Genomic DNA, 60,948 nt, shown 5'->3' with positions numbered 1-60,948 from the left:
GCACGCTGGGCCACTGTCAGTGAAGGATAGAGAATAAACACGGGTCCCCCCACCCACCTCTCTCTCTCCCATCCTTTCTCTCTCCCCGACGCCACCGGCCACGCCGACCACGCCCTGGCTCTTCCGCCCCGCCGGCCACCGGCCAAGCCGACCCACCGCCCCACCCTCCCGACCCTCCGGCCACGCCGCCCCTCACGCCACTCCGCCTTCGTTCACGCCATCGGCGGCGGGCGCCCGGTCCCCGCCGGGTCTCTTCCGCTGCCAGGCGTCGAGGCTGGGCCTCTTCCATCCGCGCCGCCGGCCACGCCCGCACGCCGCCGCGCCCCGGGCGAGGCCGTCCCAGCTCGCCGCCGCACCACCAGCGGCCGCCCGCTCTCCTCACTTGGTCGGCACCGTTCTTCTCACTCGGCTGGCCCCCGCACACCCACCTGCTCACGTCCTGAGCGAGGCGAGGCCGTGGCGCCCTCGAGCCCGCGGAGGCGCGGTAGGTCGAGGCCAAGCGGGGCCAGCGCGGGCGAAGTCGTGGCCAGGCTGGTCGTGGCTGGCCGGCATTGTCCATCGTCGAACACCTCATGAGCAGCTCGGCGTGGGGTGCACATGGTTGGAAGTTTGTTGCCCCTCATGCTAAAAATTGATCCAATCCGGAGCTAATTTCGTCCGGAATTCAGCCCGGGGGCCTCCAACGAGTGGAGATGCTCTAAGTAGGAGTTGCGAGCGAAACTCTTGTCCGGAGGCCGGAGTAGGAGTACTTTCCATGATCTCATTGATACTCTAACTAGTGCCTAGATTCATAGACCATCGTAGAGTAGGCTCCTAGCATAGCATATGGTACCATGGTGTTGGGAACCGACATACCCAAACGAGTTAGCGCAAGCAGAAGCAGCGAACGCAGGCGCGTGTCGCTCGGTATATATATGCCCGTCTCTCTCCACCGCAGCAAGCCATCTCCGTCATCTCTAGCCGCGCGCCACCATGAGTCAGAAGAACATCCTCGACGCGCGGGCCGCCAAGTTCCTCCCTGCCGGCATGACGGCCGGTGCAGGCTCGAGCACCGACCACACCACCGCGCCCGCCGACGCCGACGCCGACGCCATCATCACCGGGGAGGTCGACTCCGCGCCCGCGCCCCCCTACGCTGGCGTCGTCTACAACGGCGGCGCGTCCTCCTCGGGCTCCGCCCTCGGCCTCAACACCGCCATGGCCACATCGCCCGCCGTCCTCTTCGCCGCCTCGCCCTCCTACGCTGGCTACTACTCCGCGCCCCTCTACGGCGGCCTCGTCTACCAAGGCGACGCGTCCTCCTCGGGCTCCACCCACGGCCTCAACACCGGCGTGGCATCGCCCCCCGTCCCCTTCGCCACCGCGCCCTCCTACGCCGGCTACTACTCCGCGCCCCCGTACGCCGGCCTCGTCTACCACGGCGGCCCGTCCTCCTCGGGCTCCACCACCCTCGGCCTCAACACCGCAGTGGCCACATCGCCCCACTTCCTCTTCACCGCGCCGCCCTCGACCGCCTACTACTCCGCGCCCACCCACGCCGGCCTCGTCTACCACGGCGGCGCGGCCTCCTCGGGCCCCGCCCTCGGCGTCAACATCGCAGAGGAGGTGTATCCGACAACGACATCGGGCCCCGTCATGTTCGCCGCGCCAGCTTTCCCCTACGGAAACGGCACGCCCTCGTCGTCCGGCTTCGCTCCTCCAGCCTTCCAGTACGGCGACGGCAACCGCGCTGGCTCGTCGCACGGGCACGGCTACTCCTCCGCACCCTCGAACGGCTACTACGCCGCGCCTTCGACCAGCCGCACCAGCTTCCTGACCCTCGGCGCCGACTCCAGCGGGCATGACGACTTCCTCGCTCGATCCGCAAACTACTTCGGGCATGGGATGCCCATGCCCATCACCAGCGCTCGGCCTGCTACCGAAGCCGTGCACGCCCGTCCTCCTCCAGCGCCCCATGCTCTGCATCATCCTCGTCCAGCGCCTCCTCGTGCAGCCCTCCTCCAGGCTCCTCCTCGTGCAGCGCTCCATGCTCCTACTCGTCCAGCGCTCCAGCATGCTCTTCCTCCTCCAGCGTTCCACCAGGCTCCCCGGCAGGGTGATCCTAAGACGGAGATGTGCTGGCATTGGGCCAGTACAGGGAGGTGCCGTCTTGGCAGGGATTGCCGCTTTGCGCACGGCGAGGCGGAGCTGCTCCAGGTTCACGGACCCCGCAACTACAGGACCGTGCTCTGCCGATACATCGGTTCCTGCATCTACGGCGAGCGATGCCGCTTCAAGCACGAGTGAGTACCAGTTTGTATGCATGGATACGATGCAATTTGTACTTTCCGGATGCGCTGCTGTTTTGTTATGATGCTACATGATGTCAAATAAAAAGGGCACTGTCATAATATCCCTGCTGTGTTTCTTTCTTTCTTTCTTTCAGGGAATACATTTTCCTTTGTCTTTAACTTGTTTGTCAAAAAGAAAATTCCCGTGGAAACATTAGCCAATCGACTGCTGATAGAGTGATAGTAAGCTTACACATTATGGTAATTATAGTTGCAAAAATACTGCTTCACTTTATGTGGAAACTGCATACAGCAGGTGAGACAAACAGACAGGCAGACAGACCAGAAAAAAGCTCTACTGCCTCTTCTATAACATAACATCACATAGATTGACCTTCTCCCCTGACCCTGAAGATACGTGCGGTTAGACTAACTATTTACCATTAGCCTCAATAAAATGCCTGCCTGGGACCTCCAGCTCATGATCACGGTCAGAAGCGACCGATTAGGCACCAGCGTCTTGTTAAGTAGCAGTGATTTCATCGTCGGCGATACATTGTTCTCACACATCCACATCTCGACCACGTTGCGCTCCTATGCTTCAGCTTTCCAGCTCTACCGCCGCCATGCTTCTAAGGTCAGGCCGCACATTTCCAGACACCTTAGGCCCAGCTAAGCTAGATCACACGCTTCTTTCAAGGACCAGTTCCCTGCACTTTCATCCAGCAAATACTTAAGTTCAACACCTTCCACTGCTCCCTCCACTAGTTCAGGTAAACCCAATCGGTGGCCTCGCCGTCAGCAGCCGCAGGATCACCATGCCAAAGGAGTACGTGTCAGACTTGACGGACACCTGCCCAGTTCACTGGTACTCTGGGTCTAGGTAGAATAGCTAGACCGGTCTTCTTGCACACCGTATGGCTTGACAAAGACTCCTGCAGTGGGACTAGTGTTGACAGGCCAACATCACAAATTTTGCTGACTAGGTTAAGAGCAGCACGTTTTCAGGCATCAGGTCACGGTGGATGATCGGGTTGAGCTTTGTGCTGTCAAGGAACATAAGGGCTGACACGATTTCCTAGGCCATGCAGAAGAGGTGGAACCATGGGATTGCTGGTGTGCCATTTATGCATTGCAGAGGATCCGCAAGGCTGCCGTTCTCCCTGCACTCGTACACCAAGCAGCCACTGTCCGGGCAGGCTCCGAGGAGCATCAATAGGTGTGGATGGTGTATCCTGCTCAGAACCTCGATCTGCACAAATAGGCACTTGATTAAACATTTGAACACTAACTTCGCTTGAGATTTAAAACAATCTGGTGATCAGACTGGACAGGTTTACACAGCAAGTTAACAGGCAACATTCGGCAAAATATATGGGAACACCACAGTATATCTATCCAAGTCAAGTTGTTTCTCTTTTCACCACAATGAATATGACTCATTCACAAGATGGGACAGAGTTTGACTATGCTATGAAAAGTTGACTAAAACAGTGATGGTAAACTGGTTACTGGAAGAAGCACAAAATTCAGACAATACCTCTTGGTTGATATGCTTGGTACTGGTGCTGTCATTAGAATGGGGTTGCTTCATTGCTACATCGAAGTGTTTGAGATAGCCCTCGTCTACCGTTCCATTAGATCCAGTTCCAATCTTGTTTGATTCTGAGAATGATGATGTGGCGTTATTAATCTCCACCCAAGTGAACATCAAGTATGAGTTGTCTTGAAATGGAAAGAGCTGCTCCAATCTCAACTTCTTATCAGCGTCTTTGGATGCCTGTGCCAGCAGCTTATTTTTCTACATAACCTCCGCTCTTACAAGATCCTTAGCACGGGCGCTTGCCTCCTCTGCGGCATATCTATGTGCCATCTCTTCTTGTATGTCCTTGTTGGCCTTATCCACCCTGGACTGCATCTCTCTTAATTGGACTTCCCCTTCCATGCATTGCAGCTAATTCAATCGACTGATATCAGTAAGGCTTCGCATTATTCCAACCCAGATCACGCGATCAAGCTAGATAGTAGGCCTACTGGCCATCACCACTGCTGACAAGGCCCAAACGGACACAAACGGGTGGTCTTTCGAACAGTGAGAGCTTACGGGTTCACCTTTGGCGCCCACCCAGCGATCAGGTGCTCTCTGGCTGGCTTTGTCTTCACAAAAGACTCCTTGGTGAAGAGAGCCTGCACAAACAAACACAACGCAAAGCTTAGTAACTTAACAGCTATGAACAAGTTCTGGAAATGGCAGAAGTTTTGGTAATCAACCATTCTGCCTAATTCAGTAAACATCTGGTGTACCTCGGTGTAGGCATGGACGCTGGTCAGGGTTTCAGGGATCTTCCAGCCTTTGAAATGCTCCAGAGCAACCTGGAGATGGAAGAGCTTCAGTCCCAGGCTGAGATCTGCAGCCGACACGTACTCCCCATTGATGTAGGGGCCCTGACAACACAGATTTGGTCATGGTGTTAGCACATGTTTGGTTCGAGCGATCAAGCCAGACAGATGTTCAGACTGAACAGATGCCCACGTCTTGGATGCTAAGGCAGTAAGGCACTACTGAGACAAAGTTAAACTATTGCAATGTAGCATATCCAGACAGGTTAAGTGCGTAAGTAAACCAGTTTCTAATTATCAAGCTAGTTGACCAGAAACAAATTAAACTATATCTCTGTTATTTTTATCTTGAGCCATCTTACCACAACTTCCCAACATATGCTCCATATACAAACCAAGAGACTTACTACAGTATACAGGTCATCTTTGCAATGAAGAAATTCCACCCCAGAGAGCAAAATTTATCATGGTACTCCTATGTGGGCACAGATTTGTTAGTAGTATATTTGTAATTTGGATCAAACGCACACTTTTTTGCAATGAGAAAAAACCCTTACATATTACTCATGTTTGCTTTTCACAATCCAAAAATGGAAGGTACAGCGCAGAGCCCAAGCCTATACCAACCATCAACATCAGTCCCAATTCCAGGGCTATTTTCCGCATGGGATCTACCAAATCCGAAGAATATAGACATACCCATAGCACAATCCAAAGAACCTCAGTCCCCAGTATTCCTACTTTACCAGACGCGAACTAACTAGTGAATTACTGCAGAAATGGCTCAAAGAATTTGGAAAATCAGACATTGACCAACTGGAAATCCGCCCAGCACTTGTCAAAGTGCCTTTTGGTTTCAGTGTTTTAGCATGGGTGGGACATTTAGAGTGAGGAGGAGGATTGGACATGGACGAACCACTCGGGCTTGTTACTGAGGTCGACGAGCATCATCTTGTACGACACCTCCTTCGCCTCCAGCGTAAGCAGCACCCTATGGCCTATGGGCGAAGGGATGTGGACATGGCCGCCGAAACAGTTAGGGCTCCGCGCCGAACGAACGAGAGCACTAAAGTGAGGTGGACGACAGAGTACTCACAGTCGCCGAGCGCGTCGGCCTCCCGGCGGCCGCCTTGACCAACACATCCACAGTCATGGCGACGGTGACGGAATCAGTGGTCCTAAGTGAGGAGTGTTGTAGATAGGCCGAGGTTTCCATGATGTGGAAGGGGTGAGAGGATTCGCTCGTTAAGGCCATCTGGACCGGGCCTAAGGCCATATCCATCGGGCCGATCGAAAATGGATTTGATCTGTTTTGGTAGAGTGAGTCTTTCTATTTTTAATAGGTGATCTCATTTCTCTTCACATGCAGTCTATTCACCTCATCAAATATCCTTGACCAATCCTAACTTGCTAAGTCATGCAAGCCTTACACCATCATTCACCATGTCATCCACCGCATCATAAATAAATTATGTTTATAGCATTATCTATAATATCTAAATAGGAACAACCCACTAAAGGAATTCTCTAAACATGCAAGCATGCCACATCATCAAGTGCCACCTCAGCCAGTTTCAATTATGTGTGTTCTTTGTTGTTCCATTTCTTTGAGTGTAGTCCATCACGTTTCAGTGAAACTGAAGCCATCTCTTTTCATCGCCACGGTAAAATGGTCCATCTTCCTAGATTCCGCAGTCCGTTAACTTTGAGTGCTGCACATAACAGCTCATCAATGCTTCCGGTTCAGCTCCCCCACCACAAACGACTTATTGATGCGGAAGAAACTGATGAAAGGTGCCAACTCGTCGTGCTTTCCTTTAAAAGCCTCGATCTCCATTGAGTAGCTCTATTCCCATCGTCATACATCGCAGTATACATGCCTGTTAAGATCGGCATCTCAGCGTTGTCCCTAACCTATTGACCGGTGAGTATTTCTCCTTAGCTTCAATATGTTTGTTTAATCAGGACATGTTGTTCTTCAGATAAGTCAGGGGCCACCAGGCTGGTGATTGATTACTTCACCGGTTATTCCCTGCATTGATAGTCTGTGAGGTCATGAAGGGAGACTCACGTCCATCTCACCCTCGGCCTGCTCCTTGCATTGTACCTTTGGTCTGATTTCGTGGTTTCCCATATGAATAAATTTACTGATTTTACCTTGAATTTTGTCTATAGAGATGATGGTTTCAGCAGATTATTTTATGCTGGAGGCTGCAATGCTTAAATAATGTTTGTGATAGTCAGTATATATTTGTAAGGAAGTGTTTCTGGATAGCATGTGTATGATTTCTAGGTCTCGGTTACATACTGGTCAACCAATACGTCAGTCCTTCTCCAAGTAATCACCCCATGAACAGATTTCATCCATGGAGGTTACCTCTTTCCGGTTGTTCTAAAATCACCCGACGTTCTTGCTTCAATAATCACGAGTTGTGTTTTGGGAGGACCATTGAACGAAAAGTGAGTTTTTCACTCTATGCACCAGTTTCTAATATATATACATCAACCATTTCATGCTGAAACAAGAATTCAATATGGAGAGATTGTAATTTCAAATATGTATGCAGTTGGGTATGCTTACAGAATTCAAATGTCAAGTTGTATGTTCTCTCAATTGCTACTCTCTTACCGTGTGTACTCCTCAAGAAGTGGAACATGGTTTTTCGGCAGCAACTATCCAGCAGCTATCATGCCAGTGGTGTATATGCAAGCATACTTCCTTTTGTACTATAAATTAATATTATTTTCTCAAATTTCGTATATAATATATATATATATTTCCAACAATAAACAAAATGCATATTGGTACTGATGCAAGGAGATGTTCCATATGATCTTTGTTAAAGCCAAAATAGTTCTTAAGCAAAAAATACAAGTTGACGAGTGCCACAAACTAAAACCTTCTACCCTGGTAAACGGTTCGAAGATTACCTGAAAGACTAATTTTTCCATGGCCATTCACGTACTATCTCTCAAACAATAAGATTAACTACATGTATATGGATAATTCCGCAGCAACGCGCGGGAAATTATCTAGTTATCTCTATTTTTCAACACCAAGTAACGTCACCTCCACCATTATGCAGCCATTGATCAGCGCTCGGAAGTCTGGCATGGTCCATTCCCCTTCAGCTCCCCTTACCTTCCCATTATAATGATGTCTCTTCCCATTCCATCTCCCACCATGGTTCTTCCCTTAAATTTTATCCCCCATCATGCTTCCTTTTGAGGTGTATATATACCTACTTCCTCTCAGTGTCCATCCTCCGCCCCCTTCGAGAACATCACTTTCTGTCTACCTCCAGTTTCCATTACATTTCTCCAACCGATGCTAAGACCTCTGATCTTTGTTGGCATTCTGAGGTTCTTGCCTTGAAGTGTAGGCGCTCGCATATGAGCTGGGCAAAACTGTCGATAGACTGGGACGAGGATTGGCTCTCTTTCTCTCTAAATGTTATTGCAGATCACACTATTTTCGTCAATTCTATTTCATCCATAGGGATCTGGTAGAGATGGGATGTTGGGTAGTAGGTTACGTGGTGGATTCGCCCTGCATCCCATCAGCACTAATGCAAGATTTATGCCCTCATCTTCTACGTTGATGGAGTGCAGCAACGGGTATTTACTTGCCTGCCAGCTGCTCTACAGAATACCCCTAACGTCAACTGCCTGATAGGTATTTCTTGACTCCTTGTTCTGGTCTATGGGATTTGTAAGAAAACCTTGATTCTTTTATTGTGGATACTCTCATGTCCAGTGATATATTCTATACTACTTCTCATCACATTTATAGCTGCATGTACAAGCATACAGGCGTCTTATTGGTTCTTTTATCTATGCATGTCAAGTTGGGAATACCTCTTAAACTAGACATGATTCATGATAAATCTTACAACACTATCTATATTCCCACAAGATAATTACTTCTAGAAGTTGTTTGACTTTTGAAATATTCCGTGAAGTGAATATTTAGTGGCAACACCATATAGGTAATTCACTATTTCGCAGATTGTATCATAGAGAACTTACTTCTCAATACTGGTGACTTCATATATCGGTCGCATATAATTCTGGAACTTGAGTGTTCATGTATAAACTGCTATGTGAGGAACCGGGTATCTTTTCTGTAAGAATTTTTACATGAGCCTGCCAAAGATAAAGCATGTTACATTCTAAGTACATATAACATCTTTAATAGTTAATTGAGGCATAGGTGTGGCTCTTAGCTTGGTTGCCAACTATTGCAAAGTAATGTTTTCCTGTCTAGTCTTCATTGAAAATATATTGCCGGCAATGCACCTTTCAAATATGTATTGTTTGAGCTTATATATTTCTTTCTTTTGGTTCTTCACAGAACATCTTTCGTTCAAGCAAGTCCATGCAGAGTGGAAGGAGGCGCTACCAAATACACCGTACTTATGAAAGCCTACCTTGAGAAATTAAGCTGTTTATTTTCCTATGTCCAAACAATGATGATAAATGGTCATGGTGCATGTAGTGTTGGATTTCATCATTTGTATTTGACATCTAATGTGCTGGAAAATATTTTTTTAGAAGAGAAGTTTTAGATCTATAATTTACTGTTGTTAGCAATTCATATTAGAAGCATACTAGATGGACCTAGCGCGCTTTGCCGCGCCGTCCTTAGATCACATCGTTTAGCTTGTGTGGTGCCACTCTTCTTTCATCGACACATATAGGGTTTCGTTTCTGGTTCACAAAGTTTAGGTCCTTGTCGCAGTTCGGAGGGCTTGACGCATTTTGTAGGGCGATGTATGGTTGATTGGTCGGTGCATCGTTGCACGTGCAGGCAATGTGTTGTTTGGTTGCGGGCATTTATTTGTTGGAGATGTATGTGTCAGGTGTATCAGCATCAAGGTGTATGCATATTTGCATCATGGTGTATGCGTCTACATCGGTGGCTCTATGCAAACTTGCAGTTGTTGGGATATGTGTACATATCAGAAAATGAGGGACCTTAACCGTATGACGGTTATTGGGTTGTGTGTATGTGTCACAATAGATAGGCTTCCTTAGGGCATGTACGATGGTGATATCTTAGCAAGTGTCACGTAGGATAAACGTTAAAGTGGATGAAAGAGAAAATTAAAAAAAAATGATCTCTTAACACAATTTCTCTCATCATAAATTTAGGATATCTGGTTAGTAAAGATAAAACTAAAAAATATCCCATTTTACATCATGTTTTATTATCATGTCTAAATTATGTGGCGTGTTAAGATAAGACGGGTCTTATCAATCAGCCTGGCTGCATGCTACTTCAAATCCTAATAAAAAGGATCATGGTCCATCACATGGGGTTCTCAAAACAGATGTGTCAAAACAAATTCAAATCAGCGAGATATAAGTTAAATTATTCTATTGACAATTTATACCGTGACATAAATCCTCCAGCATGCCAAGAGAAAATGGGTAATCTCATTCACGGGAAAATAAAACCAAGAACAGATGCTGCTCTCATAAGTCTTCTGATTTCGGAGTTGAGCTAGTTTTAGGTCCTGCCCATTGTTGGCTAGCACGAGACTTAGCCCATGGATCAAGTGAAACCTGCTGATCTGGTGGTGGCATTGCAAGTTTGGACTCTCGGAGCTCTGTCGACAAACCTGCACACGAAAAATCTTAGATACAACATCCCAAAAAGCAGTGGAAAGCCCTGCTGATCAACAAAAAATATATGGAAAAATAGAAGGACAAGCAGTTATCGTATCTTGAGATTCCAGGGAGCCAATTTTTGATATGGTGACAATCTTTGCCGTATTTCCTAAACCTTCAACTCCTGGGAGCGAATTTTTGATATGGTGACAAGTTCTAGAACCTATCCTGAACTGAACAGCTTTCTTCGTCAACTGAATAGCTATCAAATGTACATTTTACTTACTGTGCTCTGGATAGTATGACGATTCATTAATTTCAGAAGATTCGTTTTTTTACCTCGAATTTCAGAAGATTCTTAGCAGTGGCTTATTTTAGGTAAACAAATCATCCATGAAAAATAACATTTTTCTCAAGCAGTGATATCTTCAACGACAAGAAAGGGCAAAGTCAAAGCAGAATGTACAAGGTAAATGCACCAACAATTACCATCATGTGGAAATGTAAAGAAGTATGAACAAAGGAACTTACTCAATGTATGACATTGGTGTGGCATCACCTATCCATATCCTAGTTCATAACAATCTCGTATATCCACTAGCACGATCTCTAAAACATAAAGAAAGACAAGAGGTTCAGTTTGAATATTCTCCTATGTTTCCACTTTCCAAATATATGCAATTCACTAATTCATTTCCAGCCTTGCAATTCTGTTTCTTAAAACATGCCATCCTACAGTTTCAAGGAGACCTACAACGTATCTCTTCCTAAATACCCCTCGACCAATTAAAAACTCAATTTTCCAAGAGAAATATAATACCATGATCATGCAGGAGTGTTCACAAAGTTCAAAGGTAAAACAAAGGGAATGGCAAAACACAATGCAGGATTGAAAGTTTATACTATTTTAACCGGTACATGCTAGCTAATAAGGCATACTTATAGCGGCAGGCCACCTCTGTAAATAGCTTATGGACACCATCATCTCCCCTAATAAAAGGAGAAGCACATCTTGTCACATCCAGTGTACCCTATACATTATTTGTCAATTTGACATGAGGGTCTTAGCCTAGAGGTAAGAGTTGAATAAATCAATGTAAATCTTGATCAGGAAACAAGACGACACATGTTTCAGTAATTGTAGCCTCAAGATAAGAGTTAACCAAATAAGTGCAAGATCTTGGTCAGATAACATGAGGCTTGAGGTCACAATGGAGGGAGATAATTTGCAAAAATGTAAGTAATTCAACATCAGGTATTTATGTAGCAACAACACAAAAATGAAAATGAGGAGTCACACTGTATAGAACATCTATTTGGTCCTGAACAAAATAGTAGGCACTTCTTCTGATATTATACATTACAAAAATTAGAAAAAACATCTCATTGGTCAGTTCTCTAATGGAAGACTTTCCAACATTTCATTCTGCCTGAAAAGAAGATGTAAGCCTCACGATGAGACATCCATAAGTTAGAAGGTATAGTTCTAAGTGAGCCTTCATTGTAAGAAGAAAGAAGTAACTGCAACGAAGCCAATTAAGTATATATTCCTGTTGATTGGCTAGTTCTAAATTGTGTGGATTTCACCATGTCATTGTTATAGACACAAAGCTACTAAGAATGTTGTGTTCTCAGGTGAGAAACTGTTGGGTCCTAGGGGAATGGTGTTGTCTGATACTATATGATATAGAAATTTGAAGGACAATCCCAGTTGTCTGTTCTCTGATGACAGACTTTTTAACATTTAATTCTGCTTGAAATATAACACTAAGCTACATAAGGTCTAATTCTAAGTGAAACCTGTAAGTTGTGGCTGAAAACAGATTGACCGCCAATACAATGGAGCCAATGTGCACTTGACTACGTCATTTTTACAGACACACAGCTACACAGATTAATGGATGCTACAAAGTATGACATGTTTTCAGGTGACAAATCGTTGCACATTAGGGGAATGGTGTTGAGTTTACATCTTTGGCGAGCTGCACCATCTGATCCGCCTTGCGCCGCACCTCCTTCGCCTGAAAAACAACCATGACAAGGGGACTCAACTGTTGCGACTAAAGACACACCAAATCTGTCTGACAAGCACCAACCAAGGAGAGATCGACAGTCATACCTTCGCGACGGTGGAGTCGACATGAACCGACGTGAGGCACACCACCAGAACGTGTGGTAGGCAACCAACACGCGTGGAGAGAAAGAGCAACCCCAGAGGTGGTGGCGATTGAGTTGAAGCCATGACTTAATCAGCATATATATGAAATCTGCTACTGTAAATGATAAGCGTCAAATTAAGCAGCTGTTTGTTTGTAGTGAGGCTATGCATCTATAAAGATGTCAGAGAACTACAATATGCAATCTAATCAACCGACCTAAATATAAAATTAAACCATCAATGAAAGTACTTGCCAACAAACTATAAACATTAGTCCTAGAAGTTTTGTTGGCCAATCCAACTCAAATCACTTGTTTTTCTGTAACGTTGTTCCCTTAATGTAGAAGTTATGACCAACTTTCCATACTTGCTTTTTAGCATTTCGGTTCCTCTACAAAAAAAAAAAAATCTGTACCGTTGTGGTCTGCAGCAATATTCTGAACCAACAATGTTTGTTCAAGTGCATATGCTACTCGATATTTGCAATTAAAAGATACTAACAAAGAAAAACTAAATAATCGGTCATTGACATATAAATAAAGTTTGCAGGTTAAGATGTCCTGTCCATGAATAATTATAGGACGGTGACGGAGTTCTTGCTCACCTCACGCAATGCGGGTATCTCTAGACGGTAGTCGGTGGTGGAGCTCCTCGCCCTCGGCGTGCAGGAGGAGAGGAGGCGGCACCGCAGCTCACAAGCAGAGTTGAGGAGGAGCACCTAATATAAAAAAAAGTCAAAAATGTAAAGGGTCTTTCATTTGAGAAGATATTTAAGTTGCCATAACAGATTAGCACCATTTGAAATGGTAATAATTTTTTCAACGGGCGCATAATAACAATTTCAGCACGAAGCTTCATCCTAAGGGTAATAGGTTCTTAGAGGTTGAGGTATATGGCATCAGAAAGTACAGATATCACGACCTTTATCTTCCATCCTCACCACCGTTGCATTAGCTAGTTATATGCCATTGTTTTGCTCTTCCAACTCATGCGAAAGGACTTCTATAGAAGGAAAGGAAACTAAAAAGAACATGCAGTACCAATTGTGTAGCCAAACTATCTGATAGGGAGACCCCTCTAGTTCAGGTAAAACCATATTAAACTGGACTTAGTACACTTGACTAAGGATCAGAGATATAGCTTAATTCTTCGTCCTCAGGACCAGGTTCTAAAAATAAAAGAATTGCCACCCTCTTTTTCAACTGTCCAGTGTCCACAACCTTGACACAACACAAATTTCTGCACTGCAACCATGAACTACCTGAATTATCTCTAGGCAGCACAATACAGGCTAAAGCTGGATTCGGTTCTACAACTTTAGGTTTGACACGAAAAACAACATATTGGTGAGGACAAACCTGATCTTATTTGCAGCAGAAAACTTACATTTAGTGTAAGAAGGTAAAATAAAAAATTAGAGTACTACAATGAATACATGATTGTTTCTTTATTTGGCTATTTCTGCATACAACAAAAGTACAACCCATCAAAAAAAAGTGTTATACCAGAAAAAATGCAGGCCTGAGGAATGTCCGAATAGGAATAGGGCAAAAGCGCCCAGGGATTGCTTTGGGAGAGAATAACGATCTAATTTTGGAGATCGTATGGTTCATTCCCCAAGATCAAATTTTAGCTATGTGAGAGAGAAAGGTGGAGGTGACAGAACACACACCTTCTCGATCTTGGCAGGGTCGAGGTAGAAGACCTAGCCTTACAGTGGAGGACGACCCGTTCAGCGCTGCTGCGGCACTGCAGCACGTCCTCATCCGGTGGCGCGGCACGCGGCGAGGGCCGCGCCCCCTCCTGTAGCTATGCTGCCGTCCGCTTCCTCCAGCGCGTCCCCGTCTGCGGCCTGCCCCATCGCGGAAGAGGGAGAGAGGGTGGGGATATGGGTAGTGTGGGCTGTCCGGCTGTGGCGCTGTGCTACCGCCGTGGCCGTGGGCAGCTTCCATGAATCCATCTAATTACCTCTAAAAAAACGAAACCGACTTGAATCAACGCCCAAATCGACCAGCCAAATAGCCAATCGGTAAACTGCTTATAGTAGGGCCCGTGATAGCGACTTGCTGATCGCCTACATGCGCGCGCAACCCTGGGAGCTTAGAGCTCTTAGGGATTATTTGTTGTATAAAAAATATTGGTAGTGTGGACTACATGCAAGATTTCACAAGTACTATTTTTAATCACAATAAGACTCACCTTTTTCCTTGGCCGTTATTAAGAATTATTGATATTCGCATGGGATCGTTATATCTTCTCTGTTAGCATGTTATTTCAGATTAATTTGGCTATATCTACTAACTAAAATTTGCATATCACTCAATCAAGTAATGGATGATATATTACCATGGTTGATTATTTGTTAGTTTTTGTGCTCAGTATGTATACATGCAAGGATTTTTTTCCTCCCAATACTTTGTACCGCATAGACAATATTAAAATTTATTATAATGGAATTAACCACTACACTAAAAATTATTAATCTAAAATTCGTCATCATAGAAAATTCTTTGAATGTCCCGCAACAATGTGCGGGGTATCATCTAGTTACATAAAAAATCTACCACAATTGTGGCGGTGGTACCATTCTTAAAATGTTTTGCTAAAAACTACAACTTTAGAGGTGATCCGCAACACATCGCGCAAACAGCAAGGTGAGAGCAGTTTAAGAGATGCAGGCCCACTGTCATGGCCAACGGCCGTTTCTTCTCGTTAGTTGCCGAAGTGGAGCTGGTTAAGATGGCTCGGTCGGTTCCGACCGCACCAGTTGCACCACTCGCACAATCTTCCTCGGTCCACTGCTTCTCTCCTCCGCCGCCGCGGCGCAGCACCGCCCCATCCCTACTGACGCAATGTCGTCGTGGAACGATGGAGAAAGCAGTGGCGACAGCCTCCTCTCGGAGTTCGACCAGGGGCACGACATTAGCCCCCGTCTGCCGGTATGTGTATGTTTAGGGTTAGGGTTTGCAGTGATTTGGGATTTTTTTGGATTGAAGCTCCGATTCGTCGCATTGAGGTTTAATTCTTGCTTCGTGTGCCATGTTTTAGACGCCAGAAAGCATTTTACTCACATAGTACACTGGGTATGAGGACTGTGATTTGGGTTGCAAGCATGGCATGCTGACGTACAGGTATGTTTGCTTTGAAGGAGCAAACAGTGGGAGGAGATTTCTTGGATGTGGATGTAAGGTAGGTTATTTAGCAGGTTATAGTATTTTTAGAACTAGCACCAATTTAGCTTGACATTGCTTGTGGTTTAATTTTCCTAGTTCATATATAAATCATGTCTGTCTATATATAATTCAATTTAGGTACATATTGTTTGTAGTTTGGCAAGTTCTGCATACATAATTTGTTTACTGCCTACAAAGCTTTTTGATACTTCCTATATAATTCAATTTAGGTTCACATTGTTTGTAGTTTACCAAGTGCATATATAATTATCCCTGCATTAATAATCTTCTCTTCCTATATTTTATTTAACCTACTGCATTTATAATTCATCCCTGCCTAGAAAAGCTTTGTTGTTTAATGTACGCAGTGCATTCATAATTTGTGTACTTCCTATAAAGCTTTGTGATACTTCCTATATAATTCATGTCTTGTCTATATTCTGGTCTAGGGTTTTACTAACTTTTGTATTATCTAGGAGAAGGTTTTGTGTGATACAGTTCACTGGGTTGATCAGGAGTGGCCATGTATACTGAAGAAAGCTTTGGTGAAAGTTTGGGCTATGTATGAGGAGAGGGACTCAAGAATCCATGGGAATATGGAGTATGCTACTAAGAATTACCAGCTAGTCCTACAGAAAAGGGATTTAGAGAAGAGGAACTTGGAGCTACATAAGCAGTTGAGTGACACTCTGGAATATGTTGCAGAGGCAACCAACCATGAGCTTGAGGTTGCAAAGAGGCAGGAGGCATAGCTCCAGGTTGCTAGTTTGAAGGAAGAAAAGAAGAAGCTGGAGTTTGAGATAGCAAGAAGGCTGAAGGCAGGAGAAGATGTTGCCACTTTGATGGAAGAGAAGAAGAAGCTGGAGGTTGAGGTGGCAAAGAGGCTAGAGGCAGAGGGAAGAGTTGCCACTTTAATGGAAGAAAAGAAACAGCTGGAGTACTATGTGGAAGATCTGCTAAAGGTCCACCATGTTCACAAGGAGAAGATGAAGAAGATAGCTGAAATGTGTGTGGAATGAATGTTGACCTTGTAATAATTAAGTAGTTTGAGCTATCCTGTTAAACTCCTTAATGTGTAGTTGAACCAGTTGATGTTGGTGTTCTCTAAATGATGTTATGGTCATGTGTAGGTGAACCAGTCAATGTTGTTGAACTCATAGTCTAAATGATGCTATGTTGTTGAACTCATTGTCTAAATGATGTTGGTGTTCTCTAAATGATGCGATGTCCATGTGTAGGTGAACCCGTCAATGTTATTAATATGTATGTGAGTGTCTAAGTGAGGCTATATTTGCTGATTTTATTAATATGCTTCATATAGAAAATTCTACTAGGTGAACAACTTGCCAGGTGAACCATTTTATGTTATTCAAATCCTTCTGCTAGGTGAACAAGTTGATGTGTGTAGTCAGCACGGCGGCTCTACCAATATATGGTCACCGTCGGCAGTATCAGCACGGTGGCACCGCCAGTTTATGGTTACAGCAAAGGAATGTCATAGTTAAATTCACAGAAATAACCAGCAAAGGAATCTCACAGTTAAATTAACAGAAATGCAGCAAAGGAATGTCACCAAAAGAACCAGCTTGTTCATTTAGCAGCTAGTAGTGGACTTGTTCATAGTTCACAAGCATTTAACATGCCACAACTCATAAACTAGTGGACTACTCCAACTAGTAGTGCAACAGACAATTCACCAAAAGAACCAGCAAAATTCTGGATTACATCACATCATTGTCTACTACAAATCATCTACTACATCACATCAACTAGTAGAACCACCTTCTTCACCATCTGGTGCATACCCACTGTTGAAGTATCCCTAGGTCCTTGTTTTCTTGTAAGCTGGTCAGGTCCTTGTCCATCTGTTGCAGCAACCCTTGGTGAAATGAAATGGCTTCTTGGCACAAAGGTGTAGCTTGGAGAAGGTTGAGATGCAGAAGCTCTTGGAGCAAGAGCTCTTGGAGCAGTAGTTGTTGGAGCAGTATCTCTTGGAGCAAGAGCTCTTGGAGCAGGAGCTCTTGGAGTAGTAGCTTGAGCAGCATCAGGCCTTGGAGCAAGAGCTTGAGGAGGAGGAGCTTGACGAGCATGAGCTTGAGGAGGAGGAGCTTAGCAGCAGAAGGACCAGCTTGATCACCTTCACTTGGCTGTTGCACACATCAACAAATTAGGAAATGTCATAAAAATGCAGTAGAGAAAACATGAGTAGCACTTGTAATCAATAAATGGTTGATAGTACTAACCACATGCGTGTTCTTCCTCATAAGCAAGTCTGGCCTCAACTGTTGGAGACATCTTGTGTACTTGTGCCCATGTTGCTTGCAGTTAGAACATGTAATTGTGCCCGTCTTGATGTATCTTTTGGTTTTGGCACTTCATACTTGCTCTTCCTCCTCTTCTCTTGCTTCCTCCCTCTATGGATGGTGAACTCGGGTGGTACAGTGTCAGGAGTATCTTCCTTTGTCCAGTCATGTTGTCGAGGCACTAGGGAGATGACTGGTTTGAAAGCTTCAAGGTACATTGCCTTCTTGAAGAAAGGGTTCACAAAGTCCTCTGGCCTCATCTTAGCTCTAATTATGGCACTGCATGCATGGTTGCAAGGCGGCCCAGTGACATCCCACCTTCTCCATCCATAAGTTCTTGCTTCAAAGTTTGACCACATGTGTTGCAGTGCCCTTAGAATTTGTCACCTGCCACAGGCCAACATCTGCAACCCTTGGGGTGCAAAACCTTGAGCATTTTTTTGCCATCTCAAGCAATTCAGTGAAGTGGGGAGTGATTTTCCACCTAGCAGTACAACCACCTACCCTTTTCTCATGGTTCCTTGTCATCATCTTGTTTTAAATTCCCTCAATCATTGTTTTAATTGGCTTCTTCCTCACATCCAAGATGTACTTATTGAACACCTCACTCAGTTGTTCACCACCAGGTCAGTTTTGCAATTTGTGTCAAATGCATGTCTAGCCCATGTGTGCATGCACTGGGATTGCACTGAGCCACTTCCATGCATCCTTACTCTCTGTCTTCAAGTTCTCCATGGAAATATCAAACTCATCCTTATGAAAAGCATAACTTGCTGCATCCATACATTTCTTAAGGTCCTCACCGCGAAATCCTGCTGCTTGAAAGTTTGCATAGATGTGTCGTAGGCAATATCTTTGAGGGCAACTTGAAAATATTGTACTGATTGCTTTAAGAAGGTCCTAGATCAACAAATAAGTTATTAATAACTACTCAAAGTTTGCATACAATTATGTCACACTACTTAACCTAAATTTAAGATCCTAGATAGATGTCGTAGACTATTTGACATCCACAGGTCGTCATCGAATAGCACTACTTAACTAGTCAATGACAACTTGTGGACAACAACTAGTTTAGGTTATGTACCATATGTAAACTAGTCGATGACGACTTGTCGACGACAACTACTTTAGGTTAAGTACCATTGTAAAATAGTCAATGACGACTTGTCGACGACAACTAGTTTAGGTTAAGTACCATTGTAAAATTGTCGATGACGACTTCTCGACGACAACTAGTTAAGATTAAGTACCATTGTAAAATAGTCAATGACGACTTGTCGACGACAAGTACTTTAGGTTAAGTACCATTGTAAAATACTCGATAACGACTTGTCGAAGACAACTAGTTTATGTTAACTACCATTGTTGCTCAATATAACCATGTGTATAGCTTGGTAAGTAAGAATTACAAACCTTCTGCCTGTCAGACATTATAGTGTACTTGCAAAACTGACCCTCTTCCCCACCTAGAGCATACTTCAGTTGAGTCATGAACCAACATCAATTAGCTGTGCCTTCCTTTGGCACAACAGCAAGTGCAACTGGATACATGTTGTTGTTGCCATCTTTGCCAGTAGCAGCCAATATTTGAGCCCCGGTGCATATCTTAATGAAACATCCATCTAACCTTGCACATTAGCTTAAGTTAGACAAGAAACATCCATCCAACCCTGCACATAAACAAGCATATAAAGTAAATTTGCAAACAATTACTCACCTATAAATGGTCTGCAGCTCTTAGGAAAACATTCTATGGCTCCATTAATGCAGAAAAATAACCCATGGAAAGAGGGCCCATGATGAGGATTCTCTTCAGAGGGTGGAAGAGTCACAGTTGTCACAATCACCATACTTCCTGGGTTAGTGTCAATCACAGTTTGTGCAAAATCCCTAAGCCTGACATACTATGCCTATGATCCCCTAACACTGCATCAAGTGCCAAGTTTTTTGCCCTGTAGGTCATCATATCCTAGGGACTTCAACACCATGTTGTTGCCTAGCACTATCTATCAGTGTCTGAATGCTGGCATTTGGATCTGACCTGAATGTAGCTTCATAGTTCCTAGCCAACCATCTTGCACTCACCCTTGTTGTGTCAGTTGTTGTGTCACAAGTATGGATGAGCTGCATCTTCCTTATGACAAATGTTTTCTCACCTTTTATCTCTGAAGAAACCATGTAGAAAGGGCACTTCTCCTGTATGCACTGCACACTAATTCTCACATTAGAATTTCTGTGATGACTGTAATTCCTACTCTGTGAAATGTGCAGGTTAATCAATGTCTCTCTAAATTGATGCACATCTCTGAAACACATCTTCAGGCATAGTTGCTCATGTGGCTGCAGCCTCCTTTCATCATACCATTTTCTCTGAGGCCTCTTCTTAGCTCTACTCTTTCTACCTCCTTTTGGTGGAACCATAGTCAGTGGTTCAAAGTGATCATCATCCATATCATCAAGAAAACCAGCATCCATGTCTTCAACTGCTTCTGGCTTCCACTCAATAATATCATCAATTTGAAAAGATGAATGGGATCTCACAGTTGGTCCCTTCCTTTTGATCCTCCACTTTTCAAATAGAACTGAAGGTACAAGCTCACTTGCAGTTACAGGAGCAACTGAATCTAGAGAAACAGCTGCAGCTTCAACTTCTTCAGTTACAAATAGATCTTCAATGTCAGTATCTCCTTCACAATGCATCAAAGGATCCATTCTCTCTTGCCTCATCTCCTCAATCCTTTCAGCTATCTCAGCTTGTTCCATCCTCCTCATTTCCTCCATCATGTTGAAATCAGCTACACCCCTGTCAAAGTCCATGTCTACATTGCTTGCTTCATTGAGATCAGGAATTTCATTTGCTGCATCATTTATGTTCTCTTGAGTAGCAAAATAAGAACTCTAACTTGTAAATACAGTGCCTTCACCATCAACAGCATACACAGGTGGAGGAGTAAGATCGTACACAACATGTCTTCATAATTTATAATGCATGAAGCAGACTGAGATCCTGCAATGCCTTCATCTTCATTTGCATCCACATGATCATACACAACATTATTTTTCTGCATGCCTGTAACGGCCCAGGGTAGTATCCCTATTAGAATTGTTTGTTCTTTTCTTTTATGCATCATCATGACATCATGCATCATATCATCCATGTTTTTACAAATAAAATTATACTTTATAAACCCTAGCTTGTTGTTTTCCCTCTCACATGTTTATTTTAAAAACCCCTTTCTCTCTCATCTTTTCCAATAATAATAACGCTCCCATCTCCCTCTCTCATAATCTCTATTTTATAATTAATCTTGTTCAACAATTATTTTGGGAATAATAATGTGTTTTGTTTTGGGTTACAAATAAAATAAATATTTAGAAATCTAGATTTGAATCTCACTCTCAACCCTGGTTCAAAGTCAAACTGAAAATGGTTTTGAATTCAAAAGGTTTTAAACAAAAACAGAAAAAGAGAAAACCCCAACCCCTATCCTCCCAGGCCCAGCTCTTCCCTGGGCCCTTTCTCTCTTTCCCCGGCGGCCCACCTTCCTTCCTCTCCCCCCCATCCGATCCAACCCACTTCTCTTTTCCTTGGCAGCCCACCAACGCGTACCGTTTCGGCCTCCTCTTCTCTTTTCCCCGTGGCTTTTTCTTCCTCGATGGACAACGACAGGAGACGCTCCCCACCTGCTCGCTCACGCCGCGTGCGTGCTCTACCTCCCCTCCTCTCGCTTTTCATCCGGACCACGGCATCCATCCGCTCCTCCTTATCTCCGCATCCACCCATCCTCCTCCCTCACGTTTCTCTCGCCCCTTCTTTCTTCACCTGCAAGCAACGGGAGAGGAGGAAAAATCCCCATCGCCACCGTGCCTTCCTCACCGTCGCCTGGCCAGCTCCGACCACCCCTCGCCTCACCGACGCCACGTCGAGCTCCGCCTCGTCGTCCTCTTCAACCCCCTGCAAGGAATCGAACCCGCGCGCCTCCAATCGTCGAGAATTCCGCCGTTTCTTCCTCAGCATCTTCAGCACTGGCGGAGTTCTTCGACGGTTCCGTCACCGTCCGGCCTTCCCCGTCACTTCTGAGCACGCCAAAACGTTCGAGGTGAAGTACTTGTTCACCTGGAACCGTCTCTTGACTTCCTCCCTCTCTGGTTCGTTTTTCCGACAGTGATGTCGCCCGTACTCGCAGATCCTCGTCGCCGGCGTCACTCCGGCACTCCCCGACGACGCCACCACCTCCTCCTGGACCGCGCCGACGAGGCGCATCTCCGTCACCCACGTGCGCTTCCTGGATCGACGCCAATCGCCCGCGCGCATCCTCGCCAGCCCGCAGATGGTCACCGCTGCTTCCCTCGCCGCGCCCGGCATCCCTTTCCGTCAAACACGTTCCGTGCAGCCACAGCAAGCTTCGCCACGTCGTCCGCCACATCGACCTCCGGACCCCACCTGTCAGCCTGTGGGCTAGGTCAGAACCCGGTGAGAAATCCCCACCAGTTTCAGATCTGTTCTGTTTTGCGTCCAGGCCCCTGCCTGTTTCTTTTCTTAACCCGCAGCCCCTGCACCTGTTGGTTTCCTGCAAAACCCCCTGTACCTTGTGAAATCAACCCGGGGTCCTCCCCCCTGTATGAATATGATTTCTGGGTCCTTCCCTATTTAATAAAACCTGTTTTATGTTTTAAATTAACAATAAAACTTAATCTGTTAATAACTTTTAATCTGTAATTCGAAATTAAAAGTGTTGTATATGAAAGTTGATCAGAAAAATGTGCTGAACATGAATATGCCATTCATATGCTTGTTTGCATCTCGCATCATGTCGCGTGTTGATAGTTATGCATGATCACCTCACATATATGCGGAGTATTTTGGATTTCCAACTAGGATTTCCCCGCTCCGTTTAACTTTGAAGTAGCTCACCCTTGCCATGCTATGCCATGCTAACCAACACTTAAATTTTCCGGTAGAAATGCAACTCCAAACCTAATTTGATTGTCCGGGGTTCCGACTCCGATTAATTGGATAAGTTGCATCGCATCATATTTGCCATGTCATGCATATCATCTTGATCATGCTGGATCTTCTTTATCCGTAGTAGTAAGACTTGCATGCGTTGTGTGTTCCAGCATTTGCTTCTTCTCGGATAGGATCGCGAAGTGGTGTGTGAGATACGACGAGTTCTCCGACAAGTTCTTCTGCAGCTTTTCACAGGCGATCCCTCTCTCTTCACCTATTTTACTCTCTCCCTCGCATTGCTATCCTTATGTTGCGCTTCTTTATTGAGTCGCGTGTCCTATTCCACTTGTTTACCATAATAATCCTATATGTATCATTCCTTACCCATAACCGTTGCTTGATGTTTGAGCCTTGCGAGTCGTAGGCGTGTTTAGACTCTGTTGTTATCTCGATCTGATATCGGGATATGTTGGGTTTTTGGGAGGTTATCACATGCTATATCAGTTGTTGAAGATACACATGCTTTACTTATTTGTTAACAACTAAAATTGTAAGCAGAGGCATCTGTGAGTCCCTTTGCGAAAGCATCGGAACATTGACTCGCTAATGTCCCCTAGGACCCGAGTTCTTGTTATCTGTTCCGAGATTGAGCGCTCTACCCATGCGTGGGGACGATTATTGGGACCCCCCCTCACCCATTACCTTTTCTCAAGTCAGTTCAAAAGGGGGCCACAACCTTGGTTTTATTTGCCTATGCCATGTATGCCATGCTTTACTTCCTGTTGCCTTCGGGTGTTTACTTCCTGTTGCCTTCGGGTGTTTATATTATGTATTGTACCTTGCGGGACGTTTAGCGAAGCGTGTGGTTTGCACGCCTAGCCGCCGGCGCAAACCTCTGAGTCCGCTTCGAGTACGGCCGGACTTCGTCACGGGTAGCTTAGTTGGGTGGCCCCCTAGACTTTCTTGTTGAACTCGGGAACGGTCTTGTTGTGAGACATCCACCTGTCGTAAGTGGGTCGAGCATGCGTATGGTTACATTTGGGCAACCCCTGCAGGGTGTACATCTTATCGATAAGCCGTGTCCGCGGTTATGGACGACTTGGAGCTGTATAGCTTGATCATAGAACAACTTACACCGTTATCTTGTTGCTAATAATCTGATAATAACTTGCGTAGTAATATAGCCTTACTACAACCGTTACCCAATAAAACTTGTCCACCGTTGAGTGCCTTCTACATTGCCTCTTCGCAATTGTTGAAGGGGATATGTGTATTTGGCTGGGTTATGTTTGTGTAGTATTTTACCTGTTACCTTATGCGCTCTCTTATCTTCTCTGATTAGACGGATGTTGTAGCGTGTCTCTATTGGTTATAGTTTTGCTGCCGCTAAACCTACCATATAGCCCCAGGCGATATATATTTATACTCGCCCGGCGAGCATAGCCATTTCTAGTCTCGCTAAGTACGTGTCGGAGTTCGTTCCTTGGTACTTACTCTCGCCTTTCCTCTTTTATCTCAGTCATATGTCAAGCCATGAGTCCATAGGGGTTATGCGAGTTCCATTTCTATTTATACCAGTCCTTTTCTCACTCACATTTTTTTCTTACTCTTTTGCTTCCTCCCTTTTGTCGGCAACCGATGGCCCGACTTTGACAGGTACGAGATGACGATGTTAGCAAGGTTACCCTTCCGGCTTGGCCTGGGCAGGGTTATGGACGCCACTGGTTATCTTCAGGACTCTTAGTTCAATTTGTATCTTGTCCGTACTCGGACGTGTTCGATCTTATGTATGATTTGGATCTTTGTATTGTGTATTCGTATCTTGACTCATTGGAGTCGTTGTTGTAATATATATATCTTGTGGGCTCTATTGTAATCCTGTTGTAATGTTACCGCTCGTGCTAATTCCTCTGGCATCACGTGTGTGATTCGTCGCGCACGTCGTGTCGGAGGGCGTCTCTGAATCGATATCGTGCGGATTTCGGCGGGTTCGCTGGGATCCTCATGGTACCGGTTCCGGGGCGTCACAATGCCTCTCTTGACTGACAAGGTAAGCACTTGGGTTGACTCATAATGCTCAAGCAAATCATATATCTGGTCACTGTTCTGAATAACTACCATGCCCTCACCCTGTCTGCAGTATATACTGTCACTGAAAGTAAAGCCCTATGTCTCTATTATTGCATAAATATTCATCACAAATATGTCATCACGAGCAAGTCTTCTCTATAGGTTATCCATCCCATCTAAGTAAATTCTGACTTCCCAAATTTCTGGATCCAAGCTACAACAGTGTCAAAAAATCCCCAAATCAGTAAACCCTAACCCCAAAATCCCCAATGTGGCCAAGAACACCAATGCTAGAAGGAAAAGAAAGAAGTTATCGGGTACATACTCTATTCCTCCAAGACCGAAGGTTAATCACTCGCTCGATTCAGGGTTGTCCACCCAATTCTGAGCGAGCATCGCCGCCGCATTCGATGGCCGCGACGGCCAAAGCTCCTGCAGGTCTTCAACGCCGCTTGTGTCATCGACTCTGTGGCCTCAGCCATCTTGTCCTTTGTCGGCACCGGAGACTCCACTCCACCCGTTGTGCTCTCCGCCATCGTGGCCGCCGCCACCGGGATTCGTCGGCTCCTCCATCTGAGCGGGAAACGGAAGGAGCTCGAGTGGGAAGGAATGGACTGGGGAGGGGAGTGACTGGTGCGTTCGTAACCGACTAGCTCAGTCTTAACCAACTCCCGTCTAACGGAGAGAAAACGGCCGTTGGCCCTGACAGTGGGCCCGCATCCCTTAAACTACTCTCACCTCGATGTTTGCGCAATTTGTTGCGGATTACCCTTGAAGTTATAGTTTTTAGCAAACAAATCTAAGAATGGTACTGACCTATTACCACTGCCGCAATTGTGGTATATTTATGTAATTCACTCATTTTGGTACGTTTGGGTCGGTTCGCGGATAGTTTGGTGGTAGTTGTCCAGTGATACGTCTCCAACGTATCTATAATTTCTAATGTTCCATGCTTATATTATACCAATTGCTACATGTTTTATATGCACTTTATATCATATTATGGCATTTATTGGACTAACCTATTAACAAGATGCCACAGTGCCAGTTTCTGTTTATTATGTCTGTTTATTGCGTGAAAAGGCCCAAAAACCAAAATGCTCGGAAAAATCCGGAAAAATCACGTAAATTCTATTTCGCCGGAAGACTTACGAAGCCAGAAGGGCCAGGCCAGAGGAGGCCCAGGGCCTCCTCCCCATCAGCCGGCGCGGCCAGGAGGGGGGCCGCCCCACCCTATGGTGTGGGCCCCTCGGGACTCCACCGATGCTGCCCTTTCGCCTATATATTCCTCGCGACGCGAAAACCCTACATCAATCAATCATATTCCAGAAATACTCCAGGGGCGCCGCCGCCATCGCGAAACTCCGTTTCGGGGGACAGAAGTCTCTGTTCTGGCACGCCGTCGGGACGGGGAATTGCCCCCGGAGTCATCTCCATCGACACCACCGCCATGTTCATCGCCGTTGCTGTCTCCTATGATGAGGAGGGAGTAGTTATCCCCCGAGGCTGAGGGCTCTACCGATAGCTATGTGGTTCATCTCTCTCTCCCATGGTGTGATCTTTATGTGATCATGAGCTTTGTATCACTATTAATCTATGTGCTACTCTAGTGATGTTATTAAAGTAGTCTATTCCTCCTCCATGATGTAAAGATGACAGTGTGTGCATCTGTTGACTGCCAAAACCCACCGGCGGGCAGCGGCCTTGTCAACACCGTAGAGCCGGGAAGAGCCTAGAGCTGCGGCTGGCTGAGACCCCTCCGAGCGACGGCCCGCAATGCTCTTCTGGTCACACGCGGCGATGCGAAGTGCAGGGCGTGCCACCTGACCTATACCTGGTCGGGAAGGTGATGGGGATGCCTCGCTTAGTTTCCTGCGGGGCATACATGTAAACATTAAATACGAGCCTCGATCGGCTCTCAGGTTATCCTGTGAATCGGCTCAAAGAGCCGATCCACCCATGATTCGTACGGGGTGCACGAATACTTGGTGGTCCTGCTTGATCAAGATAAAGCTAATAAGATCTACGACGATTTAGGGTTTTCACCGCATAATCGGATCATCCTACTCCGAGGTTGGGCCTCGCGGCCACGCACGGTGCTCGTAAGCCGATCCTAAACAAGGCCTAAAAACCAACATGGAGGTGATCCTCGGAACATCCTGTTTAGGACTTGCGAACGCCACCCTACGTGCCCCTGGATCCTCCCCCCTTTGTAAGGCCTAACTATTGCAGATATTAAACTAATCCTTGTAGAACAAGGAGCAATCGTAACGGATCAGATCTACTAAATAATGATCAAGCGGGGTGCCGCCCCCACACTGAGATAGGTGTGAGGGCGGCTAGATATGCAAGGGTTGCACTACGTAAGCATGCTTAAACGAAGAACAATGCTAACCCTAACACATCCATGATAACTACGTTGCTCGCCATCAAAAGCGCTTCAGTACGAGCAACGCATGAACAACGTGGGGCTTGTGCTGCCTAGATCGCAAGATGCGATCTAGGCGGCATGTCGCTTACGATAGAAACCCTCGAGACGAAGGAGTTGGCGATGCGCCGAGATTGGTTTGTTTTGGGTTGAACGTGAGTTGTTGTTTATTCCATAAGCCCTAGGTACATATTTATAGTCCAGCGGACTTTCTAATGTGGGCGTGCACTAACCGTGTACGAGTAAGATTCTACTTTCTAAACTAAGATGCAATCTAATATTTTACAGATACAAGGGCAATGAAGCCCAACTTAGCATAACGGGCCGATTCACATAATTCTCCATGTATACTTCCTTTAAGCCCATCTTGATTGCGGCCCACCTCTGACTCGGTTAAATTCTGGTGATAACACATGCCCCCCTGGTTTTGGAATTGGTAATTCCAAAATCACTCTGCTTTCCTTCGTCGGGTCATGTCGTGGCAGAACCGTCGCAAGTATCCCTCATGATGATGCCTTGCCTTCTCAACTTCTCCGCGTGACCCGGCAGTTTTTTTTTATTTTTTTAGGCACCACTTCCTCGGAAGCTGCTTGTGGCATTGAATTTCCACTATATCCTCCTTCGATTTAACCGCTCTGAACAGTTCTCCTCTGTATCTCCTTCGCATTAGCACTCCAAAAGCCCTCCCAGCCACCATGTCTTCTTCCTCCTCTGCCCCATCGGATCTTGCCAGCCAATCCTCCACGTCCCGTGAGCCGACGCCGGAGTACAACGCGGCGGCGGTCCACGCGGCCAACACCCGCCGCGCCATTGCGGCCGGGGAGGAGTCAGACCACGACTTCTCCATCTGGTCCGAGGACGACCAGTCCTCGACGGACGGGGAGAGCGACCTCCGCTTCCTCGCCGTTGGGGAAACGGAGGAGGAGAGTGACGACGACAGCTTCTCCTGCGACTTCACCTCTTCGGGGAGGAGGAGGAGCGAGGAAGAGGAGGAGGAGGACGACGACGAGAGCTCCTCCGACGAGCCGCCGGCCAAGCGGTTCTGCCCTTGGCCGGGCAATCTTAGCGACTTCGACGGCGACGAGGACGACGGCGACGAAGAAGATGAAGACAACGAGGGCCCGGTCGGCGGCCATTGGAGCGACGACGAGCCCGCCGGGAGCAGCGCCGATAGTGGCGACGACGGCGGCGACGAGGGCGGTGATGGCCCATAGATAGGACCTCTAGAATAGGGCCGGTAGTAGCGGATGGGGCAATGGATCCCCTAGTATTTCCCTTTTGAGAGCAATTAGCTCTTTATGTAAGAAATCTCATCTTAATCAATGAAGAACTTTTCCCCAATTTTGATTTTGCCGATTCCTTCGAGTTTAATTGAGCCGATTCTCTCTTCTACCGACCTTGCCGATTCGTCCCCTTTGCCAATGCGTAATGAGCCGATCGCACCGCATCGGTCCTTTGAAATTCACCCTTCTCTTCTTCGGTGATGATTTTCTAAATCTGGTGGAAAATGCGGGATCTTCGGGAAAACCTTCGAACTTTTCCAACCAAACCCAATAATCCTTTTCGAGTACCCATCATTGTGAAGAAGGTTGCAATGAAGGATCAGCCGATGGTATCCCCATCGGTTCTTTAAACGAGTATCCACTAGGCACTGCTGCCCCAGAGCCTTACTCGAGCCTGCTGCCCCCGAGCCTCACTCGAGACGAGAATGTCGAAGAGAATGCGCCACGGCCGATCCTCTTTCTTCCTCCGACAGCCGATAATCTTCCGTTTCAGCTGAACTAGCCCCAAAGATTGGAAATCCTTGACAAAAAGGTTCGGGAACCCGGATCGGCTCGAAGCAGCTGGAGAAGTCTCCATTGTTTTACTCCCTCGAGGCAACAGAAGGCACCACCGTTGGTCTGGATTTGGTGGAGACTCGATAAACATTGCATAATTCCACTAAAGTCGATGGCTGCGCATCGGCTGCTGGCTGCGCATCGGCTGCCTCTCAATTCTAAAGTCGATGCCCTCGCATCGGCTGTAAAAAAATTTGTTTTTTTTATTTATTTGGCCGATTTTTCTTAATCGGCCCCCAATGTTTCATTGCACGTATGTTCTCACATGTTTTATCTGCACATGTTCATCTGATTATATGCCCCCCGAGCCGATACCTGCTGGATGACTGCAGATATCGGCTTGTATGGATAGCCAGGGCACTGCACTTGTACGTCGGCTCCGCAAAAATCCACGCTGACTCTCGTCCGCCGACGTGGCCACTTGCTCGGTAGATCGGTGCTTGAACGCAAGCGGAACATGTGGTGAAGGTAATTTTGGCCGATTGCTAGAATCGGCCTCCATATTCATTGGAGAGGCGGCTGAAGGTCCTGTAATGTCCCTTCATAAACTTTTTGGGGCCGATCACAAGGATCGGCCTCGCCTGGTTTGCTCATTGGTTTAATCTTGTTACTTGGTCAGGCTGGATAAAACCAACCCAACCTCTGACTTGATGCGCTTGTTGTCGTCCACCTTGAGTGCACCGTAGAGTCGTGGAGTACTAAGCTCGTCGGCAAGGCGAGTACCATGTTTGTACCAGCCGATGTCTCATCATCGGCTTTCCTCTGTTTAGGGTGCCACTCCATTTTCCGTGGACGACCCTCTTCATCCAGGGCTCGCTGAACTTTTGCAGCCAGATCAGGTCGTGCCTTCCTTAGCGTATGCAGGTATAACCTTTCGGCTTCCTCCAAGCCGCGCAATCGCTGAACCCTGCGCTTTTGGGAACGGCTGAGTCCGTCAGGGCACCACCTTGGCCGGTGGTACTGTCTTCTTCTACTTCTCCCTCGTCTTCCGAATCCTCAAGATCTGCCCAACGAGGTGACTCAGCGCGTTTGCTTTGTGGCGGGAGAGGCCCTAGGCGCTCGAACACGGACACGTTGGCTGCCTCCTTCTTCTTCTTGTTGCATTACGGGCAATTGCCGATTGTGGGCAATCGGCTCATTCCTGAATCCCAGCGAGTGTACGAAGAAGGGGCAGTCCCGATGTCCGGCGTTGTCATCTTGCTCCCTTGATGTTTCCGTGGCACGGCGTTCGTGCTCCTCCTCATCGTGATCATGCCGACGATATCTTCGGCTTCTCTAGCCGGACGATCTCCTTCACCATCATAGTTGGTCCGACGGCGTTGGTCATGCCGACTCACATATTTGTTGAGGAGGTGATCGAGAGAGGGTCGCTGATATCTTATATTCTTCACCTCTCCCTCTGTGACGTAGCGCTTGCCATCATGACGGGGCCGATCGCGTGGAGCGGCCTCCTCTGTATCCTTGCTATGAGAGCAGCTGCCCTCATCTCCATCTCTGCCAGAGTGGTTCCCAGGTCCTACCATGTTGATGCTTGAACGAGGGACCTGGTCGGCAACCCACGGGGTAGGTGACTTCCACCATGTTAACGGCGGGGAAGGGTTGGGTGTCGACCTTCATGGCGTACTGGTTGAAAATTAGCCGCCCCTTCTCTATCGCCGCTTGGATGTGCCGACGCCACACCCTGCGGTCGTTGGTGGCATGGGAGAGCGAGTTGTGGAATTTGCGGTACGGCTTTCCGTTCAGCTCTTTCGCCGTGGGGAACTTGAGACCTTCGGGAATCGTCAAGCTGTTTCTCCTTGAGCGGGAGGTCGAAGATTTGTTCGGTCTTGGTCACGTCAAAATCAAATCCCACGGGCGGCCCTGGTGGCTTTACCCATTTGCGGGACACGGGGTTCCTCCCCGAGTCCACTCAGCCACTTGCTACTTCTTGGTCTCCCGCAGGCACTTCATCTTCCTCTGTATCGACCATGACTACGCACGCTTGAACTTGTCTTGGTACGAGTCCGGGTGGCGCTGTTCATATGCTGATAATTTCGAACCATGTGCGCCGGCGAGGATAATCTGCTTGGGAGGCCATGTCCTTGAGCTGTGTTGCAAGGCCTGCTACGCCAACTCGACTGCTTCCTTTTCGGTTATACGAACCGAATAACATCGGTTCCTAAGATTCCTGAAGCGGCTGGATGTACTCTGTCACCGTTTCCCCGCGCTTCGACGTAGTTGTGCTAGATCGGCAATGCCGGACTCGGAAGCTTCGAATGGTATTGCATATGGAACTGTTCTTCCAATTGCTTCCAAGACTGGATGGAGTTTGTTGGCAAAGAGGTGTACCATCCAAAAGCCGATCCCGTGAGGGACTGTGAAAAGAGCCTCACGCGTAGCTGATCCGACACCGAAGCCGGTCCTAGTTGAGCCAAATATCGGCCGACGTGCTCGATGGAGCTGGAGCCATCCGATCCACCGAATTTGGAGAAGTCGAGGAGCCGATATTTAGGTGGCAGCGGGATCATCTCGTAATCGTCGGGGTACGGCTTGGAATAGCCGACTCGCCCTTCTTTTCGGCACCATGCCGAACCGGTCTCTCGGTATGGTACCGATCGATCCGCTGTGTCTGGCTGTAGGAGTTGCACTCGAAGATTCGCCGGGGTGGCGTACTTAGCCAGCCATGTTTGCTTTTCCAGCTCCGAGCCAAGCTGCGGGAGCTGGGCTCGGGAGTTTCGTCGGTGTGGCGTACTTAGTTAGCCACGTCTGCTTCTCAAGCTCTGTTGCTGACGTTCCTCCTGTCAACGCCGGAGTCCCCGATGTTGTGGCCTGGTTTGTGAGTGCCCAGTTACCACAATCCGGCACATACGTGCACGCGTATCCTTGAGGGATCTCCTTAGGCGCCTCAGTCAAGAACTGGTAGTCACTAGAGTCACCACCAATCTTGTAGACGAGGAATGCCGGTGTAGTCGGCACTTCAGCAGGTGCTGCCAACGCATATGGCAGCGGTGGACGGGACTGGAATGGCAACTCTCCTTGATGAGTCCCGGGCGTGCCACCGGGCGTGCCAGAATGTGTTGACTGCCAAAACCCACCGGCGGGCAGCGGCCTTGTCAACACCGTAGAGCCGGGAAGAGCCTAGAGCTGCGGCTGGCTGAGACCCCTCCGAGCGACGGCCCGCAATGCTCTTCTCGGTCACACGCGGCGATGCGAAGTGCAAGGGCGTGCCACCCGACCTATACCCGGTCGGGAAGGTGATGGGGATGCCTCGCTTAGTTTCTGCAGGGCATACATGTAAACATTAAATACGAGCCTCGATCGGCTCTCGGGTTATCTCGTGAATCGGCTCAAAGAGCCGATCCACCCATGATTCGTACGGGGTGCACGAATACTTGGTGGTCCTGCTTGATCAAGATAAAGCTAATAAGATCTACGACGATTTAGGGTTTTCACCGCATAATCGGATCATCCTACTCCGAGTTGGGCCTCGCGGCCACGCACGGTGCTCGTAAGCCGATCCTAAACAAGGCCTAAAAACCAACATGGAGTTGATCCTCGAACATCCTGTTTAGGACTTGCGAACGCCACCCTACGTGCCACTCGGATCCTCCCCCTTTGTAAGGCCTAACTATTGCGAGATATTAAACTAATCCTTGTAGAACAAGGAGCAATCGTAACGGATCGGATCTACTAAATAATGATCAAGCGGGGTGCCGCCCCCACACCTGAGATAGGTGTGAGGGCGGCTAGATATGCAAGGGTTGCACTACGTAAGCATGCTTAAACGAAGAACAATGCTAACCCTAACACATCCATGATAACTACGTTGCTCGCCATCAAAAGTGCTTCAGTACGAGCAACGCATGAACAACGTGGGGCTTGTGCTGCCTAGATCGCAAGATGCGATCTAGGCAGCATGTCGCTTACCTGATAGAAACCCTCGAGACGAAGGAGTTGGCGATGCGCCGAGATTGGTTTGTTTTGGGTTGAACGTGAGTTGTTGTTTATTCCATAAGCCCTAGGTACATATTTATAGTCCAGCGGACTTTCTAATGTGGGCGTGCACTAACCGTGTACGAGTAAGATTCTACTTTCTAAACTAAGATGCAATCTAATATTTTACAGATACAAGGGCAATGAAGCCCAACTTAGCATAACATGCCGATTCACATAATTCTCCATGTATACTTCCTTTAAGCCCATCTTGATTGCGGCCCACCTCTGACTCGGTTAAATTCTGGTGATAACAGCATCATGTAGTACTTGGCGTAGGTTATGAATGTAATCTCTTGTAGATTATGAAGTTAACTATTACTATGATAGTATTGATGTGATCTATTCCCCCTTTCATAGCTATTGGTGACAGTGTGTATGATATGTTAGTACTCGGTCTAAATTGCAACGGTCTATTATGCACTCTAGAGGTTACTTTAATATGAACTCCGTGAAGTTGTGGAGCTTGTTTACTCCGGCTTGAGGTGTGCTTTTATAGCCCTGCACAATGAATGGTGTTCGTTATCCAACAAGAGAGTGTTTGAAAGTAGCACAAGTGAAGAGAAGTTATTTATTTATGTGATCATTGTTGAGAGTGTCCACTAGTGAAAGTATGATCCCTAGGCCTTGTTTCTAAGCATTGAAACCCCGTTTCCAACAAGTTCTGATACAAGTTTGCTTGCTGCCATTTTTATTTCAGATTGCAATTACTACTTACAATCATCCGTATTACTTGTATTTCACTATCTCTTCGCCGAACTAGTGCACCTATACATCTGACAAGTGTATTAGGTGTGTTGGGGACACAAGAGACTTCTTGTATCTTAATTGCAGGGTTGCTTGAGAGGGATATCTTTGACCTCTACCTCCCTGAGTTCGATAAACCTTGGGTGATTCACTTAAGGGAAACTTGCTTCTGTTCTACAAACCTCTGCTCTTGGAGGCCCAACACTGTCTACAGGAATATAAGCGTGCGTAGACATCAAGCTATTTTCTGGCGCCGTTGCCGGGGAGGTAAGGTAAAAGGTATTCACATCCTCCGACTACTAAGCTATTTCCTAGCACTGTTGCGGGTGTGTGAGTGCTCGAAGCTATTTCCTTTAGATCCTGGAATTATATCTTTTTGTTTCTTGTTTTTATTTCACTAGTTAGGCTTAATGGAAAACAACAAAAAAAATAGAGATCTTTATGAACTTTATATTGAATTAGGACATGATGTGTTTGAAGAGAGAATTAAAAAACCCATGGAACTTTGTTTGCAAAATAGTTGTAGCAATGTTATTAGCATGAACTCTTTGAACACTATTATTGCTAATGCTATGGAAGAATTTAAGCTTGGGGAAGATGGTTGTGATATTTTTAGTCCCCCAAGTTTTGAGGAGAAAATTTTCTTTGATGATACTTTGCCTCCCATTTATGATGATTATAATGATAGTGGTATTTTGGTGCCACCTACTATGGAGGATAAAGTTTATTATGATTATACCATGCCTGCAATTTATGATGATTACAATGATGAATATCATATTTTTAGTCCACCTACTATTTAGGAGAAAATTAATTATGACTACAATATGCCTCCTATATATGATGATTATAGTGATGAGAATAATAATGATAGCTATTTTATTGAATTTGCTCCCACTACAATTAATAGTAAAGACTATGCTTATGTGGAGAGTAATAATTTTATGCATGTAGCTCGTGATAAGAATGTTTCATGTGATAGTTATATTGTTGAGTTTGTTCATGACGCTACTGAAAGTTATTATGAGAGAGGGAAACATGGTTATATGCATCTTAATAATATTAAGTTTCCCCTCTTTATGTTGAGAATCTTGAAGTTGCGCTTGTGTTACTTTTCTATGCTTGTTACATTATGCTTACATGACTTGTTTATTTACAAGATTCCTTTTCATAGGAAGTGTGTTAGACTTAAAAGCGTTTCTTATTTGCTTTTGATGCTCTCTTTTGCTTCAACTCTTATTTCTTGCGAGAGCATCATTAAAATTACTGAGCACATCTTAATGGCTATAAAGAAAGCACTTCTTGGGAGATAACCCATGTTTTTATTTTGCTACTGTTTTGTTGTGTCTTGGAAGTTGTTACTACTATAGCAACCTCTCCTTATCTTTATTTTATTGCATTGTTGTGCCAAGTAAAGTCTTTGATAGCAAGGTTGATACTAGATTTGGATTTCTGCACAGAAACAGATTTCTAGCTGTCACGAATTTGAGTAGAACTCTCTGTAGGAAACTCAGAAAAATCTGCGAAATTCATGAGTAATCCTCAGATATGTACGCAACTTTCATTAATTTTGAGCTTCTTCATCTGAGCATGTTAAGTGCCTCTAAAAAATTCGTCTTTACAGACTGTTCTGTTTGACAGATTCTGCCTTTAATTTCACATTGCCTCTTTTACTGTGTTGGATGGATTTCTTTGTTCCATTAACTTTCAGTAGCTTTGGGTAATGTCCAGAAGTGTTAGGAATGATTGTGTCCTCTCTGAACATGTGAATTTTTGATTATGCACTAACCCTCTAACGAGTTTGTTTTGAGTCTGGTGTGGAGGAAGTTTTCAAGGGTCAAGAGAGGAGGAGGATATAATATGATCAAGAAGAGTGAAAAGTCTAAGCTTGGGGATGCCCCCGTGGTTCATCCCTGCATATTTCAAGAAGACTCGAACATCTAAGCTTGGGGATGCCCAAGGCATCCCCTTCTTCATCGGCAACTTATCAGGTCACCTCTAGTGAAACTATATTTTTATTCTGTCACATCTTATGTGCTTTACTTGGAGCGTCTGTATGCTTTTATTTTTGTTTTTGATTGAATAAACTCGGATCCTAGCATTCTTTGTGTGGGAGAAAGACACGCTCCGCTGTTTCATAATGAACACTGGTGTTCTTAGCTTTACTTTTAATGTTCATGGCGAAGGTTGAAAACTGCTTCGTTCATTGCTATTTGGTTGGAAACAGAAAATGCTCCATGTGGTAATTGGTATATTGTCTTGAATAATTTGATACTTGGCAATTGTTTTGAGCTCTCAAATAGATCATGTTTAAGCTCTTGCATCATGTAGTTTAAACCTATTAGTGGAGAACTACCATAGAGCTTGCTGAAATTTGGTTTGCATGATTGGTCTCTCTAAAAGTCTAGATATGTTCTGATAAAGGTGTTTGAACAACAAGGAGACAGTGTAGAGTCTTATAATGCTTGCAATATGTTCTTATGTAAGTTTTGTTGTACCGGTTCATACTTGAGTTTGCTTCAAACAACCTTGCTAGCCAAAGCCTTGTACTGAGAGGGAATGCTTCTCGTGCATCCAAAACCTTGAGCCAAAACCTATGCCATTTGTGTCCACCATAACTACCTACTACGTGGTATTTTTCTGCCATTCCAAGTAAATTGCTTGCGTGCTACCTTTAAAATTTCATTCTTTATCTTTGCAATACATAGCTCATGGGAAAATAGCTTAAAAAACTATTGTGGTATTGAATATGTTGCTTATCTATCTTATTTCTTGTAAGTTGCTTGTTGAGCGGTAACCATGTTTCTGGGGACGCCATCAACTATTACACCTTTGTTGAATATCATGTGTGTTGCTATGCATGTTCGTCTTGTCTGAAGTAAGGGTGATTTATCATGATTAAATGGTTTGAGTATGCATATTGTTAGAGAAGAACATTAGGCCGCCAACCAAAGACATGTATCATGGTGGAAGTTTCAGTTTGGACATTAATCCTCAATCTCTTCTGAGAATATTATCTGTTATTGAATGCTTAAGCATTAAATAGGAGTCCATTATCTGTTTTCTATGTTTTCCCGGTATGGATGTCCTCAAGTTGAGATCTATCAAAAACGAGAAATCAAATGCGATCTATCTCCTTGGACCTCTGTACAGGTGACATAGAGGTACCCCTTTGTGATACTTGGTTGAAACATATGTAATGCAATGAAAATCCATGAAAATCCGAGCTAATTAGGACAAGGTGCGAGCACTATTGGTATTCGATGCATGAGGCTTGCAACTTATAGGATGTCTTATGCATAACACATATGAATTATTACTACAGTTGACAAAATTGTTTCCATGTTTCCAAAATAAAAAGCTCTAGCACATAAGTAATCCCTGCTTCCCTCTGCGAAGGGCCCTTCTTTTACTTTATGTTGAGTTAGTTTACCTACTTCTTTCTGTCTTAGAAGCAAACACTTGTGTCAACTATGTGCATTGATTCTTACATACTTGCTTATTTGCATTCATCATATTACTTTGTGTTGACAATTATCCATGAGATATACATGTTGAAGTTGAAAGCAACTGCTGAAACTTATATCTTCCTTTGTGTTGCTTCAAAACCTTCTATTAAGAATTTATTGCTTTATGAGTTAACTCTTATGCAAGACTTATTGATGCTTGTCTTGAAAGTACTATTCATGAAAAGTCTTTGCTATATGATTCAGTTGTTTAGTCATTATCTTTACCATTGCTTTAAATCACTTCATTCATCTCATATGTTTTACAATAGTATTGATCAAGATTATGATAGTAGCATGTCACTTCAGAAATTATCCTTGTTATCGTTTACCTACTCGAGGGCGAGTAGGAACTAAGCTTAGGGATGCTTGATACGTCTCCAACGTATCTATAATTTCTGATGTTCCATGCTTATATTATACCAATTGCTACATGTTTTATATGCACTTTATATCATATTATGGCATTTATTGGACTAACCTATTAACAAGATGCCACAGTGCCAGTTTCTGTTTATTATGTCTGTTTATTGCAGAAAAGGCCCAAAAACCAAAGTGCTCGGAAAAATCCAGAAAAATCACAGAAATTCTATTTTGCCAGAAGACTTACGGAGCCATGATGACCCACAAGTATAGGGGTTGTATCATAGTACTTTCGATAAATAAGAGTGTCGAACCCAACGAGGAGCAGAAGGTGTTGACAAGCAGTTTCAATGAAGGATTCACTGTAAATGCTCACAGACAAGTATTCGGGGGTTTTGATATAGCAGATGAATAAAGTACAAGTAAGTAAAATGCGAGAGTAATTATTGCAGCGAGTGGCCCAATCCTTTTTAGCACAAAGGACAAGCCGGTTTGTTTACTTATAATGACCAAACGTTCTTGAGGACACACGGGAATTTAGTCTAGTGCTTTCGCTTCATATAGTTGATTAATCTTCATTGTTTTGATAAGTGTTGTGTGGGTGAACCTATGCTAATGTACCGCCCTTCCTAGGACTAATACATACTTGTGATTATACCCCTTGCAAGCATCCGCAACTACAAGAAAGTAATTAAGATAAATCTAACCACAACCTTAAACTCTGAGATCCTGCTATCCCTCCTGCATCGATATACCAATGGGGGTTCAGGTTGTTGTCACTCCGGCAACCCCACAATTAGCAAACGAATACAAGATGTATTCCCCTAGGCCCATAAAGGTGAAGTATCATGTAGTCGACGTTCACATGACACCACTAGAAGAATAACACCACAACTTAAATATCAAACCATTGAATATTACTCAACATAGTTCACTACTAACATTTAGACTTCACCCATGTCCTCAAGAACTAAACGAACTACTCATGAGACATCATATGGAACATGATCAGAGGTGATATGATGATGAATAAAAATCTGAACATAAACCTTGGTTCAACGGTTTCACTCAATAGCATCAATAACAAGGAGTAATCAATACCGGGAGAGTTTCCCCTATCAAACAATCAAGATTCAACCCTAGATGTTACAGCGGTGACGAGGTGCAGCGGTGAAGATGACGGTGATGGTGGTGGAGATGATGGTGATGATGATCCCAATGAAGTCCAGCTCGATGGCGGTGACGATGGCGTCGATTTCCCCCTCCGGGAGGGAATTTGCCCGGCGGATTTCAGCCTGCCGGAGAGCTCTTTTCTATCTGGTGTTTTCCGCCCCGCAGAGGCGGCTGTGTCTCCTCTCGATTATTCTTCGGAGCTTAGGTTTTCGGGGAGAAGAAGTACGGGAAGGAGAGGCGGCCGAAGGGGGCTGTGGGCCCCCTCCCCACAAGGCGGCGCGGCCAGGCCAAGGCCCGCGCCGGCCTATGGGGGGCCCATGGCGGCCCTCCTCGGCTCCTCCTTTTGGCTAGCTCAATCTTCTGGAAAAATAAGATCCTCGGTGTAATTTCCGTCAATTGTTGATCTCCAGAAATATTGCCTTCTGACGGTGCTTTTTCCGACGAGAATCCTGACTCCGGTGGATGATCCTCCAATAATCATGAAACATGCAAAATAGATGAAATAACATAAGTATCACCTCTAAATATGAAATATATCAATGAATAACAGTAAATTATGATGTAAAATAGTGATGCAAAATGGACGTATCAACTCCCCCAAGCTTAGACTTCGCTTGTCCCCAAGCGAAACTGAACTCAGTAAACAAGACCACATGTTTATGGAGTGAAGAGTCGATAAATAAAATACGGACAAGAAGCATCATATTAATTCACACAAGACATTCTAGTGAACAACTTCCTTATGTAATTCAACTTGAAACAAGTAAAAGGAAATCACAAATAAAGGTGCATAGGAAATCATAATTGGTGATGGCAAACTTCGTTCTTGGTCAGAGAACAGTTAGCAGATTGTACTTATCTATCGAGCAGCGCTCTTATATTAAAGATTATAGCAAAACTTGCATACTCAATCATAATAATCTCCTCATAATCATTGATAACCTTCAAAGCTATATTCATTCGGATAAAACTTGTACTAAACAAGGAAGAATAAAAGGCATGATTAAGTAGATCACAATATAAATGGTTTGATCACAACAACTCAATTGCTTGCTTAAGATAGAGGGAAATAGGTTTACTGACTCAACATAAGGTAAAAGATAGGCCCTTCGCAGAGGGAAGCAGGGATTAAATCATGTGCTAGAGCTTTTTAAATTTTGAAATCAAATAGAGAGCATAAAAGTAAAGTTTGAGAGGTGTTTGTTGTTGTCAACGAATGGTAGTGGGTACTCTAACCCCCTTGCCAAACAGACTTCCAAAGAGCGGCTCCCATGAAGGACGTTATCTCTACCAGCAAGGTAGATCACCCCCTTCTCTTTTGTTTACACATGTACTTTAGTTTATTTAAGGATGACACTCCTCCCAACCTTTGCTTTCTCAAGCCATGGCTAACCGAATCCTCGGGTGCCTTCCAACATTTCACATACCATGGAGGAGTGTCTATTGCAAAATTAAGTTGCTTACTGATGAATCAGGGCAAAACATGTGAAGAGAGTTATTAATGAAAGTTGATTAATTGGGGATGGGAACCCCGTTGCCAACTCTTTTTGCAAAATTATTGGATAAGTGGATGAAGCCACTAATCCATTAGTGAAAGCTGCCCAACAAGATTGAAAGGTAAAACACCACATACTTCCTCATGAGCTATAAAACATTGACACAAATAAGAGGTAATAACTTTTGAATTGTTTAAATGTAGCACATGAAGTATTTACTTGGAATGGCAGGGAAGTACCACATAGTAGGTAGTTATGGTGGAAACTGATGGCATAGGTTTGGTTTAAGGGTTTGGATGCACGAGAAGCATTCCCTCTCAGTACAGGTCTTTGGCTAGCAAGGTTGATTAGCAAGCATAAGAGTTGAGGAAAACAAACAAATATACATGTGATAGAAACAATCATGCATCTTCCTTGTAAGCACAAACAATTTTAACTTCAGAATACTATGCTAGGAGCTAACAAGAAAGAAAGATAATGAAATAACATATCTACATGTATTTCCTCTTTTCTACTTAAACTCAAAGTGTTGTTGCTATTGACCAATGCTAAGTTTGCCAAAACCAAATAGATTTACTCAATGCTCCCAAAGTGATACCAATACTAACAACAAGATCAATCATATAACAGAGATTGCAAACTAAAATAAGATGCGCAATATGTAAATGATAAAAATTCTCATTAATATTTCATAACGATAACTCACACCAAGGGATACATAGATAACGAACTAAAAGAGAGATACTTCCATACTGCAACACATCTTATATGATAACTTCCCTACTCATGATATGACACTACTTGATAGTAAAAAGGTAAAATATAGTGATGATGTGATACCACGGCACTCCCCCCAAGCTTGGAACAAGCCAAGGGGATGCCAATACCAATGATGAATTACTCCTTCGGCGGTGGTGGTGATGAATTCTTGATAAGCTTCTTAACAAGCTCCTTTAGCTCATCAGTCTCGTACATGAGGTTGCGGATCATCTCCGAATTTTGCTCGACGCGGTTAAGAAGTATGTCCGACGGCGAGTCCCAACTCTTAGAGTTGTTTCCCCACTCTTCGACTTCCAGGCTTCATCCTTCCTGCAGTGTTAGAACGATCTATATCCCAACTGCTAGGCAATACTGCCTTGGGAACCCTTTCAATTTGATTATTATGAATTAGACTGTGGAAGGGGTTGTAGGTGCCTGGAGGAGATGTCTTTGGAGCTAAGAAGTGACGTGGAACTTTTCCTCCGGTGTTAATTCTTGCGCTCTTCTTGGAACTGAAAGGATTTTCCACCACCCCGATGCTTGCGACGGTGGCACGCGGGTATGCACGCGAGTTTTCCTCCACTTCTTCTTCATCTTCTTCCTTGACACTCTCATCCACCTCTTTCCACTCGGGATCTTGAATATCTTCCTCCGAAAGCCCCTTGCCCTTGTTGTTGGAGACCATGGTGCTTCTAGATCAGAAACAGATCCTGGCAGAAAACAGCTCGAAACAAAACGCGACGAGAAAACGATATACGGACCTCCAGGGGTCTGGGGGATTATATAGCAGAAATTTTCACGACAGAAGGAAAGTACCATGACGTGGGCACTACCCTTCGGGTAACTGACATTACCCTATCCTGTACTGACTAATTGGAGGCCCATGAAGACACCTGAAGGCAAGATGGGCCACTAGGTCGGTGCACCAGAAGGTTCCTTGACGGGCAAGACAAGGAAGCGATCGAACAAGGAAAGATTGGATCTAAAACTACTGTAAACCTAGTCGTGGTTGGTGAGACCTCTTGAGACCTGGTCTCCTATATAAAGGCCAGGAGAGGGGCTGCCGAGGGACACAATCAATCTTAGCAATCTTAGCCAGCAAAAGCTTAGAGCTAGGTCACCTTAGCAATAGCCATCTCGACGAGATCTCAGCCGAACTATTTGGCACCCCATTGTAACCCATTATCATCATAATCAAGAACAGACAGGCAGGACGTAAGGGTTTTACCTCATCGAGGGCCCCGAACGTGGGTAAATCGCTCTCCCCGCTTGTCTATGAACCGATGTCTCGTGTCAGCTTGCAGGATTCCATCAACCCTAAGCCCCTATCGGAGGGCATTGGCGAGGAGTACCCTCGACAATTGGGGCCGTCTATGGGAACCCTGTCAGCACAAGATCGGACATCGGCTGAACCCGACATGTCATCGGCAGCTTCATCAACACCGTCATATCGCCTCGTTTGGGAAGCCCGATTCGTTTCGGTTCCTACGAGTTCACCCCACATAGCAATTCGTATCGCTCGACTTTCTCCGGTCTACAAGGCAACATGGAGATGGCCTTCGGGAGCGTCCACTACAACGTCAACTCAGAAGGAATTCTTCGGCTGCTGGAATCTCCCATCTCCAGGTCGACGAGTCCAAGCGCATCGTCGTCACTCGACCTTTCGGCTGGCCTGACAAGCCCGTCGAGTCCATCCGCACCTTCGGCTCCCCGTTCGGTATCCTCCATGTCAGTCGGATCCGATATTCCCGCGACCTCGGAGTTAACCTCGTACTACTGCATGAACTGCGACACCAGGCACGGACTAGGGTCGAGCGACACGCCGTTCATCTCAATGCCTACTATTCATCGGGAGAGGACAACATCGACAGCATCACCCAAGGAGACACCCGAAGAGTGGAGCCCCTCCAAGTTTACGTCTCTAACAGGGGAGACGGAGATTGCACCCCCCGTTCGAGCAGACGAGCTAGTTTTGAGAACAGCGCCAGCAACAACAACAGCGACCACACCATCGCAGAGGAGGAGTGGGCAGCAGCCAAGGCAGCCGAGCTTAACGACACACCACTTCCAGCGGGAACCACGGTTGGCACTCTCAATGCTTACCGCTCCATATTGGAGAAAAATCGTGAGCGCCTATCTAATGAGCAAGCCACCCTCGAGAGACGCCTATCTGCGGCAGACCGATCCAGCGAACGACGAAGGGGCTCGCGAGGAAGTGCCTCTCGAAGTACCCACGGAGGAGGCAAGCATCGATCAAGGATGTCCAGGCTTTCGGAAGATGATGCAAGGGAGATAACGTCAAACCTGACCAAGTCCTTTATGACTACGGACACCGCGGGCATGCCACGGCCAAAAACCGTTGCGGGAGCAACAGCCAACCTTGCGAGCATACCTCATTAACCGGCGTCTTGAAGGATCCATGGCACGAGGCTCACCGTGGTGCCTTAGAAAGTCTCGCGATATTAGGAGATAATCTAGTTCCACGGAAGGAGAAGACCACCTTGCAGGCCAGCGGCCCAAAGCACCGCGCAAGAGACGCTCGAGATGAAATTACTCAGAATAGAATCGACAAAGCAAGGCGATGACGCGCCGCCAGAGAGGAATTCGATAGCGATTCTTCGGATGAGACCCAGGAGAACGACGGCGAGCTTAGGGGAGCCGATTGTTTAAGCTACAAAATTCGGGAGGCGATGCCACCTAAGAAGTTCAAACCCACCCGTACTGACGCCGCCAAATACGATGGGCAGCAGGAGCCGAGATCCTGGATAGAGGATTATTTGCAGACAGTGATTCTGCAAAAAGGGAATCAGATAGCAGCAATGCAGTGCCTGCAGCTTTACCTAAAGGACTCGGCGCGAGCCTGGCTAAGAGGTCTGCCGAAGGGTTCCATTAAGTCATGGGACGACCTAGTAGAGGCCTTCGTCGCCAACTTCCAAGCAACCTACAAAAGGCCTGTTGGGATCGAGGAGTTACGACATTGTCAGCAAAAGCAGAAGGAGTCGATGCGCGCATACATCGGGAGATTCACCAAGCTCTTGAACGCTGCGGAAGACGTATCTGTCGACAGAGCAATCGACGCCTTTAGTGATGGCATCCGACGTGAAAGCTATATAGAAGAACTTGGGCGCAAGAAGCCGAAAACCATAACCAAGTTAATGGAAATCGCCAACAGCTGGGCCGATGGCGAAGACAACGTTCGAAAGCCACGACAGCGCAGCGACGATGAAGAGGATGACCAGATGAAGCATGATTCGGGTGGTCGAAGGGATCGCAACAAGAGAAGGAAGAACCATAGCTACGATGACAATAACTTGGTGGCCGCAGGCTACTCTGATCGGCAGGATGATCGGTACGATGAAAGGCGAGATGGTCGACATGACGGTAATCGGAACAATTCTGGGAACCGTGGCAACTTTAAACCACGACAACAGAGAACTCCCGAACTACCCTACGCTGAGCAGATCAACGCCCCCTGCTACCTGCATTCGTATACCGATTCCAAGGATGGTAAAATAAAATCTAGCCACCTGCTCAGAGGCCGTCGGCGGTTCATCGATATGCATAAACTCATCCGGCGAGCGGGCCGACAACGGCTTCCACCGCCACCACCACCACCCCCACCACAACATCGAGGTCCAGCAAGCTCAACCTCATCAACCCAACGAGGCATTTCAACCACCACGTGGGCGGATGAGTATGATCCACGAGGCGAGGCGTTTCAAGGAGGGAAATGAAGAAGCTCACCGAGAAATCAACTCAGCGAGAAAGCGTCATGGCGAACATCCACTGAGTATGTCGAGTGGTCGTCTCAGAACATCACGTTCAGCCGAGCGGATCACCCGATGACTATACCAAAACCAGGACATGCCGCCCTAGTGGTCGAAGCACAGATAGGAGGGTTCAAGATGAGCAAAGTCTTCATGGACGGAGGAAGTGGACTCAACCTGATATTCCTTGACACAATTCAAAGTATGGGGATCACCATGAGAATGTTAGAAGAATCGGACACCCGCTTCCATGGGATCCTCCCTACTTCACCGGCGTACTCTCTTGGCAAAGCGTACACGAACGTCGTCTTCGGCAAACCCGACAATTTCAGGAAGGAGAAGATCGAGTTTGAAGTCGTGAGCTGGGAATCACAGTATCACGCCATACTCGGGAGACCAGCTTATGCCAAGTTCATGGCTGTGCCACACTATGCATACCTCAAGCTGAAAATGCCTGGGAACAACGGGACGAACATCACAGTCTATGGAAGTTTCTCACGCTCGGACAATTGTGATCGTGATTTTCAAAGGATTGTTGCAAAGTTCGGGCCACAACGAGAAGCTGTCGACCCTCCGCCCAAGATGACGATACGAGAAATCAAGGAGGAAAAACACGATAGGGAAATCAAGAAGAAGCCAGCCAACCTTGCTCTTGAAGTCTCGGCAGCAAAGGCTTCGGCAGCAAAAGCTTCGGCAGTTGCCGATGCAGAAGATATAGGAGGCAGCAAGACACTGACAATCGCTGCCTAGACCCCTGGCGAAATAAACAACGCTGCAGCAACCACTAGCATGGCGAAGAAGCCAGAAGATGCTGTCAAAGATGAGAAGAACCCCTTCCTTGATAAAGCACTTCCTTAGCCTTTAAGTTTTTTCCCTTTACTTTACACAGGGCCTCCCTGTTTCGCCCTCTAGTTTCGTATTTACCCTATTAATGAGCACTTAAGTTTCGATTCCATGTTGAGCATTGCAGTAATTCAAAGCATCTATGACCGCACCACCGTGAACCTCGCTTACAAGCAATGGTACAACGTAACGCGCGGCAGAAGATCGCGCCCCAAGGGAAGAGCTTCTACGAGTGCTGCAAAGAAAAACAAGGACATTAATCCTTCCCTCTGCTTCAGATGCCTCTACGAGTGCTGCAAAAAGCAAGAGTTTGGAAAACATAAAACAACCCATGTTCGATATTTCACTTACGGAAATATCTAAGAACAACGGGCTCATTGGCAGAACCATTGCACCCGAAATATTCGGGAGTGACTGTCAAAACTTACAATCGGTTGAAAGCAAAGTTGCGCATACAACATGTTTAGCAAAACCTGCAACACGAGCTGATCACTCATAATGATTTGCTGACCAACCAGTATACATGCATATAACGGGCAACTAAGATTTGCTCCTTCAAAAATTTGCCAACGGCACGGTAAAAGTACATATTCATGTATTTACCAACTAACAAGTTTCGGCTTAACAATCCTAACACTTGGATGGATTAGCCAATGCAATTTTACAAAAATAACTTTACACCCTAACGTCACCCTTGCGGAGTTTCCCTTTCTTCAGGTACATTTGACTCCTCCTCAAGCCTGTCGACAATTATGTTGGCGGGCACTAAAACCTTCGGGTACAGTTCTTCAAAATCACCAGTTGCGTTCTTTCAAAATCTTTGCTATACTTAGTTTATAGCAGAAAGTGGGGGATACTCTTGGCAAACCTGGCGAACTCCCATTCCCTCCACTACCTCCACTCCTACCATTAAGGAAAGGAAATATCAAATATTCCCACCAACTCGATGTTTTTTGATGATTCACACTTGTGCTCGAGGAATCGGTCGACGCATCCTCGAATGGATCTTCTTCTAATTCATAGATATCAGTAGTGTTCACTAGGTTTATGATATCATCTTGCGTTGGCGATAGATAGCAAACATGCTGAGGGATAACGAGCAAGCACAAGGGCAAGCGTACACTTGGCCCCTGCGAAAACTTGAGCTCGCACCAAATCCCGAACCTTCTTGGTGTTTCCAAACTCGGACATCAAAGTCAAAAGCGTGGGGAAGCTGCATTCAAAGGAAACATTGTCTTCCAAACCACCCTCATAGCTTTATAGCACTTATCAAAGAATTGGTGGACTTGTTGGACCCGATCCTGAAATTTTGCAACAGTCGAAGCCTTCGAGTGATCCCGCCAGAAAATCTCTTCGGATGAGGAAAGTCTGGGTTAAAGCATGCACTCGCTCGTGTATCCGCTTGTTCTCTTCCGCACGGTTCAACGCTATGACTAGCAAAAGAATCAGTAAAGAGTCAGACAAGGTGTTGTTAACAAAAGGGCAAAGGAATCGGGAAACTTACGAGTTCAAACTCTCGGTAGCTTTATGCAGCTCGGTAAGAGTGTACCGTTCCACGTCGGCTGCAATCTCGCTCTTCTTATTGACAATAGCAGCTAAGGCATAAGTGCTGCGCAGAGTCCTTTTCCATCTGCGTAATCCGATCCTTCATACGCTGGATCCGATCACTTTCGGGAAGGGCACCCGAAGAGTCATCAACAAATGAGGGTGCTCGGGAAGAACTGCAGGAAACACCGTTACAAAAGGATGATGGATATGGTACAGCTGAGCATCCGAAATAACTCCCATCGGGAGAAGTACAAGAAGAAATATCATAACAAAAGTGTGCTAACAACATTGCTAGCACGGAGTTTATTACAAGCATAAGTTTTGCGGCAGAATAATGTTTCACATCAGTTCAAGCATAAAGTTTGCTACAAGAATCAAGGGGCTTGAGTCCGAGTCGATAAGCCGGGTCCAGCAGACGATTTTCTTGATGAAACCAGTTCAAGGAGGCTGGCGGGCACAAGTAAGGGCGGACGCTTTAAAGGCGCTTAAATCAACAAGCTGCCCGTCTTGCTCTTTCGGCAGCTCCTTGGTCATTTCTTCGATGTCACCCTTAAAGCCGTAACCCATCATAAGCTGGAAGGCAAGGACGGCACCATAAGTGCGTGATGTGCGCTTGAATACCTCGATAACCTCCTTGGTGTCAACCGCGAAGGCATCGACCAGCTGCCCCAGGGTCTTCTCCTGCTTGATCTTGGGGAAAATCATCGAGTGCATCCGCGCCAGGGCACCCTTCCCCTTTACAAGAAGCTCCCGCGTAAGCTGGTGAGAGGCAAGAATCATCGACATAGCATTTGTTGGAGAGTTGTTTGGAACTACGTCCGGGGTATCGGCGGGGATATTCGCCGCTCACGCGAGGAAAAAGAAAGAAAAAGTACATTGGCAAAAGGATCGAATCCATAAGTACATCAATCGACGAGAGGTGTATAAAAATTACCAAGCAAGGCCAAAGAAGAGCGACGAAGGACTTCATCCTTTTCGGCTGCCCGAGCTTCAGCCACCGGACTGGATGCTTCCTCCTCCTTCAACTTCTCTTTCAGCTTGCCTAGTTCCACCTTCAGAGAGCCAACCTCTTGGCGAGCCTCAGCAGCTATCTTGACTGCGCCATCCAATTTCAAGGAGGAAGATTTGACTTCCGCTTGTAGCCGAGCCTTGTCAGCTTCCAGAGAAGTGAATTGGGAGGCGAAGGCCTCCAAAGAGGAAATAACGCCTCGCAAGTCCTTAAGAAAGAAGGATATTTTACCAGAAATTGTCAAGCAAAGCACGCTCCAAGAGATTGGCATCACTGTTAGAAAAAGACTTACAGAAGGAGGAGTCGCGGTGGCAGCAGTTGGAGAGACGTCTTTCCCTTTGGAAAGGGAAGAAGCAGTCGATGCTTGAGCCATAGGGGCAGCCTTAGGAGCCGAAGCTTCGGAAGCCATTACGACCGGCGAAGCAGCATCAGATTTGGCTTTTTTAGACGGAGGCTTGATAAAGCTTTCGTCGCTGCAAAGGTGAAAGGTCGACAATGAAGAGTAAGAAAAATAAAAGGGCAAAGTATAACTTCAGAAAAGAAACTACTTACATGTCGAAGAGATCATCTTCATCGGCAAAGCCGCCGGTTGATCTCTTCACAGGTGAAGCCCTAGCCTCCTCAGCAGCTGCATCAACAAAGGTATCATGATCGAGCGTCATCATTACGCATTGATCCATCTGCGACACCAGCGTCATCGGGCGAGGAAGGAAGGTCGGTGTGGGCAACTTCAAAATCTATCGGACCATTATATTCGTCCTATAGGCACTGTATGCTCGACGAGTGAAAGTCTACGGGGATTGAGGAGCCTCTCCCTTCGAAGTATCATCTGGTGAATCATGCATATTTCCAGAAACTATGGGGATCTGTCGAAGAAAATAGCAAGTAAGAACAGTGGTAATTATGTCAGCTAAGTAAAAGCAGCATAGTAGGAACGTGAAGAAAAGAAAAAGGGATTTCTATTTTCGTGCCCTCGGGTCCTTAGTTGTGCTCAGTTTTCCCCAGCTCCTTAGTTTTTCCTCAGTTTTACCCAAGCGTTTGTCTGAAACCATTAGACGTGATGTAACGGCCGGTTGCCCGACGGTTGACCGTTATCTTCGACTAGTGGGGCCACGTAGAGCCTGCAAAGACACGTCGGACCATCCATCTTTGTTTGACCGTAAGCATCGGCTGTATCCACGACCAAAACGCGAACGAGTGGGGCTTCGGTATATCAAATGACAAGTACGGCCATGACGCCGATACAAGGGGCAATACACGGGTAGGATTAGATTTTTAAACGGAGCTCTACGGCGATGGCACGGAGGAGGTGGCATGCGGGGTGCCGAGATGAGATCGACGTCCACAAAGAACTGCATGAGGCGAGACCAGACGCATTAGATAGATATGAACTAGACGCGTTTAACCATGCAAAGAAGAGAAGAAATGGTCGACGACATCGACGACCACCTCAAAACTTTGATTGACCGTGTCGGACACGAACGCGAGCAATGTAGAGAAAACTAGTGTCTCTCCTTTCTGGCGTGTATAGGTGGGTGCTAGGAGAGTGTGGTGGCGAAGGGAAAGATCTCGCGGCGGTCTGTGGCGTCCAGCATAGCGGGTCGGCGTGGCCGTGCCCACGGCGGCGTGCATGCATGATCGGCATTGGCATCGGCATGTACGTTCGGCATTGGCCTCGGCGGTATCTCTCGGTGTGTCGGTGATCGAATGAGGGACGGGATTGAGGGTGCATCCCGACGTTGACCTAGCGGTGGCGGCGAGCATAGCCGTTTCGACCATGCCGATATCGGCATCGGCATCGTTTGGAGGCTGTGGTGCTCGAATCAAGTTGGGATTTGTTTCTTGTAGGCCAAAATGAATTTGAAACAAGTTTCATGTTGAAGGTTAGGTAACGAAAGTTTGTAACTATCCCAAAATTATACTAGCGCCATGGTGAGGTTCTTTTTGATAGAGCTATACGGTTGGGCAAACTTTTTTGACACTTTTTAGATAGGGTTCCTTGTTGTTACACGTATGGCATCATGTATGGAAAATTTGGGGTCATTTGGAGATGTTCGAAAAAATCACTTTGCTTAAGCGCATGCCGTTTCGTCTCGGCTGAAACCAGCTTTTCTAACAAGGTGATTTTTTCTACCTTCTCTAAATAACCTCAAATTTCATACAGCTGATCTTCTATACATAGATAGATAGATTGTTTCGTTTTTACATTTTTCGAACTTTTTATTTCCCTTTACAATACCCAATTGATTTTCGGGTCAAAACCTCGAAAAACAGCATCATGTATGGCATCATTTTCACCCTAAATTTTCTGAAACTTTCCCTTTTAGATATTCCTTGTTGTTATAGGTATGCCATCATGTATGCCAAACTTGGTTAGGTCTCACTTGAAACCAGCTTTTGTAACAAATTAGGTTTTTTCGCGTGAAAAGTAATGGCTACAACAAATTGTTGATGGTTTATCATTTTTTTGCGTGAAAAGTAATGGCTACAACAAATTGTTGATGGTTTATCATTTTTTGCGTGAAAAGTAATGGCTACAACAAATTGTTGATGGTTTATCATTTTTTGCGTGAAAAGTAATGGCAACAACAAATCGGTGATGGTTTATCATATTTTTTGCGTGAAAAGTAATGGCAACAACAAATTGTTGATGGTTTATCATTTTTTGCGTAAAAGTAATGGCTACAACAAATTGTTGATGGTTTATCATTTTTTGCGTGAAAAGTAATGGCAACAACAAATCGGTGATGGTTTATCATTTTTTTTGCGTGAAAAGTAATGGCTACAACAAATTGTTGATGGTTTATCAATTTTTTGCGTGAAAAGTAATGGCAACAACAAATCGGTGATGGTTTATCATTTTTTTGCGTGAAAAGTAATGGTAACAACAAATCGGTGATGGTTTATCATTTTTTGCGTGAAAAATAACGCCTAAAACAGTTTATAATTTTTAGCGCGTGAAAAATAATACGAGAAAACCGCCCTTCGAGCAAGCTAATTAACCGCCAACGAGAGAGAGAGGGGTTATCCTGCCCGTTCCCTATATCATACGATCAACGGTCGGTGGGCACGATCCGCGTGACATGGGCTAGACCAATCGGAGCGATGATGCACGTCCGCGAGAATTTGTGAAGAGAGAGGGCAAAGCTGAGTACTATCAAGAAACCAAGGGCACCTGAGTAGTAAATAGACTAAGGGATTCAAATATGAGATTTAAAAAATGGAAAATGCGTGTTTTGTACAATGAAACCCATCTTGGCCTACCTCAAACTATTTGCAATACCAATATACATCGGTGTGAGAATTGTGGCCTCATTTAGACAAAGTATGATTTGGGGGAAGCTTGTTTTGGGAAGGGCTTATTGTGGAAAACCATGCACCTTCATAGCTACTAGGTGATTTGAGAAGTGGCAATTTGTGGTAAAACTTGATTTATCTATGATTTATCTATGATTTGAGAAGTGTCAATTTGTGGTAAAGACTCCATGAGTAAGTGCCACTCTTTTTAGGATTTTTTTGCACATTAAATGACTCATTTAACTAGTTAATCCCATTTGTTGACTCTCTCGTTGACCAGCCACTTGAGGGTAAAGCTGAGTATATTGCACTAGCCGAGTATTAGCACTCGAGGGGAAAATTGAGCACACAAAAAATGCTAGTATAAGACTCGAGGGTATACCTGAGTATATCTAAATTTCCGGGGTTAGACTCGAGGACACGTGCAATTGTTGACGCGTAGACGCGGGTCGCGGTGGAGAAGTCGAGACGTGCAATCGTGGACGCGTGTCGCGTTGCGAAGTCCAAGACGTGCGGACGTGCACCTGTGCACGCGGTAGGACGCGGGTCGCATTAACCACCCCTCGCCTTTATAGACGCCTCCTCCCACTGTCTCTCGTCACTCTCACTCGCTCACGCATCGCCAACTCTCTCCCACGTCCCATCATCTTCTCCAAAGCAAAAACCCTCTCCCTCTCCCTCTTCCTCTTCCTCTTCCTCCGCCGGAGAGATGGACAAGGAGAATGCCAATCCCATCGTCGAGGTTGGCTCGAGCGCGACGCCTCCATCTTCGGCCCCGTCCCCTCGACGGACGACGCCGCCGCCGCCGCCGCCGGTGCATCGGAGAGCTGCTGCCGCCGGTGGCGGTCGGATCCCGGCGGGATGGGACCCCTACGACCCCGTGCCGTACGTCCCGCCCCGAACCCCTACGACACCTCCCTGGAGGACCCATGGAACGAGGTAACTACGGTTTGCTTCCTTTTTTGTTCCCCATTCCTTTTTGAACCCTATTTTTGCTGGTGTAGATGGATCTGTAGATGGATGAGTATTGGGCTAATATCTGCGCCGATTTTATTCCATTTTGCTTTGATCACTTCTTGATTTGGGGTTCGGCTGTTCGGTTAATTTATGCAAGTAATATTGGATCTCAATCGGTTAATTTATGCAAGTAATCATGGGATCTCAATCGGTTATTTTATGCACTAATCAAAAGATATCAACCGTTTAATTTTGCAAATAATCTCGAATGTGTTCAAGTTCAGATCTAGTTCAGATCTAGAATCTGTTTCTTTGCCTATGATGAATGGTTGGGCACAAATTTTTACGAGGAGGGTTCAGCGAACCATTGCTGTGTACAAATCTGTTGTGCATGAGCTTTAGTTCGCTTACCCCTTCCCTGTAGATATATAATCATGTCCACTCTAGCTGAGGCCGACTCTGTTTTTTTAACTTTGTTATCATGTACGTTAGTCATCGTTGCAACTCATTCACTAGTTTCTGTTTGATATGGATCGGATGTACGGCAGCGACGTCGGCGGCGACGAAGAGCGAGGAGGACGTCAAGACTCGCCGAGGTGCTCGCGGAGGCTGCAGGTCGGCCGATACATCTCCTACTTCGCCAAGGAGGTGTACGAGTGCCCCTTCGCACCGGGAGACTCGGCGCCACGGACTTCAACTGCCTCGTCACGCATGCTGAGAACATCGGCAACACCTTCCCCAAGGTCGGCACGACGGTGAACGTCCACTCCTTCCGCGCCAAGCACGGGCGCTCGGCATGCACCTCCGCAGCTTCCGGCGGGTGGAGATCTCCGCCGGGCGCATGCCTCCGCTCAAGCCCAAGGCTCCCAAGGGGAGCAAGAGCAACAAGTGGAGGGAGAGCCGGATGGGGTAGGCGGAGTCTCGGACGTGTCTTGCTGCTGCTGCTGCCTCCTAGTTTGTTGTTGGGATCCCTTTGTTGTTAGCTAGGGATCCCTTGTTGTTATGTTAGTATGATGGTCGTTGTGAAGAACCTGTTACTATGTTGGCTGCTGTGTATGCAGCCTATTATCTATCCATATTATCTAGGGATTATCTATCCCTAGTCTACTATATTTTGTTGGCCGTACTTAGTTTTCTTGATTTACTATGATTGTGAATTTATCGTACATTATCCTGGAGATTTGCTTCTAGATTTAACTACATACATATGAACCAGAGGGAGTACTAGATTTGCTGCCATATTGGGCAAACAACGAGGGCCAAAAGGCACAAATAATTGAAGAAAGTCGAAATGCAAGCTTCTCTAGATTTTATACTAATTTGGTGAAAAGGACGAGAGAGAAAGAGGGGAAAAAGGTGCACTTAATAGGGATGCCAATTTGGGGCCGAGAGAGACGAACCCAGCTCCTGCTCACGTGCAACCAAACGCTTCTCGTCCTGTCCCACGCGGGCCCTTTCTACCAGCCCCACGCGACGCGGGCCCACACGACTCGGCCCCACAAGACGCGACCCCACACGTGACGAACGGTCAACTAAGCGGGAATCCTGCCGTCGAGCCGCTTCGCGGGTTTCAAACAAGGGCTTGGGGAAAACTGAGGAAAAACTAAGGAGCTGGGGAAAACTGAGTACAACTAAGGACCGGAGGGCACGAAAATAGAAATCCCAAAGAAAAATACCTCTGATGGTGGATGGCCAGCGTCTAGGGGAGCATAAGAAGAAATCAGCGGAATCGAATCTTCCTGGCTAAAAGAAGTAAGGCGACGGACTTCGTCAAGCAACTCCTTTTCCGACAGATCGGTGATACGTCTCCGACGTATCGATAATTTCTTATGTTCCATGCCACATTATTGATGATATCTACATGTTTTATGAATACTTTATGTCATATTTATGCATTTTCCGGCACTAACCTATTAACGAGATGCCGAAGAGCCGATTCTTGTTTTACTGCTGTTTTTGGTTTCAGAAATCCTAGTAAGGAAATATTCTCGGAATTGGACGAAATCAACGCCCAGGGGCCTATTTTTGCACGAAGCTTCCAGAAGTCCGAGGGAGAGTCGAAGTGGGGCCACGAGGCGGCCACACACTAGGGCGGCGCGGCCTGGGCCTGGGCCGCGCCGGCCTGTTGTGTGGGGCCCTCGTGTGGCCCCCTGACCCGCCCTTCCGCCTATATATAGCCTTCGTCGCGAAACCCCCAGTACCGAGAGCCACGATACGGAAAACCTTCCAGAGACGCCGCCGCCAATCCCATCTCGGGGGATTCAGGAGATCGCCTCCGGCACCCTGCCGGAGAGGGGAATCATCTCCCGGAGGACTCTTCACCGCCATGATCGCCTCCAGAGTGATGAGTGAGTAGTTCACCCCTGGACTATGGGTCCATAGCATTAGCTAGATGGTCGTCTTCTCCTCATGTGCTTCATTGTCGGATCTTGTGAGCTGCCTAACATGATCAAGATCATCTATCTGTAATTCTATATGTTGTGTTTGTCGGGATCCGATGGATAGAGAATACTATGTTATGTTGATTATCAATCTATTACCTATGTGTTGTTTATGATCTTGCATGCTCTCCGTTATTAGTAGAGGCTCGGCCAAGTTTTTACTCTTAACTCCAAGAGGGAGTATTTATGCTCGATAGTGGGTTCATGCCTCCATTAAATGCTGGGACGGTGACGGAAAGTTCTAAGGTTGTGGATGTCTTGTTGCCACTAGGGATAAAACATTGATGCTATGTCCGAGGATGTAGTTATTGATTACATTACGCACCATACTTAATGCAATTGTCTGTTGTTTGCAACTTAATACTGGAAGGGGTTCGGATGATAACCTGAAGGTGGACTTTTTAGAAATAGATGCATGCTGGATAGCGGTCTATGTACTTTGTCGTAATGCCCAATTAAATCTCACTATACTCATCATATCATGTATGTGCATGGTCATGCCCTCTCTATTTGTCAATTGCCCGATCGTAATTTGTTCACCCAACATGCTATTTATCTTATGGGAGAGACACCTCTAGTGAACTGTGGACCCCGGTCCATTCTTTTACATTGAATACAATCTCTTGCAATACTTGTTCTCTTGTTTTCGCAAACAATCATCATCCACACTATACATCTAATCCTTTGTTACAGCAAGCCGGTGAGATTGACAACCTCCACTGTTTCGTTGGGGCAAAGTACTTTGGTTGTGTTGTGCAGGTTCCACGTTGGCGCCGGAATCCCTGGTGTTGCGCCGAACTACATCCCGCTGCCATCAACCTTCAACGTGCTTCTTGGCTTCTCCTGGTTCGATAAACCTTGGTTTCTTTCTGAGGGAAAACTTGCTGCTGTACACATCACACCTTCCTCTTGGGGTTCCCAAAGGACGTGTGCTTTACATGCCATCAAGCATTTTTTCTGGCGCTGTTGCCGGGGAGATCAAGACACGCTGCAAGGGGAGTCTCCACAATCCAATCTCTTTACTTTGTTTTTGTCTTGCTTTATTTTATTTACTTTCTTGTTTGCTGCATTATATCAAAACACAAAAAAATTAGTTGCTAGCTTTACTTTATTTACTGTCTTGTTCTCTATATCAAAATACATAAAAAAAAATTAGTTACTTGCATTCGCTTTACTTATTTCAACATGTTTCCTCCTAGGTTTATTCTTAAAGATGTACCGGTAGGCCGAGGGTCTATCCTCGGGAAAGATAATATAGAAGATTTTTTCACTCATATTAGTACGGCTGGAGATTTTGAAGATAGACACTTGGTAGAACTTGCTCCTACTTATGAAATTGTCGTTGCTTCTTTAGTACACGCGTTGGAAGCTAGATTTGTTAATCTCAATCCCGTAATTCAACATATGTTTCTTACACTTAGTGATATGGAAGAAGGAGAAAAGAAAGATTTTGTATTAGAAACCCTTCTTAAAGAATTTGGGGGAACAGCAAGAGAAGCTAGAAAAGTCTTCACTAAATATAATATGCTAGGCACTTATACCAATTTTGCCAGTACCCTTGAAAAAATGGAAAAAGATAGACAAAAATATACTAATCAAGTTAATTATGAGGGGGATATTAAAACCTCAATACCGTGCAAACTCTTAGGAATGTGCGAGGCACTAGAAAATAATTATGCTTGGCTTGTTCCCGAAAATTTGTTTGATGAAAATAGCAAGCCTAAGACTAATGAAAAGGGAGCCTCTGAAACTTACATAGATAAGATACACCTATTATGTGTGTTGGGGACACAAGAGACTTCTTGCTTTGTGGTTGCAGGGTTGCATGAGAGGGATATCTTTAACCTCTTCCTCCCCGAGTTCGATAAACCTTGGGTGATCCACTTAAGGGAAACTTGTTGCTTGTTCTACAAACCTCTGCTCTTGGAGGCCCAACACTGTCTACAAGAATAGAAGCTCCCGTAGACATCAAGCACTTTTCTGGCGCCGTTGCCGGGGAGGAAAGGTAAACGGCACACACACACCGGACCCCGGCAACTAAGCACTTTTCTGGCGCCGTTGCCGGGGAGGAAAGGTAAAAGGCACTCATACTCCGGTCCCAGGTAAAGTACTCTTCTGGCACCATTGTGTGTGTGCTCGAAGCTATTTCCTTTAGATCCTGCAATTGCATATTTTTGTTTCTTGTTTACACTAGTTAGGCATAATGGACAACAATGAGCTTCTTATTCTATTTCCTGATTTAAGACATGGATGGTTTGATGCGAAAATTAAAAAACCTATGGAACATATTAGTATGAACGCTTTGAACACCATTGTCGCTAATGATATGGAAAATTCTAAGCTTGGGGAAGCTGGTTTTGATGAGCATGATCTTTTTAGTCCCCCAAGCATTGAGGAGAAAATTTTCTTTGATGATACTTTGCCTCCTATTTATGATGATTATAATGATAGTGGTCTTTTGGTGCCGCCTACTATGGAGGATAAGTCTAATTATGATTACAATATACCTCCTACACTTGATGAGAATAATAATGATAGCTACTTTGTTGAATTTTCTCCCACTACAATTAATAAGAATGACTATGCTTATGTTGGGAGTAGTAATAATTTTATGCATGAGACTCATGATAAGAATGCTTTATGTGATAGTTATATTGTTAAGTTTGCTCATGATGCTACTGAAAGTTATTATGAGAGAGGAAAATATGGTTGTAGAAGTTTTCATGTTACTAAAACACGTCTCTATATGCTGAAAATCTTGAAATTGTGCTTGTGTTGCCTTTCTATGCTTGTTGCATTATGCTTCATGAATTTGTTTATTTACAAGATTCCTATGCATAGGAAGCATGTTAGGCTTAAATTTAATTTGAATTTGCTTTTTGATGCTCTCTTTTGCTTCAACTACTATTTCCTGAGAGTGCATCATTAAAACTGCTGAGCCCATCTTAATGGCTATAAAGAAAGCACTTCTTGGGAGATAACCCATGTGTTTATTTTGCTACAGTACTTTTATTTTGTATTTGTGTCTTGGAAGTTGTTACTACTGTAGCAACCTCTCCTTATCTTATTTTTATTGCATTGTTGTGCCAAGTAAAGTCTTTGATAGTAAGGTTCATACTAGATTTGGATTACTGCGCAGAAACAGATTTCTTGCTGTCACGAATCTGGGCCTAATTCTCTGTAGGTAACTCAGAAAATTATGACAATTTACGTGAGTGATCCTCAGATATGTATGCAACTTTCATTCAATTTGAGCATTTTGATCTGAGCAAGTCTGGTGCCTCAATAAAATTCGTCTTTACGGACTGTTCTGTTTTGACAGATTCTGCCTTTTATTTCGCATTGCTTCTTTTGTTATGTGGGATGGATTCCTTTGTTCCATTGACTTCCAGTAGCTTTGGGCAATGTCCAGAAGTGTTAAGAATGATTGTGTCACCTCTGAACATGTGAATTTTTATTATGCACTAACCCTCTAATGAGTTTGTTTCGAGTTTGGTGTGGAGGAAGTTTTCAAGGGTCAAGAGAGGAGGATGATATACTATGATCAAGGAGAGTGAAAGCTCTAAGCTTGGGGATGCCCCGGTGGTTCATCCCTGCATATTTCAAGAAGACTCAAGCATCTAAGCTTGGGGATGCCCAAGGCATCCCCTTCTTCATCGACAAATTATCGGGTTCCTTCTCTTGAAACTATATTTTTATTCGGCCACATCTTATGTACTTTACTTGGAGCGTACGTGTGCTTTTGTTTTTGTTTTTGTTTGAATAAATGCTTGTGTGGAAGAGAGACACGCTCCGCTGGTTCATATGAACATATATGTTCTTAGTTTTTAATTTTCATGGCGAAGGTTGAAGCTGCTTCGTTAATTGTTATATGGTTGGAAACGGGAAATGCTACATGTAGTAATTGGTATGATGTCTTAAATAATTTGATACTTGGCAATTGTTGTGCTCATGTTTAAGCTCTTGCATCATATACTTTGCACCCATTAATGAAGAAATACATAGAGCTTGCTAAAATTTGGTTTGCATAATTGGTCTCTCTAAGGTCTAGATAATTTCTAGTATTGGTTTGAACAACAAGGAAGACGGTGTAGAGTCTTATAATGTTTACAATATGTCTTTTATGTGAGTTTTTCTGCACCGGTTCATCCTTGTGTTTGTTTCAAATAACCTTGCTAGCCTAAGCCTTGTATCGAGAGGAATACTTCTCATGCATCCAAAATCCTTGAGCCAACCACTATGCCATTTGTGTCCACCATACCTACCTACTACATGGTATTTCTCCGCCATTCCAAAGTAAATTGCTTGAGTGCTACCTTTAAATAATTCAAAATTGATCACCTCTGATTTGTGTCAATGTTTTATAGCTCATGAGTAAGTATGTGGTGTTTATCTTTCATTCTTGTTGGGCAACTTTCACCAATGGACTAGTGGCTTCATCCGCTTATCTAATAATTTTGCAAAAAGAGCTGGCAATGGGATTCCCAGTCCCAAATTAATTAACCTAAATAGACACTCCTCCATGGTATGTGATTGTTGGACGGCACCCGAAGGATTCGGTTAGCCATGGCTTGAGAAAGCAAAGGTGGGGAGGAGTGTCATCATGATAAAACTAAAATAAAAAGGCACTCCTTCATGGTATGAGATTGTTGGCGGGCACCAGGGATTCGGTTAGCCATGGTTTGTGAAAGAAAGGTTGGAAGGAGTGCCACCCAAAAATAAAAATAATTCATGGGAGCCGCTCTTTGAAGGTTTGTACGGCAAGGGGTTAGAGTGCCCACTACCATTCGTTGACAACAACAAACACCTCTCAAAATTTTACTTTTATGCTCTCTTTATGTTTTCAAAACCAAAGCTCTAGCACAAATATAGCAATCAATGCTTCCCTCTGCGAAGGGCCATTCTTTTACTTTTATTGTTGAGTCAGTTCACCTATCTCTCTCCACCTCAAGAAGCAAACACTTGTGTGAACTGTGCATTGATTCCTACATACTTGCATATTGCACTTGTTATATTACTTTACATTGACAATATCCATGAGATATACATGTTATAAGTTGAAAGCAACCGCTGAAACTTAATCTTCCTTTGTGTTGCTTCAATACCTTTACTTTGATTTATTGCTTTATGAGTTAACTCTTATGCAAGACTTATTGATGCTTGTCTTGAAAGTACTATTCATGAAAAGTCTTTGCTTTATGATTCATTTGTTTACTCATGTCATTACCATTGTTTTGATCGCTGCATTAATTACATATGCTTACAATAGTATGATCAAGGGTATGATGGCATGTCACTCCAGAAATTATCTTTCTTATCGTTTACCTGCTCGGGACGAGCAGGAACTAAGCTTAAGGATGCTGATACGTCTCCGACGTATCGATAATTTCTTATGTTCCATGCCACATTATTGATGATATCTACATGTTTTATGCATACTTTATGTCATTATTATGCGTTTTCCGGAACTAACCTATTGACGAGATGCCGAAGGGCCGATTCTTTGTTTTCTGCTGTTTTTGGTTTTAGAAATCCTAGTAAGGAAATATTCTCGGAATCGGACGAAATCAACGCCCAGCATCTTAGGATCACACGAAGCTTCCAGAACACCCGAGAGAGGCCAGAGGGGGGCCACTGGGCCCCCAGATGACAGGCCGGCGCAGCCCTAGGGGTGGGGGCGCGCCCCCCTAGTGTGTCGTCGCCTCGTCGACCCTCCGACTCTGCCTCTTCGCCTATATAAAGGTCCCTGACCTAAAAACCTCGAGACGTACGACGAAACCATAGAAAACCTTCTAGAGCCACCGCCATCGCGAAGCCAAGATGCGGGGACGGGAGTCTGCGTTCGGCACGCCGCCGGGACGGGGAAGTACCCCCGGAAGGCTCCTCCATCGACACCACCGCCATCTTCATCAACGCTGCTGTC

At 45.4% G+C, this 60,948-nt stretch overlaps 1 long non-coding RNA gene and 1 pseudogene across 1 annotated transcript; both read right to left on the bottom strand.

Annotated features, from left to right (window-relative positions):
• Positions 1 to 2,454: 2,454 nt before the first annotated feature.
• Positions 2,455 to 5,809, bottom strand: LOC124687738. The gene is made up of 3 exons (XR_006998290.1): positions 5,527 to 5,809; positions 3,811 to 4,715; positions 2,455 to 3,522 (listed from the first exon to the last, which is right to left on the bottom strand). It is a non-coding gene; the product is annotated as an uncharacterized LOC124687738 (long non-coding RNA).
• A 4,166-nt stretch (positions 5,810 to 9,975) lies between these two features.
• Positions 9,976 to 14,137, bottom strand: LOC124687737 (annotated as a pseudogene).
• Between the last annotated feature and the right edge of the window lie 46,811 nt (positions 14,138 to 60,948).

The sequence above is a fragment of the Lolium rigidum genome, chromosome 2, assembly GCF_022539505.1.
Source record: "Lolium rigidum isolate FL_2022 chromosome 2, APGP_CSIRO_Lrig_0.1, whole genome shotgun sequence".
In the NCBI taxonomy this organism is placed as follows: Eukaryota; Viridiplantae; Streptophyta; class Magnoliopsida; order Poales; family Poaceae; genus Lolium; species Lolium rigidum.
The sequence above is the reverse complement of the archived record's forward strand: the minus strand, read 5'-3'. Positions and strand labels throughout refer to the sequence as shown.